The sequence below is a fragment of the Gymnogyps californianus genome, chromosome Z (assembly GCF_018139145.2).
Source record: "Gymnogyps californianus isolate 813 chromosome Z, ASM1813914v2, whole genome shotgun sequence".
NCBI lineage: Eukaryota > Metazoa > Chordata > Aves > Accipitriformes > Cathartidae > Gymnogyps > Gymnogyps californianus.
Genome location: NC_059500.1, coordinates 68,375,129 through 68,446,064, shown reverse-complemented (window position 1 = coordinate 68,446,064; position 70,936 = coordinate 68,375,129). Strand labels below are relative to the sequence as shown.

At 42.8% G+C, this 70,936-nt stretch overlaps 3 protein-coding genes across 7 annotated transcripts in view; 2 read left to right on the top strand and 1 right to left on the bottom strand.

Moving 5' to 3' along the window:
* Positions 1-4,884, top strand: part of ZNF131 (zinc finger protein 131) — a 17,834-nt gene extending 12,950 nt beyond the window's left edge. For all 3 annotated transcript variants that reach the window (XM_050913137.1, XM_050913135.1, XM_050913136.1), the window contains exons 6-7: positions 468-598; positions 3,142-4,884. In XM_050913137.1, coding sequence (XP_050769094.1) covers positions 468-598; positions 3,142-3,804 — 794 coding nt within the window. In that variant the 3' untranslated portion in view covers positions 3,805-4,884. The remainder of the gene's footprint in view (positions 1-467; positions 599-3,141) is intronic.
* Positions 4,885-27,799: 22,915 nt separating this feature from the next.
* Positions 27,800-37,212, top strand: NIM1K (NIM1 serine/threonine protein kinase). The gene is made up of 3 exons (XM_050913146.1): positions 27,800-28,263; positions 33,992-34,260; positions 36,360-37,212. The coding sequence occupies exons 1-3, from the start codon at positions 27,972-27,974 to the stop codon at positions 37,107-37,109; spliced, it is 1,311 nt and encodes a 436-aa protein (XP_050769103.1). The 5' UTR covers positions 27,800-27,971; the 3' UTR covers positions 37,110-37,212.
* Positions 37,135-50,468, bottom strand: HMGCS1 (3-hydroxy-3-methylglutaryl-CoA synthase 1). 3 transcript variants are annotated; one of them, XM_050913141.1, is made up of 11 exons: positions 50,424-50,468; positions 45,093-45,550; positions 44,580-44,705; positions 44,029-44,193; positions 43,112-43,280; positions 42,826-42,996; positions 41,894-42,000; positions 41,426-41,551; positions 40,993-41,156; positions 40,488-40,594; positions 37,135-38,735 (listed from the first exon to the last, which is right to left on the bottom strand). In XM_050913141.1, the coding sequence occupies exons 2-10, from the start codon at positions 45,538-45,540 to the stop codon at positions 40,502-40,504; spliced, it is 1,569 nt and encodes a 522-aa protein (XP_050769098.1). In that variant the 5' UTR covers positions 45,541-45,550; positions 50,424-50,468; the 3' UTR covers positions 37,135-38,735; positions 40,488-40,501. The 3 variants fall into 3 exon arrangements, with proteins under 3 accessions (XP_050769098.1, XP_050769096.1, XP_050769097.1); XM_050913139.1 differs by lacking the exon at positions 37,135-38,735 and having other exon boundaries at positions 39,442-40,594; XM_050913140.1 differs by lacking the exons at positions 37,135-38,735; positions 50,424-50,468 and adding an exon at positions 46,925-46,949 and having other exon boundaries at positions 39,442-40,594.
* Positions 50,469-70,936: the final 20,468 nt, after the last annotated feature.

Sequence of the window (70,936 nt, the reverse complement as noted above, 5' to 3'; positions counted from 1 at the left end):
CAGCTTTCAAGCATAAGCTGTTACTGTTCTTGAAAATAAAACTTTGTATTATTTAAATACTTCCTTCTTTAATGTGTCACTTTTGTATATTTACTAATGTTGATTCTTTAATTGTAAATATTATCAGATAAAAAGAGAGAAATAGCTGCTATTTCTGTAAGATACTTTGTCAGAATAATAATCTAATTTCCATAAAAACCTAAATGTACCTTAAATGGCACTGGTAATTGTTAAATTGGTTTTTTTCTAAATGAGAGTTATGACTCCACATTAGGTTTTTGCCCTTTTATTTACAGAAATAAAGTTTACATAGCATGTCTTTCTCCTCTTCTGTAGAGTAATCCAGTTGGCCATAGCTTTACAGCATATTTATCAACCTGCACAAAAGGCAGAGAGGGAAGAAGAGTGAACTGACAGAAAACTGGCTGGTTTTATACACTTACAAATCCCTGTCTCTGTCTTAACAGGTGAAAAACCATTTGAATGTCCAAACTGCCATGAACGTTTTGCTAGGAATAGCACGCTCAAATGTCACCTGACAGCCTGTCAGTCTGGAGCTGGAGCTAAAAAGGGAAGAAAGAAGCTGTACGAATGTCAGGTGGGTAATGGAAGTAGCAGAGTCTGAGGCTAGATACCTCCTGCCTGTGCTGAGGGAGTGTGGGAGTACTGAGCAGGAAAGGCAACGAGAGTGGGCTTATGTCTCCAAGAGCTACTTTTAGTAAAATAAATATAAGGATCGCATTCAACCACAACATGCAGATAAATTCTTATATCTAAGTAGTTCCATTTAAAATATGGAATTACTGATATAGAGCCTCATAATACTTATAATCAGAGAGATTCTTATGGGTAGGTAAGTGTTCATCTGCATTTTACTGATCTTTCTGCTTCCTTTTCAAGGTTCTTGATGCACTGACCTAGGCCTTTCCTGCTTGTGAGCATGCTTCACTAAAGTCCAAAATACAAAGTACTATTTTATTTCCTATTTTATTATTCTTCTGTTTGATACCCATATATTGACTTTGTCTGGAAAGTCATTCCAACTTACGATGACAATCTGTAATGTCTTTTAAGCAAATATAAATGCTCTAGATGGATGGCTAGGGTACTTGGTCACTATATGTAACTGACGTTTGAAAAGCTGTTCAGATAAACCTTACTTAGCTTTTAAAAGCTGATTCTGAAAAGCTAGAAAATACAAGAGCTGAGGTTGGTTGTAGCATTTTTATTTGCCATTTTGCTGCCTCACTGCTGTGACAGTCTCAAATAAGAACACACTTCTCTTGCGCATTCTCACTCTCTTTCACGCGCTCTCTCTTTTCCCTTAAGGCTCTCACCTTATTCAGTTCACAGAATGGCTGTGGTTTGAGGTTAAACTGGGTTGTGTAGTAAAGAAAACTGCTGCATATCGGCTTTATTTGTTCCAAAAGAGAGAGTGACCTTATTCACAGAAAGCATTGAATACTGCAGGAGATTAATTAATTTTGTGTTGTTAATCAAATCATTTAATCAGAAGTTTCACTGATGCTGTTGCATCATTTAGTTGTAATGCTAGTCTGAAGTTAATTCTTGGGAACATACCTTTCTCTTAAAGATAAGTTTGTTCTGAATGTGAGAATTACTGTAAAACACAAAGTTGTACCTAATAGCTTCACTGAACATACTGTTTTGTCTTTGTGACCCTTTGGTCTAATTGCTTTGTGTTATGGCTTTCTCTTTCTAAATTGATACCACATCCTCTCACAGATGTTGTGAATGTGGATTAGTGTTTCTTCAGCCCGCAGAAACTACAGCAATTCTTGGATGAATTTTTCTTGAATTTTTCTCTCTTTAGAACTAAATTTGAATAGTCTTCAATAAATAAATCTTGGCTCACTGAACAAAAAGGAGAAAACAAAATTGTGCTTCCTTGATGAGCACTTTTAGTGCTCTTCAGTGTATGCCTTGAGTACCTAATTAGGCTCCACATGGCAAGAACAATATATATGCTTGGGCATTACCGATAGTCATTGCCTTTATATATGAATAAGTAATTTTCAGTGCTTATCTATAAGGCTAGTATTTTAAGAAGTGTATGTGCAACTTCTTTCTAAAACGTGAGCCTGGGGGGGAAAAAAAGCATGGCACTAGCATCACAAACCTGTTTTAAGAGACTTCAACAGCAAAATGGAGATATTTAGCTCCACTACACAGGCCTGTTCTTGAGTTAATCTGTATCAGATGCTCCATCATCCTTCTGTGCTCTTGCTGAAAATTATGAGGAGATGGAACATTCTCTTTCAAAACTATTTGCCAGCAGTGAAGGGGTGTTGAAACGTGTGTTCTTGGCTGCTTTCTGCAGCCAAGACCACTTGCATGGACAAAGACTCCTGAGCCTGTTTCTTTACTCTGAGCCTGACTCTACCCCACTCTTCTCTCTCTTCTACTCTGGCACCTCGTTCATTACTGCCGTCCCTGTGTTGTTTTCAGGCTACTTGCCTGAGTGCCAGCTGAAAGGAACGAAGTGTGCTCTTGTGCTTTGTGAAAATAGTGTGTCTGCAGTTGAGGCAGTACTTTTAGCTGGAAGAGGATTAAAGGCATGAAGTTGTAAGAGAGTTTTATCTGCTGAAATCACTCAAGTGTTTTTTTGAAATGGCAAAATGGGGGAGTTCAGTCTAGCCAGTTAAACCTCACAATGCCATGAGCAAATGAAAGCTAATAAGGAAAAGCTGGCTAGCAGTACTGCATCTAGAACTTCAGTAAAAGGACAGTTTGTATTACACTTTCATTGTACAGTATTATTACATAAATAGCTTTCTACCCAAAACTCTAGCACCAGACATTTATTGGGGCATGATACTGTACATGAATTTCACGTAAGGTTAAAATAAGAAAACTTTCAAATGCTGTACCGACTCATAACTTTTGTAGGTATCCTGTGTATGCACAACTCAAAGTAGCACACTGTTTCTTAAGTAAATAAATAAATATCAGGTCTTCTGTTCATCTGAAGCTGACTTCTCAGCTTTTACGTCCAATGCACATGTTTTTTTAATCCAAGTAGCAAGAAGCTACACTATGTGAAGCCGTGATCTGAAATAGGCACTATACTTTGTCATATTTCTGTTGGCACTGTTTAACGTACTGTATCTTTTGTTTCAGGTTTGTAACAGCGTATTTAACAGCTGGGATCAATTCAAAGATCACTTGGTAATACACACTGGTGACAAGCCCAACCACTGTACCTTATGTGATTTGTGGTTTATGCAAGGCAGTGAGCTGAGAAGGCATCTCAAAGACATGCACAATATTTCAGAACGAATAGTGACAGAAGAGGTTCTTCCAGTGGAAGCTGTGGAAGCTGAACCAGTAACATCAATGACTATAATAGAACAGGTAGAGCAAGTCCATGTCCTACCGGTAATTCAGGTACAAGTGGATCCTGCACAGGTAACTGTGGAACAGATGCACCAGGATCTCATACAGGACAATCAAGTGAAAGGCACACAGATAGATGAACTGCAAGAACAGGTACAAATTAGTTACTTGGAAGTTGAACACATTCAGACTGAACAAGGTGCTGAAGTTCATGTGGAGCAGTTACATGTTGAGCATGTAAATCAAATACAGATGGAAGAAGTACAGGCAGAACTTATAGATGGAACAGACCTTGAACAAGTTGAATATGAAAGTGTTGATCAAGGAGAAGCAGAAGAAAAGGAACCTAATCAAGCAGATGATGCAGATAAGGAAGATCATGAACAAGCTGAAAACTTAAAAACTCAACAATTAGTGGACACTCAGAAAGAAAAGGTGGATGACTAGGACAAATAACCACACTGTGGAGGTTTAGGAATGAAATACCAAATTATTTTTGTTAACTTTTACGTTGGTTTTTGAACCGTCAGTGATCATCTTTCCAATATGCTGTCCTTAGGAAGCTGGACAAGTGGACCAAAATTAGCTTTCTTCATGTACAACTAAACTTCTCTCATATGTGAAAAATAACTTTCCCATTTATGTAATACCATGGAACAGAAACTACCACAGACATGGACAGCTTTGTGAGGATTTTAATAATGAATAGCTTGTATCACTGTTACACCATCCTTGGGTATATGTAGGAGTAACTTCACCTCTTTTCCTCTTGCAATAGAAGCAATCTCTTGTTATAGATTTGCAGGGTGTCTGCGGCAGAAGAATCAGTAAAATCCGGTGTGTTCTATTGTAAGTGGCAATTGGGTACCTGTGAATTTTTGGATCAGACTGTTTGCTGTATCCTAACAGTGGTCCCTAACTTTCAGGCTGCGGAAAAAAACATTGTTGCTGGGGATCTCTGAGCACAAAAATCCTGTGCCTTTTCAACACTGACTGGTTAAATTTCCACAAAGTTCCTAGAGTGTTCAAGAACCTAGTTCAGTAAAAGGCGATGTAGGTAACGTTATAGTGCTTCATATTTTTGCTTAAAATTGTCAGCTACTGATTTTTTTTTTTTGCATTAAATTTAGAGGCAGGGGGCTGAGGGAGGAAACAGATTCCACGTGGAGACAGCAGGACATTCTAAAAGGGACACTTTAAAGTAGAAGCACGGTAAAATCTGTGGTAAACATGAGCTGGAAGAAAGCTACCAGCAGACTCTTCTTTTATAAATCGTCATTTTTGAAAATGAATATGTTTAAACATAAATATAGAGGAGACTTGTCTATATGGTATCAGGTTCCTGTTTTTTTTGAAACGAAATTCTGACACTTGACACAAAGATGTGCTAAACATAAAAGTAAAAGCCATAGGTATGAGTGCTAAACTGTGGATTGAAAAGTAGGAGTGTAAATAATTTAATCAATATTAGACAATAAAACAATACCAACCACGAAATGTTGCATTATTTCTTTCATCCAATAAATTAGGAACAACTGAGTGACTGGCAATAACAGTGCCAGCTCCCAGTGGTAAGAATCAATCTCATTTTTAATAAGATTAATAGCTCTTTACTGTAAAGTTAGATCTATTTAGAAAATAATTGTCTAGCTCTATGTTCAAGGATGCTAAGGACTTCTAATTCTCAATTATTGCCTTGAGATTAGAGGTACTCCACACTTCTGAAAAACTTTCTTTTCAAAGCCTTAACTGAAGGGAGGAATTTTTGCAAGGACATTCCCTAATGCTCTTGGTAATCCTGTAGATCTTAGTTAAAATCAGGCTTTTCTATTCAGTCTTTTCCAAGTGCAGAATTATTTCCTGGGATTTGTGCTTTTATTTAGTCTCGTTCAAAATGATTCTTGTGTTTCATCGTAGCCTTTGAGAAACTGTTGCAAAACAAACATGGATCTCAATTAAAATTTCAAACAATTTGATTAATGTAACTTGCATTCTTTTTTTATGATGTTTTCTGTTTTCTGAGATGCAAGTAATATGTGATGAGATTCTGTGCAGAGGGAAGAATGTGGCCCAATGTTCATCATGAAGGTAAAAGTTGGCTATTGTATTTATACCGGGCTTCTGATAAGAAGCTCGTCTTTTGATAACACGGAGGGGACAGGCTTGCTTGCTTAGCTGCATAACTAATTTTTTAGATATTTGTGCATATAGACACAAGGTCTGTATCTGTGGAATTAAAGGAACAATCTGGCTGGGTGTCTAACCAATGAAACTTTTAGGTAATTTAAGTCCAATGTAAATTGAGCAGTTACATGGTATTGGCGGCAGGGCCGTGGTTTGGTAAGCACAGTTGGGCTATTTCTTTGTTTTGTTTGATCTCCCCTTTTCAGCAACAGTTCATTAATTTGGTAGGAGAGAAACGATGCTCTGTTGTTGCGCCCAGTGCTGCCCCATGCAGATGCCCACTGAGCCTGGGTGGGAGCATGGTGGGACCATGAGCAATCCCCTCCTCACCCTGAGGGACAGGGTGAAAGGCCCTCCTCAAGTAATAACTGCACTGGAGAGCCTGTCCCTTTGCAAACCCCTCTTCCCTATAATTTCCTTCCCCAATGTCTGAAGCCCAGATTGCTCCCACCAGTGGAGTCCCTCATGCCTCCTTACTGCAACAGCTCATACTGAGGGAGGGAAGATTGATCAGGGAGTCAGAAGCTCTGGCTGCTCTCTGGAACGGCCACCTTGCCATCCTCTTCCTGCCCCAAAAGTCTGTGTAGACACACAGACCTCTCCGAACTCTGTATTACCTACACACCATTGCAGGAGTTCTTCCCTCTAGATACTTACATACTGCTGGTCCCCAGAGCCCTGTGTTACGCATGTACTGGTCTGTAGCTTGCAATGGGGCGGCACACGGGGTGAATGCTTGAATTTATGCCAAATTAAACCAATCAGCTAAAGCAGTGGGGTCTAGGCAGTGAGAAATGGAAAAGTGGGAATGAACAAAAACCCATGAGGTGTGTCTGGATATAAAATAAAATTGAGCATCAAATTGAGACTGAAGTTAGAGGTAGACTTTTAGATTTATATGTGATATTCATGAGAGGCCATAAGCTATTTCTGAAAGTAGAGCAGGGAGGGGAAAGGGAACTGATCAATGGTTTGAGAGACCCTGAGTTATTCAGGCAATATAAGAAAGGACTAGCTGCTTTTTTTTTTTTTTTTTGCAAAACAGTCTTCTCAGAGCCGAAGCATGTTTCATCTGCAGGCTTATGAAGATGAAATCGGCTGTTGGTCCTGTGTGAAATGGTCACTAGAGGAGGATCGTGCAGCCTCTGCTTTGTTTCACCTGCCTGCAGTGCAACTTTTAATTAGCTAATGGTGCAGAATATGGTACTCTTTTACACAAATTCTGTAACTCAGTATTATTTCCAGTGAGAAAACATTTATAATAGATGTTTAATTTGGTCGCTTATTCTTAAGGGTTGAAGTATCTCTTCTGCAGGGACTATCATGAAAATGTAATGTGCAGTTAATTTTTTTTTCTTGTTGTTAAACTGTAGTTGTTTGCTGCTAGCAAATAATCTAAAAACGAAAGCAACCTGTTTATAATAAAAATACAAATAACTTCTAGCTTGTCAAACAACTGCCAGCTGCAGCTGGAGCCCTTTCCTGATTCCCCAGCTCAGACCTCATCCAGCTTCAGCCGCGGCTGGACCCAACTGTGTGAGCGTGCCCGTGTTCGCACCCTCGCCACGGCTTTGCACATGCGGTGAGAGATGCTCACGCAGCTCCCTGGTACCTTCTGCCTGCCGGGTTGTCCTTCCAGCTGGAGCCTTGACACCTGTAACTGCCTCTGCTGGGGCTTGGCTTTCCCGTTCCTTTAAATGAGGGCTGGCGGCCTTTTGAGGAAATAATTTGTACTGTTAAAAGACCTGAAGCTAGGAAGGGGGGTGCAACCTGTGGCTCCTGAGACCCTGTGAGGGTGCGAGTCTCAAACGTGGGGACAGGAGGACCTGGAGGGTGTCAGGGCGGTGCGCGGGGTTGTGCCTGCCGACCGGCAGCTGGGCCCGCCGCCGCTGCCGCCGCCGGAGCTGTCCAAGGTTTGGCGGCAAAGGCGGTGGCGGCGGCCCCTCAACGCGGGCAGCCGCCAGCCCCCTCAGCCGGGGCCGCCAGCCCCCTCAGCCGTGTCGCCGGGAGCCGCGCAGGCTCCCCGCGTCTGCCGAGGCCGGCGGTGGGGCAGGAAGGCCCGTCCCCGCCGCGGGAGGGGGAGGGAGGCGGGCAAATGGCGGGCCGCCCGACAGGAGCAAATGGCGGGCGGCGGGCAGGGGCCGCGGGGCTACGGCGGCGCTGAGGCCCGCGATCCGGGGCTGGTCCGCTGGGCGGCGGGCAGGGGCGGCGAGGCCCTGCGGAGCCGGGGCTGGAGGCGGCGGGAGGGAGCCGGCTTTCAGGTACCTGCTCTTCCAGCGCAGCCGGGTCTGGCAGCCTTTGCCAGCGAGCTCAGCTTCCGTTCCTGTGCCTCCCCGCGCTTTAAGCGGGGGTCGGCGGGGCTGCAGGGGGACCCGCGCCGATGTGAACGAGCCTCCCCTCGAGCCTCTGCTTGCGCTACTGGAGCAGTTTTAATAATTTCAGTAATACTTTGTCGCTGGTGTTTTGATTTGTATGTTAATTTGCCTAGAGGAAGAATACTGGCTAAAAGGAATTCTTTTTCTCGGTCAAGTTACTGGTATGACACGCCACATTTTTCTAATTCTGACTTTTCTTCAAAATACTCTAAACAAAGCAAAGCGTTTCCAGTTGTAACTCGGTGTGCGACACCCTGTGCCGGGCTGTGGGGCCGGGGCCGGGGCCGAGACGCCCACCCGCGCTGGGTCGCGGCGCGGCGCGTCCCGGGGGCCGGCAGAGGGGTGCGGGGAGGAGGGGGGCTGTTGCCGCCGAAATTGAGGAGCCGAGGGGCGGTGCCAATGTGGGTGAGTTTTAATTGTTGTTTAAATGCAGATTATATGAGAGACACGCGTGTTTTATCTGACGCCCTCTTCTCATGCTGGGGCTAACTGGAGTCTAAACCCAAAATGTTTTCAGTCTAAGAAATCCCATATTGTGTTTAACATACAAAATATATGGCTAATTCCATGGAGGGAGCCAGGACGTTCTTCAGTGTTTTCTGGGTTGGGATATTATTCCTTATATAGTGTAATCTGTTCATATAGCTTTAGAGCGGCTGGCACGGTTACTATGAAACACGTAACAGCAGCTGTCACAAGAAATTTGTAGTTTTGGGACATTCTCCTTTAAGGATGTAGACTGACATTTCAGTTGATTCACACCAGATAGATTTGTTGGTGTCATGGGTGCACATGTGTTAACAGTGTGTTTAGATTGTCCCCCGCCGCAGTTCAGGAGGAGAACCAAAAACTGGTACTCATTTTCAGGGAGAGAAGGGTGTTTGTGCATGTGTGTGTAAAAAACTGAATTTAAAAAGTACCATTCTATCAAAAAGGGTCCTAAATTACATATATAGTATTTCCTCTTGCACTGGGTAATTTCTTTTTAAATGTCTTCTGAGATCTAAAGCAGTTCCAGGGGCTGAGCAATCCCGTGGCTGTCAGTGAGCAACTAATTTGGTTGACTTTATTTTTCCTGACCACTTAAATATTATCATCCATCTTCTAGTGCCTTTACGTCAGCTGATACTTCTCTTCTAAATAGTATCTTATCCCACAAATAGATGCGAGGACCTCAGGATTTTAGGTAGTTCTAGACAGTTGGTCTGTTTAGGAATTAGGAACTAAGATACCTGAATATGCCGGTTTTACTATTCTTACAGTTACTTGTTTGGGATCTTTTGAGAGTGTTGTTTTAAAAATTGCAGCTTCTGGGGTATTTAAAAACATGTTGTCCAGTTGTGGGGTCCTTAGCTTTGTCATATGAAAATACACAAAATGATTTTGTAAACTAACACAGGGCCTGCAGTATTATAAATACAAATAATTTATTATAAGACATTCTAAGCTAGTGATTCTGTTTTGAGGGCAATTAAGTTGCACTGGAAAAGAACTGATGACTCGTATTGTAGCCACATGACAATAAACTGATCAATTAGCCCTTTGCTAAAAAGGATTTTTCTTTGGGTCTTGTAGGTGGACCTTCATGGGAGGATTTTCTGGACTTCACCACGGGGGAAATGAGATGCTCTTTGGAGTGGAGGCATTGCAAGTTCCCACTCCACGAGATACAGAGCGCTGACCCAACCAGATACAGCATTGTGGCAGCTGTAGTGCTTCACCTGGGGGAAGCACAAGTGACAGGGATGGTTGTAAGATATATGTTCAAAAGGTGCTCTTTGTAGGGGGATTTGGGGTTTTTGCTCTTTTTTTTTGGAGGCAAAGTTACCCTGGGGTGGGGAACATAACAAATGAGAGCACATGAATTTGAACCATACTGACAAGCAATGGGATTAGCTCCTTGCAGGTGGAAACACCACAGAACTTTTGCATGGCCAGTCTTGCCCTCCAGTGTTATTCCAGAGCCCTAGAAGTTGGGAGTGTGTGCTTCTCTTCCTGATTTTTACTGTGAGGCACGGAACCTTTGAAACTCTTGGCTAACACTGAGAAAATCTCCAGCGTGGCTTTTCTGTGTGTTTGGAAAAAAGTAGTCCTTTGTGCATAGACAGCTCTCTTTTGGGACACTTGACAAATATTAATTAGCTCAGCCTCTGACTGTTCCTATAAAAGTAGGTAAATGGCTTTTATTTTCCTTTTTCTTTTTTTCTTTTTCTGTATTATGGTTACACAGAGTAAATAATTCTGCAAGCAGGCAGTAGTGGAACTGAACACACTGTCCAGCTTCCTGACTTTCTTTCCTGAAGCATAGAACCAAAGACTCTTCTCCTCATTACAAGGAAAACAAGTTATTGAGAAAGATAACTCCAAAATAGAAATCAGTGTGTCTCTTCCTTGAAATATGAGAGGACTCTGCCTAATGTGGGAAGCATAGGGTAATAGTCACTTTATTCTGTTTATAAAATAAATACATATTTGCACACTCAGTAGCCTGGAAAATTAATTGGAAAACACTGATATTTTCTAAGAAATCATACATTTCAGATAACATCCAAGGATGGTTCATTGCTTCCAGCATCCATTCATAAGTTGAGCCTCTCTTTCCTTCTGGTTGTGAATTGGTATTTTAAGCTGCAGAGGGAGTTAGAGATTATACCAGTCTAGATATCTGCAATAAAATCACTGTAAGTATGTCTGTGGGAGTGATCAATCTTGTTAATGCTGCATGGAGACAGATCTGCTCGGAGAGGATTAGTGGGATACGGTTTTTTTCTGGTTGTTGTGACAACTATAAATCCATGCAGCTGTACAGCTGTGCGTTAATCCATGCAGTTTAATCCAGTTTCCAAATTAGATCATCAATATTGAGCTGCTAGATAACAGCTGGTTTAACTGCTCTCCATTCCCTTCTCTTAAAATAGCACCTGGAGTCCAACCGATGCATCTTCAATCTTCTAGGAAAGACGCAGTGTTAAACCATGGAGCAATTTGTTGCTGTAATAGCAGCGTATGACTTGGCTCAGTGTCCCAAGGCCGATATTTTTCAGGTGCTTATAGTAAGTCATTGTTCTCAGCCTAAATTACTATGTCATTTATGTTTTAGAGATTGTATCAAAAGTTTAAGGACTCTTTAGTCCCTCATTAAGATAATCTGGTTATTACACTGTGCAACAATGAGTGCTGATACTATCATGACTTTTAAAGCTTTTGTTGTGCAATGAGAAAGTATTTAATCTGGAAGGAAATTAGAAAATGTGAGTATTCCCTGCAAGGCGATTGGATCGTGCTTGAAAACTCATCTGGCACTGAACAATTCAGGAGAACTACTCCTGGTTTGAATTGATCCTCAGTTATAGAGTCCTCTTTTATTATTTTGCAATTACTATGTTATTACTTCCATAGTTTTTCCTATACTTTGCTGAGATGTACTTGTGAACTTCAGTGTTTGTGAAAGTTTTCATGAAGTCAAGGTAACCAGGCCCTGTTCATGTGTGCAAGGTGGCCTCTTTGAGATGCTGCGTTTGTGTAAAATGACAGCCCTCTCCCCCGCAACAGGCCCATATATAATGCTGTTTTCTGTACAGCACAGCTGAAAGAATCAGCTTTTCTGAGTCCTGCAGGAAGTGACTGCGCTGGTGGCTGTCTTCTCTGCCCTGCTAGGCCACTGTGAATTGAGTTAATTCTGGGCTGAGAGGGACAACATGAGACTGCGCTAATAGTTACAGAGGGAGAGTCCACCAGTGCTTCTCATTTTTGGTTTTGTTTTTATACATGTCAGAGTTGTGTAAGTTGTTTTTTCTTATTAGTTACAGGTTCCACAGAATCCTCATTTAGAAACTTGGTTTTGCAGAACTCAAGTTGAAGAGTCTGTGTCAGCTCATACCCAAGTCTGGTCTGATATTCAGAACGTACAAAAAATACACTGTAGAATTGAGCCTGGGGCTCTGGCCAAGCATGGCATAATTGCACCGAAGGAGAGCTGATTGCTTACCAGCATCAATAGATGTAACATTTAAAATGAGTAGTCAGTGTTTAAATCCCAGTGGCTCATTTTCATTAGCATTTAATAGGGAACTCTTGCTTTTCCAAATGCAGTGAAACAAATAAAAGGAGCAAGAATGAACACTACGGAACAGTTTATATGCTTGCTGCCCCAGCCTGGTAATAAACCCTAAAAGTTCTCTCTCTTCCCCCCTTCCACCACCTTCCCTGGGGTGTCATGCTGCAGCGTGTACTGGTTGCCTTGGGTTGCTCTCCCCGCAGCTCCCGAGGCTGCCTGTGTAGGCAGCTCTTTCCACTGTGTTTGCCCACACTGTGTTTGCTTCACCCACAAAGCATATGGATGTCACTGATCTCATATCCATGTTAATTTTATTAATTAATTAACAATTAAATCATTATTGAATATAAATTATTTTTATTAATTTTTATTTTGTTGACCTTAAGCATAAGAAAACATTCTTGATGAAGTACCTGATTTTGATCTGTAGAGTGCGAAAAACCTTCCGCTATCAGCCATTAGTGTGAGGTTTTTTCATCTGTAACTTGCTCTTGCTGCTGATTTTTTGTCCTTACAATTTATACCTTTATCATGCCAAAGTTGTAAGGTTTTTTTACAAACACATTGTCCATCATTTTGCTCCCAATGCTCCTGCACCATATTGTGGAATCGCCTCTTAGTTTTACAGCTGCGCCCCTGGGCTGGGAGAGGTGCCTGGAATGAGCTCAGGTGAGGGTCAGTCTCTGGATGCCCCCTTAGACCCGTCACCCCAGTAGCTGCCTGGCTCCGTGAGGCCATGGGCTGCCACGTGCAGCAGCCAGGCCTGTGTTTGCTCTCCCAGCACCAGTATTCAAGTCCAGGATAGCATTTAGCTCTACAGTTTCATCATTTTACCATTTTATAAGTCAAAAAATGTACAGTTATTGCTTCTGTGTCAGCGTTGTTTCCTTTTGGATGCTGGCAGGCCGTGAAATGTCACAGCCCGGAGGCCTGAATTTATAGTTACGGATTTGCTTCATTGTAACATATTTGGAAATACCTTTTCTTCAGGCAACTGTTTATCACCCAGTTAAAGTGGTACTTCTCTTGGAGCACAATATTTATTGATGATTTAGTTACTTTTTACGTTTTCAAACTGTTGATATTCTTTACATGCTTGTGTTTGCATACATGTTTTTCGTCTATATAATTGGTATTTGACATTTGGAAATATCCTGAGACCTGCGCTACTGTAAGTGATTGCCCCTACCCCAGCTTAAGTCACAGAGGGAAGTGGCAGATGGGAAGCAATGAGATTGTGCAATGTTTTTTCTTAAATTGTGGTTTCTAGATTTACGATACCTTAGGTTTTTCTTTCTAAGAATGAAGTGGAAGGGGAAAACACTTCTCAAACAATTGTTTTAATCCTCTGCCTGTAGCTCTGACATGTGAATTTCTAACGTGTCTTACTAGAGAGTAGTTTTGGAAGGAAAAGCGAGAATAGTATTTAAGAGGTTCTAATGGTCTGGAAGGTACAAATGTTGATTTGTGAACACAATGTCAGCTCCTGTTTCATATTTTCCATTTTAGTAGCTTCTCATTGGTGTTACCTTCATAAAGACCATCATTATCAAGACAATAAAGTGCAAGATTGTAGGTGCTAATAATGTGTGCAGGTTGTCTGGATAAAGAGCTAGAGCTTCAGAGCAAATGGCATTTGCCGTGCTTGCTTCTTGTTTAGGCCTCTACTGTACAACTCTATCCCCTCTTGAAAAGCACAGCCTTAGCATGAGCCAGGCAGTAAAATCTCTTGAGCATTAGTACTTACTCTCAGCAGTGCACAAGGCCACAAGGCTGGCTGAGCTACCAAAGAGCATGCCACAGGGGCACGGGGATTTGAGTTTTCCAGGAATGATCAGCCAGTCTGAGTGTCATGCCTTCCACTCTCGTGAAGAGCTGCCTGGAAAAGCTGTAAGGCTTTTACTGACAACTTGCCCTTTGTTTCATAGTCTATAGCTTGTTTACGTGTGGGTGCATTGCACAGCTACACCACCACCCTAAACACAAACATTGCAGACCTTTGTGGCTGCTGCTTGGAAGGAATCAAATTCAGTGTAGGCTTCCTTTATCTGTGCTGCTGCAGCAAGGGGAGAGGGCAGCTGCACTCTCGTCCTTAAGGACTTGTAATCGTATTTATCACTGGAACTGCATTTCTGCAGGTGTCATCTAGAGGCTGGGGGTGCACGTGGAGGGCTCCCCGAGGCTGGCTACATTCATGACATCTTGAAAAATGCTCAGATTCTAGCAGGATCAGATTTTTTAAAAAAGGAAAGCATTTCACAAGTAGTGCTAATGCAAAATGTCGGCTCTTCTGCAGCATATCAATGACTGAGTTTTATCTTAATTTGAAGTGTAATCAGCTCCATTTGGTGGAGGAGATTTCTTTTGATAGCAGTTCAGTTGTAACTAACATTGACAACTTCTTGCATCAATAATGAAGATTTTTTTGAAGTATTTTATTTCAAAGCCTTCTTGCTTATTCTTCCTTGGTTTTGTTTTTTTTTTTTAATCCCTCCTGCTTTTCTCTGCCCCAGACCCCTTTTGGCTGCTTGATGCCAGTTGAAACAGCTGATATATTGCTGAGTAGAAAAAAAAGATGCAGGTTTCCCTTCAGAATCAAAGTGCTGGAGCATCAGTAAGAGCTGGGTTTGGCCTTTTTCCCAGATGCAGATTGTATTATCCTCTTTGCTGCTCTTGGTCTCTGGTGACCCGGGATTTGATGACCTCCTAAGGACATGTTTGGCAGAAAAATGAAAGGTTGAAGTTAAGAGATACCTAGAAACTAGCCTTACACTTCACATGAAAATGTAGTCATCAAGCAAAATATATCAAATATATATGGGAATATAGATTGGAGTTGCCAAAACTTCTATACTCAACGGTCAGAACAAAAGCATTGTAACTGAGGCTTAATTCTTAATAAACATCACATTACTTCATTTGGGTATCTTGCATAGAGCTATTCCCATAAGCCTGATGCCAAGAAACTATTTTTTTACTTTCTTCGTGTGAGGGGGTGATAGTCTGGTGCATAAATGTTACGTATAAATTGCTATATGGGTCTGCATCACAGTCAGTGAATTGTCCTCCCCCCAGCCCTCTAGAAACTTGCTTTAATGGTGCTTGCGGTTTTCAAGGCATGCCTGTAGGATAGTTGAGCAGTGACAGCATTCTCCTGCACAGTGAAAGGCTGCCTCTGAAACCCTTCTTCAGGGTTTAGGACAGGGATTCAAATACACCTGCCAAAGTCTGAGTAGGTGTTCCAGTCATGAGGCTACTTCGTGGTATCTCTTTTGACCTGGGTTCTGTTGGTTTTGTTTGTTTAAAAACATATGAAAGTTGTTTTAGTCCAGATGTGGAATAACTTCAGGTTCTTCAAAGAAACTGAATTGTCTTTGTCAGCTCCATGTAACTGACATATGAGGCAATACAGGACAGTTACAAAAAAAGAAACTGTCTTGGGACATTGAGTCTTATGCTATTCATAGGGAAAAGAAATTGGTCTCAATGAAACTTAAAAGTAGAGCTAACGCATCACTAACTCACAACAAGAACGTAGCTTCCTTAACAGATGTGTTGTTTCAGAAATTGTTTCCTTCAGTGAAAAGCCTGTCTTGGCTGTTTCCTTGTTTTCTTCTTGGCTATTTTTCCTCTGTTCAGTCTGATCTGAGAACTGCTTAGTAATAAAAGCATTTGCATGGCTGGATGAGTACATTAAATGATTTTGGACGTGCTGTGTTGCGCTGTGTTGCCCACAGTGACAGCAATATTTAATTGGAAAGTGCTCCAGCTGTTGACTCTACAACATCTGGGAGTGAATGGGAGAAGCTGTTTCCATTCCACTCCATGCTTTGCTCTCTTCAGGCAAGTGAAGAACAAGCAGTGATGGTCTGTCAGGAGTGAAAAGCCAGTGGTAACAGCGGCAGGTCCTTCAGTGGTGGTCAGAGCCACGTGGGAAGAGGAATTCCAGCAGGAATTCCAGTTCTCCAGCAATTAGTGGTTTTCCTTGGATATTGCATGTTTGAGTCTGTGGTGGCTATCTGCCTACATATGTGTCTGTGTGATAGGTATATTGTAAGATTTAGTTGAATTTGGGATCAGAAGGATATGAAATGGAAATGTTGAATTCAGGGGTGTAGTACAGGGGAAAAAAGTTGAGCAAGAACCCTTGAGGTCACACACTTGCATCTGACCCCGCTTTTGTTTCACTGGTTCCGTTGAAGGAGCATGCATTTCTCTGACATGTGTGTCCACGCAGTGAGAAATGCTTTCTTCTGATTTGATGTTACTGTTCAGGTCACCTTAGAGACAAGTGTAATTATCTGTAAATGTGAGGAGAATTGCTAAGAAAAGTTTAAAGTCAGAGCTAGTTTTGGAGAACGCATTCAGTAAATGTGTCTGGGCTTTGAAGTCTTGCAGACTCAGCAATGATCTTGATGTTGTGACTGGTAGTCTACACAAAACAGTGCTACAGAAGAGCCTGGTTTCTGACTGCTACAGTACAAAAATGAGAATCAATTCCTTGCTCATATCGGAGTCTTTTTCCACTAGGGACCTGAGCTTCAGCTGGTAGATACTGAGATGACAATTAGTTGCAATACAGTTCCGCAGAAATTTTATCTTTCAGAAGTGCTTTGTGAAGACTCCCTAAATTTGGCGGCTTTAGCACTGGGAGTTCACTTCTGGTTTTGGTCTCCACTAGTCCTCCCAACAGTAAAGACAACAAGGTGTATGTAAGGGATTTCAGTGCTGTGAACAGGCGCTGTCTGCCAAGGCCTCCTGAATTTTAAAGCTGATTTGGACTCTGCTTCTGTTTGTATTTGTAGGCAAGTTTTACATCTGCTACCATAATTTTCATATGTGTAAGACATTCTGCTAGTGAGAGAGACTGACAAATGTGTTTCAGTACAGAAGGGATATGGAGGTGCTCAAAAGATGTCTGTGTTTTATCTGAATCTTGGAGTGCAAACACTAGGTCATCTGGTGAAACCATTTGAGGAAGGAAGAAAAAATGCCTCTATTTACATTATTTTTTCTATCTTCCTTGAATTAGTATGTCAGAAATTAGAATAAAAAAATCTAAGTTACTCTAAAGTAATAATTGAAAGAAAATTTTGTTAGAACTGGAATTCTCATATGGGCTGAAGGAATAGAACTCAGCTTCAATAGGCCATATTAGAAGTCCCAGTATAAATGTTTTTAATCTGCTTCAATAGTATTACAGAACTTTTCAAAGAAAGCTCAGAATTCTGTCTTAAATTTAGTGTTGTAATATAAGTTCAGAATTAGCAAATGTATTGCCAAGAGTCCTTTACATGATGAGAAATTCCATGTTGTTATAAAATAGAGAAGGTGAACAGATTCCATCTTCGTCAGAAATGAGACTCCATTGTTTGCATCTCAGCCATCAGGCTGGCAGCCTGGTTCCTCTAGCAATCTTTCAAGTTCAATTCCCACAGCTTATGAAACTTTGTGGTCATCTCTGTGTGTGTCTTAGGCATACACTAACAACTCACTAAAGCCGTTGGCTTAACATGTTTACTTCTCCAAAGTGAACTGTACATACAAGCAGTAATTTTGTGCATTTGTTTGTTGTAATGGAAAAATACGAAAAACACCTTAAAGGAATATCGGGAGTATCATCATCGGGGTAGTAAGCAGGAACTGTGACATTGCCTAGAGTGAACAATAAGTTAGTCTATGTGCACATCTAGTTTTGTTTTCATGAACAGGAAGAGACCACAGCATGGAAGGAGAGGTTGCCTTTTTGCTTTGCTTTTGATTTAACAATGCCCCCATATGGTGTATATGTTCAATTCTGTATCATGTCTATGAAAAATTCTGGAGTTCTATATGGAGAGTGCAGGGGGTGCGGGATATAGGCTTGACACTGGCATTGAGATGGGAGCAGGCTTTCAGAATAACAGTTCTCTGGTTTTTATGTTGAGTACTACCATGATCACTGTGGTAAATAACTATATCTTTGTCTTTTGAGTAGTTAGTGGTACCCCCAGGTTTAAAAATGAGAGACAAAAATGGATGAAGTTCTTTCTTCCAGTAAGCAGTGATGAGAAACTGTTCATTCATGCCAGCCTTATGATTTAGAGGTTATGAGAATAATCTCTTTCCAGTCCTGTTGAGCTCTGCATGTTGTCACCAGATTAAGTGGTGTGATTAGCTGGGTTTAAGTGCTAATTTTCTGAAGAGGATGCAAGAGACATGCATTTTCTTTCTTTTTCTCTCTCACCTAGTGCTGTGGCACTGGAAATGCTGCTGCCGTGGAGAGCCAGGAGAGTAAATGTTGATGAAGGTTCAGTCAGAGACCAAGCTTTGGAGGAGCCAGAAGAATCTGTTAATCTTTACATTAGAGGCTGAAAAGCTTAGTGCCAGCAACACAGGCAGTTCTAGTTCAAGGCAGTGTTGACTCTGTTCACATGTGGTACGTCATCAGGCAAAATTAAAGATGGTGTTGTGTCTACTATGAGCTGCTTGCTGGAGAATTGCTTCCAATACACCTCTTTAGGAGCTGATTGTGAGTCTGCTTCCTGAGAGGTTTCAGACTCTTAACAGAACATAGTTTCTAGATTGAGGGTATAGGAGATCAAACAAGTCAGAGTCCCCTCTTAGCTGTGAATATAGCTGTCTGTTATTGCAAATACTGCAACTTTTTGCATGTCTTCATTTCCAGATCTGTTTTCTGCTATTGCTCTGTAGTACTAAAACAATGTAAAGTCATTTGTAAACTGCTGTGAAGAATAAAAGGTTTTGGTCTTGAGTTTACAGTTCTTCACTGTGCATTTTTTTAATGATCAGGATGGTGGAAGTGTCCCTTTCTCAAGAAAAGAGTTGCCATCATGCCTTTGAGCTCACGGGTGATGCATCCATCACGTGGGAGCTTGGCCTTTTACTGCCAGAGGCTCTGGCTGTGCCCAGGCTACCATCCTGTCTAGCACCTGACCAAGTCACGGAGTTTGTCCTGAGAGAATGTGACCTTCTGGATTGCCAGCTGCACTTCGTTCAGATTTCAGGGCAACGTTAAGCATTCCTCGTCTCGTTTCATCTTGCTGGCCTCGTGGTGTTAGCCTGCTGAGTTTGGAAAATCTGAACAGGCTGTTCTTCTGTATTTCTTGTTCCCATTTTCCTCTATTTGCAAAAGCTATCCTAGAAACCTTAGCAGGTCTTATAACTTTATATTTTTAAATGTGCAGTCATTTGAACTGCAAGTGACACTGTGATGTGTGTTGCCTTTAGTAGTATACAAAAGTATCATTATGGTTTTAAAGTCAGCTTTTTTTCTCAGTATGTTTTCCTGCGAGCATGTAATTTCATGTGCATACCGCTTAAACAGCAGTTTCATTCTTAAGTGTCTTGACAAAAACCCCACCCAATAGACTTTCTAGTTCAATTATAATGATAAATGGAAAAAAATCTGTTGTGCTCAAGCAATTATCACCATTAAAGTAGTACAGACTCTTACAATATTTTGACTCTCTACATTTGCTTTCTCTTTTTCTTTTTAAACACTAATTATGAGCTATTTCCACTGACTGTTTTCCTGTTGGTTTTTTCCTGCTTTACAAAGTAAAATGAAACTGGAGAGTTTTTTCCCTTTCATTGAGTTCTGCTGCACTCAGGCAGCTGCCTTTTCTTGTGTTGATAGAAGGCTGCTAGAAAGGAGTAGAGCATTAAGCAAATCCAGGATAGATTAGTCAGTGAATGAAATGCTAGAACCTTTATATTGTCATCTATTTAAAAATAGATTGCTATTTCAGAACTTTAGTCTAATAGGAATAGCTTATAAACTCTTCTGCGTGTCTCTAGTCTCAGATGCATTTCTGGATTCTAATCTGAAATTCTCCTGCAGGTTTCTTTAAGGAGAAAATTGAGGGAAGGTGAGGAACTGGAGTATCTTACCTATAGACTTCTGCATAAAGTTGGGATTTTGGATCGTGTGATGTGAATGGTGGTTCTGAAAGTATAGACGCAACGTAACTGTCTGCATCAGGGGGACTGGATGTTTGCAGGGAAGATTATGGTTTAAAGATGTTCTAAAATTGGTTTATGCTCTAATTTTGCGTGTCTTGGCTTTTTGCTTCATTAGTGAACCTACAGTTCCTGAAACCATGGAATGTAATTCATATCTGTGTAGTAGCACAGAGTTGGACTTACTTACTCTTAATTTCCATTTTTGCAAGTTTGTCAAAATCTGGTCCCTGAACTTGAACATTGAATGTGTTATTTTGTTAAAATGTTAATGAGTATCATCTGTCTTAGCTTTTGAGATGTTTTGTGGTCTTCTGTGTGGTAATTTTTACGATCTTTTGTATGGCAGTTCAAATGCCACATGATATATATTTTAGCAGTTCCAAAAATCTTTGGAACAACAGTTCCTTTTCCAGTGGATTTAATTAGAAAAATTAAATGGAAAGAACACTGTCTGGTTTTCTAATGCTGCTGGATACTCACATTTGCACTATTCTTTCTAATGGAACGCAGTTTATGTAAGTCTTCAGTTTGACAAAAATAATAATAACAATAGTCTGTGTTCCAGGACAGATACTCAACACATTTCAATAAGATTAGCTAATTAAATTAAATTCTAGCCAAATTTATTAACATTAATATTCATTCAAGTCAGGAAAGCTTTTGCTGTTCAAATGTGATATAAAAAGCAGGATGGTTTTAGGGATTTGGGATGTAGCAACTTTTCAGCGCGACCCTGACTTTCAGTGGATCAGTAGCAAGCTGTGTATTGCTCGGACCTCTGGGGTGTTCCTCTTCTGCACTTTCCCAGCCAGAGCAGTATTGGTCTGTGCCTGCCCTCAAACCCTGGCAGCCTTCCCTGCCCTCAAACCCTGGCTTCCCCGCTGATCCTTCCAGCAGGACAAGGCAGTTGCCTAAATGTGTTAGGGTACAGGCTCCTCGGCACACACTACTGTATTTGGATATTTGGTTTGAGAGACAATGTTATGAACTTTTCAGGGCTCCAAAACCAGGCAAGTTTAAGAGGAAAAAAGAAGGCTTATTTTAGTAGGATGCATGTCAAAGCATTTAGCGGCAACACTGAAGCCAAGGTTGCGAAAGAAGAGTAAAATCTAGAGCTGTGCTCCATCTTGTTTGGGTTAATATCCCTCACGTAGGATCATTAATGTGTGCCACAGCAGCTAAAGCTGAGAGAACAGTTCAGTTCGCTGTAGGCTGTCTTGAATGTTGCTTGCTGCCATTATACTGTTTCTCTAGATCCCAGTTTCAAAAATACCCGTCCTCATTTCACTTCTGTTCTCCCTCCAGTGGAAGGGGAGTCTTTAATGGGCAACATTTCTTTGATATGCAGAGATTAGTAACTTATGACCTGTAGGATGTCAAATAAGATCAGATTGCTTCCTGCCAAGCTTCTTGCCGAGTCTTGAAGACTACGACACATTGAGCAGTTTCCAGAGGTTAGTTGGAGCTTCAGCAGTCCTGGTGATCTTATGCTTATTCCACTGCATGGCTCTGTGCCTGCAAAGGTCGAGGAGGATGTACAGATGGCAGACCTGGTAGCAGGGCACTGCCTGGTGCAGAGGTTTCTCAGTACGTGCTATCCGAAATACAGGTTCAGAGGCCGGAGCCAGTGTGAGGAGCGGGTGGTCTGCATGGTGAGAGGACCACGTTGGTCTGAGAAGGTGGCATGCTCATGTATCGCTAGAGAAATACGGCTGGGACTGTTTTCCATTTCAGTGTTATTTTCTGATGGGTTCTAGACATTTCCAGTCTAATTGTCAATTAGATAAAAGGTACAAATACATGTCTTTCTATCTAGATTTTTTTTCTCTAAATGTTCTAAAAGTTCTCAGTACTGCAGTCACTTTGGGACATTTAAAATTGGCAAGGACAGAGCAGTTGCAATGGCTCATTCAGGGGATAGTTCTTCAGCATTTGTAAAACCAAGCAGACAGTCTTCATGGTGTTGTTCTGTTTCTCCATGGCTCCTGGCACTTTTATGTGGGTATTGTACATCTACATCTACGCCTTCCTTTAGTCAGGCTCAGTAATATAATTACTGTATTGCAGTGGCTTGTTAATGCCGATTCAGGCTAAATCTCGAGTGTCTCAGACATTACTCTGAAAAACTGGAAATGCTAGGCAGTATAAATACATTTCAAAGTGCAGTGCAGGATTTATATCTTTCCAAATACCTCCCTGGAAAATAACAGCAACTGCTTATCTTCTGCCCAGATCCATTTAAAATTTACCTTATGAATACTTAACGTTTTATGACTCAGTACTTTTGAGGAGTGCATAAATATTGATGCAAGTAAACTTGATTACCTTATAAGAGGTAACCAGAGTTATTTGTATTTGCTAGGGCCCATCTAATAAGTGGGGAATAGTGAAATAAAACTGTGATAGACAATATAAAACAGAACATTTTCTGTTTTCCTTTGTATGGAAACACATTTTAGGCTTCTCTTTCCTGCAAATAACGGCAGGGTGATTTTATTGCCGGTCATCTGCTTAGCAATGCATATCTGCCTAAATATACAGTCATTTTCTTGCAATAAGTAAAGACTGATTTCCTCAGTGATTTCGGTGGGACTCAAAGTATTGCCTACTTCTTAATTCTTGTACTGTAGCTTGCTTGTTCCAGAGAATATATTTTCTTTTCAGTGAAAGCCTACAAGTCAAATTCATTTTTAGTGAAGTAATTGAATTAATTAGATGTAAATTTTGTCCTGTTATTTAAAAGGCAAATAAAGACTTTGTTGCAGCTCTGTTGCCTCAGAATACATGTTTAATGGAAACTGGTTTTACCTTGCAAGAACAATTCCATGGCGATTGACCAATTTGCATTATACCTCAGGGAAGGAAATAAAAGAGACTGGCCAGGTTAAAGTTTTGAGAGGGTAAATTTTATTTCAAAATACAGTCAGACTTTAAATTAATCCCTCCCATGTATTTCAAAGACCTGGGAAATCAATGGGTTCTACTAATAAATTCTTTTTTTGTCTTTGCTTTTAATGCAAGTTTCTGTGCAATTCAAAGACTAATTAATTCTCTCTCTAGCTGTTTTTATCATGCAGTGTTACAAAAGGATGAAAGGGATTTTTTCCCCCCATATTTTAGTTTCTATTTTACAGGTCTCAATGTATTAGATTAGTATCGTTTGTGTTATGTTGATTGTTGTTCATTTATTTTCTTTTCAATACACCCCATGCAGTCTGCAGACTGGGGATTTGATGTTAGACTCCACCAGCTGGGCTGTACCCAGCCTATGTCGGCGTCAGCTCAGCTGGGACTGGGGCGTTACACCTCAATGCGGAGGGCTCTGTGCAGCCTGTCTTCCTTGATGCTCTCGTCCAACAGCTTATTCCAGCCTGTCAGCAGATAGCACCTGGGGAGATGGAAAGGTGAGTCTGGGCTGCCCCCCAATACCAGTATCAGATGAACTGCCTGTCAGTAGCCCTGCAGGACTCCTCTGAGCTGCTGCTGTCATGCAGACACTGGTACAGGTATTGCCTGGCAGATGAGTGTGCTTATGCCGGCCCAGCCTGATGGCCCACCTGCTAGGTGGCTCTCTGTGGGCCAGGTTGTAGCACTCCCAGGACACAGCCAGTGACTGCCTATTAGAGATCATGGTGAGGTCTTTCGGTAGTGGAGCACAGATTAGGGCATGCTTGTGGGTTTTTCCTCTGTTTCTTCTCTCTGCTCTTGGTGAGAAGGAAGTTGGACTAAATGAATGTGGGAGCTTGCTTGGATCTATAATCTTCCACCACAGTGACCTGTGCTGAGTGGTGGTCTCCATGCTCCCGCCTGTCTCCGGTCAGCAGCTCTGGGAGCGGGCTGGTCAGGTAAGATCCTTGAGTGAGAGCTCAGGTTCCATCAGGGAAATAGCCGTGTTTGTCTTTAGGGGTCTATCCCAGAATGGATGTGGGGTCAACCCAAAAGATGAGGATTTCAGTCTTTCTGATGAGGTTGGTGGGGACACTTGATCAAGCATCCAACTGTATTCTGCTTCAGTGTGTAGGGCTCAGGCTAATTAAACTTCTAAACAGGTTGCGAAGTCCGTTGTCTTCTCCTCTTAGTTACAATTGTAGAATAAGTTGTGGGCTAGAGTTAGTGTGTTCCAGGGTGGGGGTTTTTTGGTTGGCTTTTTTTTCGTTTTTACACCAGGGTTTCTTAATTTCTTGGTTTGGAATCAGCATGTAGAATAGGCCTTTTGTTGTGGTGAAGGAGTCAGTACAATACAACCATTTGTTACCTCCTCCTGCTTCCGCTCTTGGTGCTGTGGCCATCAAGTGAGGTTTTGCACGGAAGCCATTGAAGGTGTTTGTGTTCTGTTTCACCAAGTAATGATGTGCAGCAGGAAAAAATAGAGTCCATGATCTTTAATACTATTTTTTTGTTAGCCTTCTCTTTCACTTTTTGTCATCTTGTAGGTAGTCTTGCATCTGTGGTCTGTCTAAGGTGTGCACAGGGGACAGCAGAGTGCTTTGACTTGACTCTAGTTGATGTGCTGGCACAGCTTGCCACAAGTGACTGGAGTTACCCTGTGTCCGCACGTTGTTGAGTGGCAGCACTGGGAGGTTCGTGGAAGAGGTGACGGTGACTGCCCTCTCGGTGCTGTGTCAGACCGTCAGAAGATCTGCTGTTACTGTGTGACCAATATGTAGTCACTTACATGTTGGTGCCATTGTGCCTTGTCACACCCTAAAATGTGCTAATTGAAGTGATGGAAGGAGTGAGTGCTGTAACTCACTACAATGCATGTTACAGTCATTCTTCTCGTACAATATTGTGGCATATATCTTGTATTAAACAAATAGGCTTTCATTTAACTGAAAAAGTAAATAGAGCTTATGTATAGTCTGTTGTACAGGGCCTGGCCCCCTTTTCAGTGTCCTAAAACCCTCTTATTTCCATCTGGTACAGCAAACACTCGCATGGTTGTACTTGCATGGTTATAAAAGTGTGTACAGTGTTGTTTTATATTGCCTTGGCCAGGGCTGCGGCATATGTTAATATTCCGTGTGTGGAAGAACAATGTTGTGTCTTAGGCAAGGGTATTTATAAGGTTAGGAATGATGTTGATCATGTCTGTTTTTCACCAAACAATAACTGGCAAACTGAATGCTGTGCTAAGTACCAGTAGTAGTTCTGGGATGTACTGAAATGGGTGGCATGTGGGCCTGGGCAGAGCGAGCAAGTTGTTTCTGGAGGCTGTCCACAGTCAAGGCACTGTTCATATTTCCTCCTACCTGAATTGGGAACATACAGGTCTGTGTTCAGCCTGTAACTGTGCTATATTGTGTGCTTTGAATCTTTTTTTTTTTTTAACAACTCATACAAAGGTCTGGGGTGCTTATTTTATATAGTCACTGTTTTCTGGCATTCACAGAAATAACACTGAGAGTGCTTCTTACTTAAATCCAAAAAAATGTTCTCAGGGCAAACCTTGAACAAACACTGGTTTCCTTTGGCTACAACAGCCATGCACTGAACCAATATTACTTGAGCAAAAGTACAAAAGTGGAGCTATTACTTTCCCTGCGTCAGTGAACACGGTGCGTGGCTGCACAGGAGGCCATGTTTGGTCTGTGGTACAGGTCTTGCAGACTGTTGTGCTGGGCTTTCATCTTTTATAAAAGATAGGTCTTCTAAACATAGGAATATACTAGGTTGTTGGTATTTTCTTGCAATAACTGAACTTTCAAAGCTATGGTTAAAAAAAAGGGTCAATATTTTTCTTACAGATGACAGGTTGAAACAGAAAACAACTGTGGGCCAGAATTCAGGCAATCCTGCAAGAAATTGTCCTTTCCCCAAATGGAGAAGGAGAACAAATAGAGAATGTAAGGTTTGGGTTTAGGTGGGGTTTTGATTTGCTTGGGGAGGGGGTGTCCTTCCACACAGATTCTTCTTCCTTGGTATCAAATAATAAAGTCAGAGGGAACATTTGGTGCTAAGTGAGGCTGGTTTGATGGGAGAATACTGAAGACTTTGTTCAGTTGCCACTCAGTTTCTCCCCTACTAACAATTTCAGGATTTGGCCAATAGTTGTTGCACACATGCAGTATTTGTCAGGGTTTTGACTCTATTTAGATCCAGGGAATAACATGTGATTATTTATTGTTATCTTATACTTTTTCTGTCAACCATACAAACGGCCCTTTTCTTCAAACAGGAGTAAAACAAAAAGAGTAACAAGAGTTCAAAGGTGTCATGGAACAAGTACATTCTCCCTCCATTCCAGTTATAAACTGTGTCAGCTTAAGTTTGCAGCACACACAGTAAGAAGTATCTCTGGCTTGGAGAAGTGACAGGGAGAAGTGGCAGACCCTCCTGTACCCTGAGGGCGAGGAGACGCCAGGCTCTCTGCCTCTCCCCGGGCAGAGCTGTCGGCGATGTGACCGCAGCACAGAGAGGTGAAGTGACTTGCAAAATCACTCACGTGCGTCTCGGAGCAAGGAGCAACTTCCCGGAGGCTGGGTCTGTCGCTTCGGCCTCTCTGTAGAAGCAGCTGAGCGCTTCTGTGCCACTCCAATTCCCATTTAATGAAATCGTCACCAGCTGCCTTTTCTTTGCCCTTATGTGGTGCCTTTGGCCTCTCCTCCTCTTGCTCACGCAGGAGATTGGGGTTTAGAGGGCAGCTCCACCTGGCAGTGTCATATGCCCTCTTCTAGTGTGGCACCTTAGGTGACTGTATACCTTCCCTAAGCTCCAGGCATTGAGTTACTGGTCTAATTCTCTCCCCCTCAATCTGGGGAATCCGTACAGGATGGCAGTGAGGTGTCTCCCGCATTCGTCAGTCAGGTGGTGCTGCAGGCTGAGAGGAGAGGAGGTGAGCATTGCCACCACCTGCGCTCACAGCTTTTGTGCCCAGCTCACCACACTCATGCACGCAGCTTCATGATTAGCAGTTGCTGATCAACTCCTATTTTTCAAGGTTAAAGAAGAAAGGTAAAGAAGAAAAAAAATGCTGTACTGCTTTAAAGGTAAGTGATTGCTTGTGTATTTAGAATAAGGACTTCTTCATCTGTGCTGCCAAACAGAGTTAAATTGGTGAAATGGTATGTGGTGTGCTGTCACTTAGTGAAGCGTATGGCTGTTACATAAAGGTTTTAATGACCTTCTTCATCTGTCTGCTTAGGAACACCATGCGTCTGGCAAAATTTTGAGAAGGCTCAAGGCATTAAAGAAAGCTCATCTAAATAAAGGAGGGTTAACGTGACATTGCAGTTACTTAATCCTGTATTGTCCTGCCATGTGACTGCAGGGATACTGAGGCGCAGCGTTTCTTTTGCCGGGTGCACAGATTATGCTTTTCCTGTCATCTTCCAGGATCAGTTGCTTTGTTAAACCTGCCATGAGGAGGAGACAGAGGAGCAACAAACTTTTTATAGCAAGGTTTCAAGGCACAGTGACATTTCCAAGGCACAATGACAAGCTCACAGGCTGAAGAATGAATCAAAGGCAAACCCTACCTTCAGCTCTTGGACTGGTAGCAGCACCAGTGAGAACTACGCTTTTAAGGTCAGCTATTCAAAATGAAGTGGAAGCATCTGGATTTATTCAGAGTAGTTAATCAGCTATTTGTTTGACCTTATCTATCAAGTTAGTTTTCAAAGCAGCAAGCTAAAGCCTGAAAATTCGTGTCAAATGTTTTGCATGTGTCGAATACACTGCATAGACAGTGAGCAACTCGCCGCTTTCTTGCACAAAGTTCACAGTTTTAATTGCAAAGCCTCTTTTACCTTGTAGATGAAGATCCTGACATACTAAATCTGTTAGTGAGAGATGGATGTAAACAGCTTCCAGTTTTATCTCTGATTTTGAACAGAACTGCAATATGTAGATATGCCAGATTTGTTTTTAAAATAATTTCCAAACTAATCCTTGGACTTTCAGTAAGCTGCTTTTTTTCCTAAGTTTGTCACAGTGTCCATTATGTGCAGGATTGCCTATTTGTACAGAATTATTTCATTTAAACTCCTTATCAGGACATCTCGTTAAATGGGGAAGTGATTACCCTATAGACTATGACAACAGGATATGTGAATGGAGGAGGTCTTGGAAAACACCGTTATGCCAGGTGGCATCGTGAGGACAGTGGAGAAGACGATGGGCACCCAGAGTGCTACGGAGGAGATGAAGAGGGCAGACAGCACAGGCTGACCCCGTTTGAGAAGCTAATGCAGGATATGTCCCAGAATGAAAAAGTGGTGAAAGAATTAACCCTGGGAAAGAGAATTGGCTTCTATCGAGTCAGAGGAGAAATAGGAAGTGGGAATTTCTCGCAAGTGAAGCTTGGAATTCATTCCCTAACCAAAGGTAGGCACCACTGTGCGGGTCACCTGCGTGCTGAGCACCCTAGTTCTGTATGTATGCAAGTGGCCCACTTTGGGAAGAAAGATGCTGTCTGAACCTTAAATACACATACAGTTTTTATGTGTCTTTTTGTTGTTGTTGAGTGAATCTATAGGCAGGGTCACAGATTAATGCTTAGGTTTGGATTAGGCTTTAAAGAAACCAGAAACATTTTCTCTAGATGGCAGCTATTACAAGAAAAGTTCATCTCTGCACTTCATGGAGTTAACACATCTCATCCCATGGCTCAAACACTCCACACTTTGAAGCATGGTGTTGTGCCTCCCCTCCTACAACTCGTCCTGTCCATCTGCCCTCTTCCCTGCCCCAGCTCACGGACTGCAGGGCTGTCGGTGGGGAACCCCCAGGGCAGCCTGGCTAGGCACGCTCCTGCCTGCAGCCAGAGTTAGCAAGTCTTCCTTTGTTTCATCGCAGATTTTACTAGTATGGACAAGGCTTTTATTTGGCCACAGTAATTTTGGTGAGAAATTTTATGCATGCTTTACTGACTCATTTGCAGGTGGTTCATTACTGTAAAAAGTTGGGACAGGGCTATAGATGTGGGCTGAGCAGGTGCAGGGAAACAAGCTCTGGTACAGCCAGACCGGGGTTTGTGTTGAATTGTCAATTATTTTTCTTTTTTTAAATACAGAAAAGCACCCTATATGCTGCTTCTAGGAAGAACTAGAAAGGCTACGTAACTGCAGCGAACACTTCAGTTATAGGTATAACTAAGAACTTGTCTTCATCTCTCCTGTTTCTTCTTCTGCCTCTGACTGTCTGACAATAATAGAAACTGTTATTGTTTTCCCTCAGGGATGACTAGTTTTCCCTGCATCTTTGTACCTATCTTGGTTTGTTCTCATAGCCTTTCCTTTCCAATTTGATTGACTCTCCTTCCCTCCATCATCTTACAGGTGAGAGAACGAGATATGCCCCAAAGCCTTCATGCTGTATTCTCTGTTGTTATTTTCTCTAACCACCTCTTTCAGCCCAGACTGCAGAGGTGTGAAAGCACACATTTATCCCTTGTGTGCAGCAGTTGTTGCACTGGGAATCAAAGTGGAGAACTGATGGTATTTATTTTTTCCATATTTAAGCCTGCCTGCACCTAAGGGTTGCTTTAACTGGGTGTGGATTTTTTGGTTTTGCTTGTTTCAGAAAAGCATCTCTGTTCTTCTTGGCCCACAGCAAGTTATTTCCTCTTCTGTTCTGTGATGTTGTTTTCTTCCAGAGAAAACTGGCTTGTGCTTACTGTTGGAGAAAATACTGCTCTTGTACTGGGAACAGGAGGAATGCTAATGAAAGGAAGTTATAAATTTGATCTGGATGAACCTTTTAAAGCTGTTGAACTTAGGAGACAGGTTGCTTTAGCATTTGAATAGAGCTGATGATTGATTGATTGAAAAATTTTGAACTTCAGTGAATACAGCAAGCTTGGACAAACTAAATACCAAAATTAAAACCATAAATTTTTTTCTTGAAAAGATTCTTTTTCACCAGAAATCTCTCAAATTATTTTTCTTTCGTTTGTTAGTAGCTTTTTTGGTTAAAATGTTCACTGGCCAAGGAGTTCACTTCTCGATACTAAGTTTGCAACTGTCATGAGGAAGGAAGGACGAAGGATAAACATCTTCTGACTCACCTCTGCCTGTGAGCTTCTCTGTCCTCATACAATACAGTATGTGGACAGGAGAACAGGAACATGCACACGTGTGCATACATGTGTGCACATGCATGCATACACACACACCACTACCACCCACAAAGAGAATTCTGGTTTTTCCAGTAGATGCACATCGTTGTGTTGGTAATGATGTTCCTGCACAGTGTGAATGAGTACAAGTCTTTTTTTGCCGATTATGTAAATACAAAGGCTTCATTATTAATGCTGTTTGGGTCCCTGTGGTGGGGGAGGTGTATGTGTCGGGGGGCTGTTCAGCTCTTCAGTTCCTGTCACAGCGTTAAGTTCTAAGTATGGTCTTTCTCCTTACATATCACCCTATATTAAAAAAGGAAACAATTTTGTTCTTTACTTCAGATGAGCTTTTGTAACAATTGCATGGGTGTGCTGTTCTGCAGCCCTTGTGATCTGTCACAGCAGGTTATGTGAAAAAAGTTTTCTAGAGGGAGAGAGGAAAAAACTGCAGGATCATACTGGATGAAGTACCTTGTTTCTCTCACAAGGGCTGTCTTGGTTGCTTAGAGGGTGCAGGAAAATCTTTGGTGCTGTGATGTGTATTGGGTTTTTCAGGAGCATTGCCCACTTTATTAACCTGAATTTTGGCAGAGATTTTCTCCAGAGACCTGTGGAGTTGGTTGCTAAGGCCTGTTAGGTTCCTAAGCTCTGTGTAACCTTTATTTTACATACCTTCCAGCTGACAAATGTAGTGTGAGAGCACAGCTGAATAGATGCAATTAAGAGCATCCAAAATTTACAGCTAGTAAAAAGCCAGTCTAATGTGAAACATCAATTGCAAAGGCAGGAATGACCAGGCATCCTAGTTTGCTTTTTTTTTAAAGCAATTTTAACTTGGTTCTGTTTGTATTTTGTTTCCTTTTGCCATCATAACATACAGCACTTCTTCCTGAAATTATTTCTCAACCTTTTCCTAACTTCTAAGATTTTAGCTAGCTCTTTTCAAACCTCAGCATACACTGCATATAGTCAATCAAAATCTCTTGTCACTCAGTTTTAGTATTTTGGTAAATAAGCTGCCTGCTAAAAATGCCCTTCTGTTCAGCACTGCTGCCATGCAAGGGTGTCCTGGTTTCGGCTGGGACAGATTTAACTCTCTTCTTAGTAGCTGGTACAGTGCTGGGTTTTGGATTTAGTGTGAGAATAATGTTGGTAACACTCCGATGTTTCAGTTGTTGCTAAGTAGCGCTTATCTTAAGCCAAGGACTCTTCAGTTTCCCATGCTCTGCCAGCAAGCAGGTGTGCAAGAAGCTGGGAGGGAGCATAGCCGGGGCAGCTGACCTGAACTAGCCAAAGGGGTATTCCATACCATGGAACGTCATGCCCAGTATACAAATGGCGGGGGGGTTGGCCGGGAGGGGCGGATCGCTGCTGGGGCATCGGTCAGCGGGTGGTGAGCAATTGCATTGTGCATCACTGGTTTCTTATTTCTTTTTTTTTTGTTGTTGTATTCTTTTTCATTACAATTATTATTATTATTAGTTAGTAGTATATTTTTATTTTTACTTTAGTTATTAAACTGTTCTTATCTCAACCCACGAGTTTTACTTTTTTTTTCCTTTCCTCCTCCCCACCCCACTGGGAGGGGGAAGGGGGAAGCGGCTGTGTGGTGCTTAGTTGCTGGCTGGGGTTAAACCACAACAAAGGGTAATACAGAATTTGTAAACAGAGCATTTTTTGGAAGCAGAGGGAATGAATTTAAAAAAGAAAAGGAGCATGTCAGGTTTTTTACACCATAGGTGGGCTGGTTTCTTTGCATATCATGCATATGCAACTGCGATGATGTAGATTTAAAGGAGCTCAGTCCTGATTTATGGTGGTGTGTCAACAGGATCAGGCCCTTCAGTTCTAAACTCCCTTTTTTTTTCCCCCCTTTCCTTTTAAAAGGAAAACTGACCAGGAGGAATAGTAAATTCCAGCAAAAGGAAAGGGCAGGAATTTAACCTAGAAGATTTTTTTTTTTTTTTAAAGCCCAAATGTCCCCAACTTTTATAAATCAAGATGTAATGATGCATTTACATAGTTAAGATTGTAAGAATTGTTATCGCTGTAGTATCTAAGCGTTTAGTTGTGCAAATGTTACCTACTGCGAGCTGATGCTCTTTCCTCTTGGTTTAGGTGATCAATACGCTACCAACGTGACAAGGGTTTTAATCTTTCGCCCTTAGGTCAGCAGTCAGGGCTCTGCCAGGATCAGTGTCGCTTGCTGTTACCATTCAATAGCTGCATTTCCTCCTGATTCACCACGCCACCATCAGCACCACGCAGGAGTAGGTACCCGCTTTCCTAAGGGGCCCACTAGAAAGCATGGAACAGGTCAGAGAGAAGCAGCGTGGGGAAGACTGCCCTATACTCAGCACGGGCTCTGTCTGAATACAGGCACATCAGGGGATTCAGCACCTTTCACAAGAATCACATTTGCTTGGAATATCTGCTGCACTTTAGTAGGGAGATCAATTTATGCATGTATGTTACTGAGAAAGGTAAATATACCAAACATGGAGTTTTCTTGATCTGTACAGGTATATGCATATGTATCCTTAACAATTCCTTTAGATATGTTGAAATACTAGAGTTAAGTAACTTAGTAATATTAAGTGAAAATATTTTGAATGCTTTTATACCAGAACACATGTACAAATATAATAGCCTTCTCACTCTTCTCTTAAAGCAACAAGTAAACAATACTGACTTTTTTTTAAATTTACTCCCCTGTACTAGAAACCAAGGTGAAGTTTTATTCTGAAAGATTCGATAGAAGTGATTAATTGTTACGATATCTGTGAATGTTTGACTAAGATATTCTTGAGGAAAAAAGCTTCTTCCCAGGAATAAACAGTTGGTTTTATTGCCATGATCCAGTTTAATTTTGCTGTCCTGACAAGTTATACAAAGCCATTGTAAACCTATTTTAACCAGACTAATCCTTCAAATACCAGCTGTATTCAATAGAGTGAAGACAAAAGCCATAACCTACCAATTAATACAGAAACATAAGGGCTATTGTGATTGACCTGCTCATACTGCTCTGAGCTACCCTGGTGATGTGGTGCAGCTGCAGATGTGTATCTGTTTTGTGGCCCTTGGCTTTACTGTAGATATGCTACAGAAACACATAGAACTTAACAGCAGCTTTGCATTACCAGGACAGTGTAAGACAGCTAGATTTGCTCTCTTACAGGATCCCTGCAACTTATTCTACGTCACTGGTTTTTTCCCTTCCTCAGAATAAAATCTGTGTGTGATGTGGATTTAGGGCCCACTGTGGCATACACACATAAAAATGTACTTTTCCCGTATTCTGTACTGTACCAAGAACTACTCGTACATGAACGTGCTGGAAAAACTGGCACAGCTATCCTGAGAAAGACAAACCTCTTCAACACCGATTTTGGTAACTGAGAACTTGTGAGAGTATGGGATAAGAACTTAGGGAAGAGTTCCGTAAGTAAGTCGCACCAACTTAAAAACACCTCTCCATTATAAACTTGCAGGGTTTATAGCCAGAGCCCCCAAATTACCCCCAAGTTTGTCTGTCTGCTCTGAAACAAAGCACCTAAATTTGACACCTCCCTTTTAGTCTGCAAGTACCAGGCTCAGGCCTAGCTCATCAGAAGAGCACTGAGCTAACAACGAAAGAGAAAGTGCAGACTTTATCGGCATTAGACACCAAAAGCAGATGCTGTAACTGTGGCCATCAGACAGGTATTAGCCTGACAGCAGTGGAGCACACTAAGACAGCAGATGATCTGTTTAGCCCTTGCAATACTCTATCAGCCTTTAGCTACCTCAGCAGTGAGTAGGATGCCGTAGACGGAAAGGGCATGGGTGCATGTGAAAGATTGCAGGACTTAGTAGGCCTCTGCAGCTTAGCTTATACTGATCAGAGGTGAAATTTTATTGCACTTCTATAACCAAGCATTGTTGTAAGTAAATATTATTACCATTTGTACCTATTGCATTAACAACATCGAAAAGCATTTTTCTTTTCAGAGAAAGTTGCAATTAAGATTTTGGACAAGACAAAGCTAGACCGGAAGACTCAACGTTTGCTATCTTGTGAGATATCCAGCATGGAAAAACTGCACCACCCAAATATCATCAGACTATATGAAGTGGTGGAGACACTCTCAAAACTGCACCTGGTGATGGAGTATGCAGGAGGTGGGGAGCTCTTCACTAAAATCAGTACAGAAGGGAAGCTGCTAGAAACAGAGTGTAAAATAATCTTCTCCCAGATTGTGTCTGCTGTGAAGCACATGGTAAGCTGCTCTTCTTCCACAGGCATGTTGCCTCTCACTACTATAGCAGATTTTGTGGATGTATCTTTTGGTTTTCAACTAGTAGGTTTAGTGTTAACCAAGATTTCAGGCCCACATTTCTGAAGAGCAACACAGCTAGAGAAGAGCTGTTTTAAAGGTATCTGAGAGAGCTTTCATATCCACTGCCTCTCTGTTGACAGCTGTTGGGAGGAGACTGAACTGGGAACACCTGGTGGGTGGAACCATCCCTTTAGCAGCAGTGTTCTCCTGTCTGCTTTAGGTTGCTGTAGGCACCAGCTAACAAAGCTTCATTTCTTCCCTCCAGCTATTTCAAAACATAGGATCAGTCACTCTTCCGCTAGAAGAGTGTTCCAGAGAAGAGGCTTGTTAGGTGTTGCAAACATCCAGCTTGCATATTAATGAATGTGGGAGACTGGCACTTGGTTTTTGTTTTGTTTTTTGCCTTTTTGCCTTTTTTTTTTTGTGGTTTGTGCCACTCGCTTTGGCACAAATCTGTGAAGTTAATACCCAGCAGGTCACTTCCCCTTGCCTAGTCTTCAGTACATGGATTTAGGATGATGCTATTCGTGTAGAGCCCAAAGCATCTTGTAAAGGCAGAAAAGGAGCAGTTAACTACTTCAGTACCATCTCCTCTGAACCTTGCATAGTAACTACAGCTACTTCAAACAACAGCATAAAAACACGGGAAGACTGTTCTGCAAGTTTGAGATGTAGTATTCGTTAAAGTTGGCTCAGGGTGCCCTCCGGTGGCTCATATCCTCCTGCCACATAATGGCCTCAGGCGAAGTCAAAAGCAAGGGTGTTCCCGGGTCAGACATCTAGTAACTGCATTACAGACTGCTCGTGGCATATACAAACTGTATGCATTTTTTATATATTTTGACAAAATGATCATATGTCCTGTAAGTGATGGATTAGCTTCAATGCCTTTTCCATAGAACAGGTACTGGACCTTACTTTACATTTCAAGATTGCATCTATTTTTTAGCGTTAAACCCACACTACCAAGCTGGCCAACCTCTTCACTTGGACATACAGACTTCTGCAAAACATTTTGCTTTTGCTAAGCCATCAAATCCAGGCTACTTAAATCCCATCTCACTGCTGCCAGTCCACTACGAGGACAGAAGATCCCTGCCTGTTACTGATGACAGTTTAAAAATCTTAGGATGCTGAAGAGTTTCCTTATTGCCTCCAGATACTGCACCTTGTTACTTCAAAGGGTAGGGCAGAGTGTGCTTGAACACATCCATTCCTCCTAGTCATTTCAAAGATGAAGCTAAACCCTTACCTAATCAAGACAGATACATCACCACTAAGCAGAGCAAATTCCATTTGAGTCCTTGGCTACTACTGCCATTTCCAAGGGAAAAAAGCACAAGTTGCAGTGTATGTATTTATTTTAGATTTCTAAAACTGGAAGACACCACTGAACTTGGTGTCCTGCAACAACATGAAATACCACAAGGCACAAGTCACTGGTCCTTTTCTCCTGCCACCACCAGTTCCTCATAGGACATTAGATCGCACAACAGAATTGTAGCAACTTTCTTACCTTATCTGCGATTACGTTCACTTGGTGAACTAAACGCTTTCACTTCTTAAGTCCACAAGCTTACAATATATACAAAAATGGGATTGGTTAAAAAGAAATTATTTTTGTTACTTACATCATTACAGAAACGTAGTAACTGCAACAGCAAGTGTTCTGAACCCTGAAAAAATACAGATTTTGCACATGGAGATATCCAGTCTTGCAGGATTAGCCATGATGCCATCACAAATCTGCTTCATGAAAATAGCGGGTGCTAGTTAACAAGTTGAGACTGCTATTCTTAAAAAAACCCAGCATCCTTCTTCCCATCTTCTCCACCTACTCTATTGTTTTTGTATCAGTGGAGAATTAAGTTAAATTGGTTTAAATACTTTAACTTTTCAATTTCATTGCAGTACTTATTTCTGACTTTGTCCAAGATAACTCCCTTTTTCCTGTGTGGTAATTAATCGATGGTAAGAGCTAGTCACTTGAGAACTTTCCTGTGAACAAGCTAATACCAAATTTTCCTCTTGTTCTACAGCATGAGAATAATATCATTCACCGGGACTTGAAAGCAGAAAACGTCTTCTATACCAGTAACACCTGTGTTAAGGTAGGAGACTTTGGATTCAGCACAATAAGTAAAAGAGATGAAACTTTAAATACTTTCTGTGGCTCTCCTCCTTACGCTGCCCCCGAACTCTTCCGAGATGAAAGCTATGTTGGCATTTATGTAGACATCTGGGCACTGGGAATCCTGTTATACTTCATGACGACGGGTATCATGCCATTTCGGGCAGACACAGTGGCCAAGCTGAAAAAGTGCATTCTTGAAGGGACATACAGTTTGCCTGCCTGCCTCTCAGAACCTTGCCAGAAACTGATAAAGGGCGTCCTTCAGCCAGTACCGACCGAACGGTACTCTGTCAAACTTATTATGAACAGCGAATGGATGCAAGGAATACAGTACCCCAAACCTTTACAGCCATTTAAACTGGATCCAAAGTATTTATCAGACATCAATACACTCAAAGAGGAAGAAATCGAAGTGAAAAATATTCTGGAAGATCTGGGAATAACAGAAGAGCACATTCAAAATAACCAGGGAAGAGATGCGCGCAGCTCAGTAACAGGAGTCTACAGAATTGTTTTGCACAAAGTACAGAAGAAAAGGGCACTTGAATGTGTTCCTATCATGTCCCATCCAGACCCCAAAGAACAAGACTTGAAGAGAGGAATCTGCTCTTATAGTGGGATGAAGCACACATCCAAGCTGTGTTCTATTTTATAAATTGCACTGCAGACCTTATACTCGGCACACTTAAAGGGGTTTATTCACTTTTCACAGGTTCTGGTGTTACATTTTTTGTAATTTTTGAATAAACCAAAAATGCCTCATCTCTCTTTTGCATTTCTCAAGTCTCAGTGACGCGCTCAGAGCTCTTATGCATTTGTTTGTCCCTTGCTCCAGAGACATGGTATAGCCAGTGCAAGAACCCCAGTAAGTAAAACAGGTAAGGGATCATTAGTGGAGGTGATCTTTTAGTAAAGATCAAATAGTATTGCATGTAACACACTTGGGAGATTCTCAGTACAGGCATATAACGTCTAGCTTCTTGAAAAGTTGTACCTCAGCTTGACACAACTTTACCACCGCAAGCCAGGACAGTTTTTGCAGAGAACTAAATTTAAGCAGAACCCAGGCCATAATCTATACAACTGCGAAATCTTCTTTAAAGCCTCTTCAGCAAATTAAACATGATAAAATGTATATCAGAGCTTTTTTTATTTTATTCAAGAAACAGCAATGCTGCTGTTGACCACAGTTCCTAATTTGTCACAATTCAGAAAGGCAAGTGAGGATATGCTGCTTTAACCCTGCATGTGTGGTTGCAGTTCCTAGTGCATAGCTGGTTGGGCTACCACCTACTAACGTTCTGACACCTTCCATTACTTCCATGATTCTGACAGTCTAGAGCTGCTTGGACTCCAGTAAAGATTGATTTAAGCATACTCCAAAACTCATGTAGTTTTAAATTTTTGCTTTGTAACACTAGGTATCAGTAAGCTGAATGCAACCAATAGAAAATCTGCTTATATATTGAACATTGCAGGCTTGTACTAACTCCTGCCTTACTACTTTGGCAACAAAGGCTGGCACAAAGCCAATTTTGACGCTCTTGACCACTGCAAGTTAAAAGCTGGGTAGCCTGACAACTCCAATTGCTCTGAGCATCACCAAGATGTAGATGCTCTAATTTTCAGCTTTAACCACTTACTTCTTTATACTTTAATCTTCAACGCCATCAGCTCCAGTGCAAATGGTGGAAAAGTGCAATAGCCGTCTTTCTCTGAACAGGCATAGCTCACATGCCTAAGCTGAGAAGTAGAGCCTACATTACTTTAGTTAAGGCAAGGAAACTAATACAAGGTTTAGAGAGGTACAGCTGGTGCTTTCAAATTTAAGGGCAGGATGCCTTTTCTATTATGGGGACTGATGAGATGATCAGCTGACTTTAAAAGGAGTGATTAATATAAATGAGAAACAGAATGACTCTGAAAAAGCCACCCATAGGAAACTGGACTCAGTGAGGCTCAGGTAAGTACAAAGCAAGAACCAATCCCCCTTCACAGCTTCTCTGAGGGGGATAAACAATACTATCTTTCATAAGACAGTAATAAAGATGAACTGTATTTCATAAGCTGGGCATGAATTCCTCCACTATAAAGACTTTCCATAGGAAAGCATCTATCTTGAAACACAGCCCTGAAATAATGGTTTTGCACCAGCCTAAGCAACTCTTTCTTTCCACTTTTGTAATGGCATGATTTAAGAAGAAAGATCCAGAAGGTCCACACAGCTTGTGAACCCACAACTTTGAGGCAATTTTCACAGGGCCGGTTTCCTCTTTCTTTCCTGTTAAAGGAGAAAAAAAAAAAAAAAAGCATCCTGAAAACCCAACAAGTCAGCACTACTCCAACAGGTTTCAAGTATCTCAAACTTTATTTTAATAAAGGATCTGCCTCACAGACCGTGAGGTCCCTGTGGTTAACTTTGTGCCAGTAGCTCACTTCTTGGCTTGTCCACTGCCAGCAATGGACTTTGTTCCATGGCAATTTGTTTTTCTGGTGCCAAGATAAGTTTCACGAGGGCAACCTAAACCAAAATACTTGCAAACACTATCGTCATGCATCATTGCTCCATCATTTTCAGCAGAACAAACAGATTAGTATTCATCAATTCATAATAAACAACTATTTTGCCAAGGCTTGACTGTACAAATACAGCAAGTTATCAAATCCTAGTAAGTGACAGATAATACAAACACTTCATTACACACAAAAAACCCTGTAATTTAACAGACAAATCATTTTTTGCTACTTTATATTAGATAATGTAGCTTTGTAGAATTAGCAAAGAAATAAATTCAACAAAACTTCATTCTGTACATTAGCTCAATTTAAGTATATATTACAAGCTTACAAGGCTCATGTCATAGTTCATTTCCAATCTGGGCTTTAAAAATCTACCAGAATGGAATCCCCATTAGCATTGTATTTCTACCACTTGCAAGATGGATAGCTTTTAGCTTGCATGTTGGGGGGGGGGGGGGGGGGGGGAGGGGCAGGGAATAAAAGACCCCACTCCTACAATATCACCAGTAGTGAGGACTTCAAAGTACAAAGCCAAATTCAAAGTTAGAAATAGTCTTTCAGAAATGTATTATATAAAGAATAGCAAGAGGCCAGAGCTCCAGACAAAGTGATCTTCCTCCCTTCCTTCATTTGCCAATTAAAACAGCTCCATAAGATCTACAAGTTTTACTTGAAAATTATACTGCCTTGGATACTTTGACTAAACAATCCTGAAAGGTGCCAAATCAATGAGCCCATTTCTTTATAAGAAAAAAATTACTACCTCCCTTCTTTTTCCTCTTTCCTCCCAGGCTGCTGTGATTTATAATGCAGGTATAAAACGTATCATATAGATGTTAGGAGGAATTATGTAGTAACTAACACAGTGGGTCACAGAGTTTCTTGGAAGAAAACCACCTGTCAGTCTAGCCGTTTTTGATCCAGTCATTTTGACAGGGGAGAGAGATTCTATTCCAGCAATAAATGTTACTTGGTTCTATACCTTTCCCAAAGTAATGGGGTGATGGGAGGTAGACTGGGAGAAGAAAGGGAAGGTGATAAAGGGAAAGAGAAGTAGTACAGTATTCAGAAGATTGACCGCTTACTGTCAAGGCACTGAGAACCCTAACATTAAAAGCTTGGACTATTTTGCCACAGACTTGAGTACAAGTAGAAGTTAACAGTGTAGGTTTCAAGTCATTTTACATGGAAAGAGCAAGCAGAAGATTCTTCTTCCTATGTACAAAGACCTTGTAATAGACTACAGCTACTGCTCAGCAATTAAAAAATTCAGACATGTTAAGGAATCCACACAGCCCCTGGCAAATCCCTCTATCCCCAGTATATTCATGATTTTAGTGTTCTGAAAATACTATAAATATCAGCACATCATATTATGACAAATCTTTTCAAGGAGCTTAAAAAGTTTTTCCATGCTCCAGTGAAGTACTACTGTACACTGAAACTTCAGCACTACCGCAACCCTTTTTCCTCTCTCTCTCACCCTACCCTCACACCTTGTTTCATTCCCCACCTCACAGAGGTATCTTAATGCTCCCCATTGGAAATGGCAACAGTAACGCCTTCAGATTCTGTTGTTGCAGGGATTCTTGGCACTTTCTTAGCAGGGCTTGGGATGTGCTAAGAAGAAGGGAAAAAAAACATTAAATACAGTTTTCTAGTTCACAGACATTCATACTTCATGGCTAGTCCAACTCTCAAACAACATTCATGCTACACTGGATGGCTTGGTCTTAAGTCAATCAAATTGGTCATGCTTCATGCAAACTGATTATGTGAAAAGAGCCAGTTTGTTCTTGTTTCATTCTTGTGCAGTTGTATTCTTGTTACGATGAAATGTACTTTTTAAAATCCCATGTTCAATTTTTTACTTCTGGCTTGTATGTTACATAGGTTAACAAAGTATTTAATACAACCTGTTAAACCACTTCCTCTTAACATGCATGCACATGCTGAGACAAACACATAAACCGTTCCACCACTTATATCAAACTTTAAAAAGAGTGCTGAGTGTTCACCTCATGAACAACACCTGGGTGGACAACTTCAACTCCTGCCTCCAGAGGTCCATCACCCATGAGTGGGCGCCGTGCGTAAGTTCTCCTGTGCTTTTCATCCACACGCACAAGGTACCATGTTCCCTCAAAGAGATCTTCTACCGAACACTGTGGAATATAGTTGGCTGTAAAAAACCCAGTGACACAGTGTTAGTTGTTTCCTGGTAAGAGTTTTACACAACACAGGCCGTTGCAGTTTGGGCATAGTAAGAAAGAAAAACCAAGTCTGCATTTTAATTTCAGCCACACTGGGCCAATGAACACGAGCTATTCAGAAGTAGAAAGGGCTGGACATTTCCTTCATTCTATACCCGAATCATTTAAAGTCAGGTGAATTAAGTGATGAGCATTTTGCTGCAAGACTAGGAACGATTTGTATCTATGAAGTTCTTACCCAAATGATGGGTTTCCTGTCTAATCTTCATGTTTTCAGCAAAGACATCAGGTGCAATACATTTTCTTGAGTCAAGTCTTGTTTTGAGATCAGAAAGGCTGGCAGTTATTTTGTCCAGAGCAGAACCTACAATATAAAACCATCACATAAGGTAGCACCGGTGCTGAGAACTGCACGCTAGCATGTTAACATTTCAAGCCCATTCAAAATATTTTGCATTACAGAACCTAAACTTTTAGTCATTTAAAAACATTCCCAATTACTCAATCAAAATGTTAAGTTTGAAGAATACTATTTATTTGCCCATGGAGACACTTAAACATTGCCCAGAGCCGCAACATCTTCAGTTTAGCATTACTGTCATTAGGCACTGCTCTGCAGGTTTACTTATGCTGGTGGGTACCGTAACAAGGCATTTAGAGGCGAGCTGTCCAAGGGAGTTAATTAACATCTCTTCCTCTCACTCACCAGGAGTAGCATCCTGTGTAACTCTGATGGAATACAGCGTAGCAGCAAAACCAGAACCATATGAGAAAACACTGATTCTCTGTCCCGTGAGCTGCTCTGGGGAGTACCTGCAAATCAAGCAACGGTTGTTTAAAGTGAGAATTAAGCCAAGGTGCCAATTTTAAATAACTAGAAAGTGCAGCTAGCTTAGAAAAAACAGCCAGCAAATTGTACTGACTACAATACACATTTAGCATGCTATGTGCATAAATGATGACTTAAAACCACAATTTCAAACACTGCTGTTACGTGATGAGTTCCAAAGCTCCCTAAGCAAAACAGAGCAAAGAAATGCCCAGAATGATTATCTAGAAGGCAGCCAGTCTTCATTCTTAAGTGACCTAAAGCCTAAAATGAACAACTATATCTTGGAAGGCAAAGTCAGAATAAAGAAGAAAAGATTCAAGAGGAATGGTGTAATTTAAACTTAACATGATTTTGTAAAGTCTATCATTGCGGGAAAAAAAAAAGTTAATTAAATACTAATTTAATGTGGTTTTGCTTATTACAGTGAAACAGAGAAGGCATTCTGATTCTCTTTTCCACTGCAGTGGGGTTTTTTTTTTGGGGGGGGGGGACACGACACACAACACACAACACAGGGGGGAAGAAGGTTGAGGCTGGGAAAGACACCATCTTACAAATAAGATCCCGCTTTGGAAAGCTGTAAGCAGCTGTTTCAGATCAGCTGCTGACACAGAAATTTTGAATCTGCTTGTCACTTGAACTGATTGGTGTGCAGAGTAATTTTTTAACTTTCATCTTTCTGCTTAAGGCAATCTAGTAGGAAAAGGTTTGCTAGATGGTGCTTTTACAAAAAGCTTTCTGAAACAAAAAACTTTTACGACCTTACATATAAAAAGCTATGACTTTTTTTCCAATTCTATGCTTACTGGGCTAGAAGAGAGGCAAGGCAACCATAGACTGAAGGGGTATACATATTTCCATTCTGGTTGGATACGAGTAACGAAGCTTTGGTTTTCTGATTGAAGAGCTCTGCACTAGCTTTCATAAAAGCTTTTTCCACATCTCTGTCAAAATATGTATCTTCGAGTTTTACATCCCTGTTAAAAAAAAGAAGTTCAGAAACAGTTACTAAAATAGCAGAAAGTAAAAACAAACTTTGGATGTGTAACAAATTAAGATTATGTGAATAAGGGAGACAGCAGCCATTCTCACCTGAAAGCTTCCAGACCACCGAAAACACCGTTTGCTGTTTCTGGGTTCTGGTCACTGAGAAAGTCATTCAGCAAGAGTCTAGCCACAGACTTCTGTACCAGTTTACAGTAGGGAGAATGAAAGATCATAAATCCAAAGTCATTCAAGGTGAAACGCCTGTCTGTCCCCTCTGGAAGTGGCAGAAATGTTGTGTTACAACTTATGTTTAGTACTCACTTCAACTATGAAAATAAAATAGGGGGGTAGCAGGATACCAGTCATCGTAACACGATGGCACACAAGAGACAACCACTAAGACTAACTATTGCTGTCAAGTTCATTTAAAACACTGCTGCTACTTCTATTTAAAAATTAGTTTCTTACTGATCTTTTGCACCAACTAACAATGTTACCCCTTCTTCTAGAAGAAAAAGCTATAAGCTTAACATAATCTCTGTATTTCTACCCAGCATTTTGACGTAGTAAATAATCTACTTCATTTAACTATCTAATCTTCACACCTATGCTTCTTAATGTAAGTGAAGTAATTACTAAACATACAGGGTGAAAAACATCAGTGTCATTACGTAACATTTAAATATTAACCTCAGTATCTTAAGAGCCTGGGTGGAGGGGGGAATAACACACTTTTAAGCAAGGTATTACACGTAACACCAACAGAAGCCTGTAGAGACTACTGCTTACTGACTATCAGGTACTCAGCCACACCAGAACAGAAATAAGACATTTCCTATGGGAGAGAGCAAACATTTCGATTGCCTCAGAACATAAAAACACAAAGAACGGGACCCATATACTGGTCTTTAGATTGGATGCTAAAACTTGAAAATACATTGTCTTTTGACTTGAAAATACAATGTAGTTATACATTCCAGCATTTGCCAGATCGTACAGTATCACCAGGTGAGACGACATACCCTTTTGCCACTGGGCGTGGATTTTGTTGCGATAGACAGTATAGCAGCGATCTAATGCACTGAGGTAGCACTGTATAGATAGTTTGCCATCCACTACAGGATATTCAGAGACCATATCTGGTTTATAGAAGTCATACGCATGCTGCATATGGGTTCCACGCAACCCTGATGGACAGAAATTGACAAAAGTTGAAAATCACTTTTTTCAGCTGCTTTGAGTCAATTTGAATGCATCACTTAACACATGTGGGTAAACAAGCAATATTTCGCCCCAGTGAAGCAGGTTTTCCTAGCACTTCAGGCCCTTTACGGTAATGTTTCACACAGTTCTCAATTGCTTGTTAAATACAGTAGGACTGAGGATGACAAACACAAGTAACAATTTTCATCATTTCACCTTGCAAGTAGAGCACTGTGTTATTCACCTCTAGTCCACTCTTTGTCAATTTTATTGGAGAATCCCCAAGGAAATAAACAGATAGCAGCATCTCTAGTTGTTCCTTGCTGCCGGTTATCTAGCTGAACAGTATTTGTTTTCTCACAGGACTAACCTCTCTCAAAAATTAATGGAGCATTTGGACCAACCAGCATAGCAACAGCACCAGCTCCACCTGTTGGCCTGGCATTTCCAGTGGCATACACAGCTATGTCTCCAGCAACAACAAGTGCGTAGCGTCCTGTGAAAAACACACAGAAGTAACGATGAGAAACAGCCAAGAATCTAGCATATTTTAATATCCATCAGCAATTTTTAGACTTTGGTTACAGAGGAGATGACCCCAAGATTAAGGGGCTCTTCAATCCTGACTTTCCCCCCACATTTCAATTTCCTGGATTTCCGAAATTTACAGGAAAAGACCAGTGATTATTAGCCATGTCATTATTTTTTGCACTGTAATCGAACTAGTGGCAAATGCCCAGATCATTTAAGAAAAAGACTTCAGAAGAGAAAAACAGTTTACCCTCTGGGGTTTATACAGTTAAACATGAACACTGTCATTATAAGGCAGACTACTCAAAACCAGAGGATGATGTCACTTTTCAAGAAAATACCCTGAACTTACCATCCCAAGAACTGGACTCAATCCAGTTAACAGCATTAAAAAGAGCAGCGGTGCCTCCATAGCATGCATTGGTGGTGTCAATTCCTTCTACATCTGTATTACCAGATTCTTCAAAAAGCTGCATCAGGACAGTCTTTACAGATTTTGATTTATCAATTATCGTCTCCGTTCCAACTTCTAATCTCCCGATACAATCATAGGAAAGGCTGTTTCTCTCCATGAGCTTCTGAACCACAGTCAAGCAGAGAGAATTGATATCTTCTCGGTCAGAGCAGAACCCCATCTTTGACTGGCCTAGCCCAATGGTGTATTTCCCAGCATCCACACCATCATACTTCTCCAGCTCTGTCTGGTCAACATACTGAGAGGGAAAATATATTTCCAGTGCAACAATTCCCACATCTTTGGGCCAACAGGATTCAACATTCACTGGAAGAGACCCAGGCATCGTGGCAGATCTTTAAGAAAAAAAGGAAACCACAAAAACAGCTGATTTATTCACATCCATTTTGAGAGACCTGCTTTCATTTTCTGTAGGTTTATAGAAAAAGTTCCATTTCAGGTATTCTACAAGGTTATTTGCAAAAGGCAAGCCATTGCCTCCAGGGAGACTTTGGTATAAGCATCACTAGAAGTTTTGTAATGTTTTATATTAAGGAGTACTTTTAAGTGAAAATACAAATTTCAGCCCTGGAGATGAATAGATGTAGATTAAGCCCAAGTTATTTCACTGAAGCAAAACATACGCTTAACAAGTGTTTGAGAAATTAGTCTTAATGTTCGTTATTCTACTTTTGCTTACATGCAAAGTCTCAATTTTACACAACTAAGCTAGAAACACTGGATTTTTTTTAAATGTTGCTAGTTGAGAACTTAAGTTTAAAATTTATCCTTACAAGGAAATCTCTGCCTTAAAACAGGCCATGACTTTTCAAAATTGTTTTTATTTTTAAACTAAGTGACCTAAGTCACTCCATTTTGTTTATACTTGCAACAAAGATAGCACAATTTGGGGGGGGGGGGGGGGGGGGGTGGGTTGCATTTTTGGTTGGGTTTTTTGTTTGTTTCTTTTAAGCATACTCTGTTTTGGCATTCCGGAACACTGGAACTCCTAACACCAGGCCTGGAGGAATATTTCACAGGCTGAGATGACACACAGGGATTCTCCCTGACAGACCAAATTTTCTTATTTTAACCCCATAACTTTACTGTCACTACACTCGAGGATATACTATGCTCTAGGATATATTACATCCTATAACTTTAACCCTATCCCTATTACCGAGACAGGCAAGATCTTCCTGTACTTTTGCTGACATCCTTACAGAGCTCTTGTCCCTTTTGTGTCCAGCTGCAAATACAGTCACACTGACCTTACCCAACTTCTTCCATAAAACCACGATAAGCTGTATAAAGGGACAAAGCCTTTCTCTGCCGGAATGACGACTTTACAGGATGCATATTAAGACAAGCGTTATGAAAACATTAAAAGTGTTGCAGGTACAGACCTAAAGAGCACACGGCTCGCCATTCATTTTGATTGCCTCTAGAAAAGTTTCAACGATACCTACGATGTACCTAAAATAACCTATTTAATTTTTAAGTATTTCTCTTGCAGCCTTTGTTCATATTAAAACGCGTAAACGGGAGAAAAAGGCTATTTACAGCTGCTTACTGAAGCGCTGCAGGACAGCCGTCCAGCGCACTGCCACGATTTTAAGCAAAAACAACCGATTTCGCGTTGTTTTGCGTACCCCGCCGCCACCCCAGCTCACCCTCTCGTGTCCGCTCTCGCCCACGCCCCGTAACCACCCTGTCACGAAGCTCCTCACCTCAGCCGACCGCCGTCCCGTTCCCCCCGCCGAGCCGGCCTCGCTGAGGGCGCTGAGGGCGGCGGGCGCCACCTCCCCCCCCCCCCCCCCCCTCCCCGCGCCAACGCCTCAAGGTTACCCGTGACCCGGCCGAAGAGAGGGCAAGGAGCCACCGAGGTGGCGTGGGGCGGGGAAAGGAAGCTTCACGCCGCGTCCCACCCGCAGCGTGGGTCTACCACAACGCGGAAGAACCGATCGCCTCCCGCCTTTCCCCCGCCTCACACGACCGCCGCCCGGACCCTTACACGTTGCGGAATCCCATGGCCGGTTCCCGGCGCGGAAGACCGCGCATGCGCGCGGCGGCGCCGGCCTCGGGCAGGCGGGTAGTGCGCAGGCGCGGGGAGCTCGCCCCGCCCCTCCCTCAGGGGGTGCGGGCAGGGACGGGCAGCGCCGGCGCGGCTCCCGCCGCGCCGGCGCTGCCCGTCCCTGCCCGCACCCCCGGGGCGTCACCTCGAGGCGGCGACAACGTTGTTGCCTTAACCACCTGGCACGATAAAAACCAGGTTTTGGGGGTTTTTTTTTGTTTGTTTTATTTTTTTTACAATCCCAGGCCACGGGCTGCCCCATGCCTGGTGGCGCCTCACTTCTCTTTGCATTTTGCTTTTAAAACTTCTCAAGTGCCGTAAGCTGCGCTTCTTTCGCACGGCTACGCCACGGTGAGCGGTGCCATCTCTTGTTTTAAACTAGCTGGATTGCAAGGGGGGAGGGGAAAAAAAAAAAAAGAAGGCAACGAAAACATAATCATTTCTGCCTCCAGGAAGCTGGTGGGCAGGATTAAGCATTTGCCACGGCACAGCAGCAGGTTTACAGTGTTAGAAACAGGGTGGCCATCACCGCTTTCCTAAAGCCGCAGCCAGGGAAGGGAGCGCAGTGGTCCAGAGACTCCCCTGGAGCCGTGGGAGCAAGCTCACATCCCCTCTTGGCAGCATGATGAGCAAGTCACACGTATCTCCTGGGGACACAGAGCAGCGCTGGGGTCCAAAGCTTGCTCCAAGAGCTGTGTTTTACCCCAAATCTGCACAGGCACTGCAGGGGAGAAGGAGGATGCTTTCTGGCTCCCCATATGAATGCAGACACACCACCGACAGCAAGATCCTAAGGTACCAGCTGGGAAAAGGACTTTGGGGTCCAGCTCTCTTTCTGGCACAAAACACCTCACTTTCTTCAAAAGGGTACAAAAAGGAAATATAGACCGGTGCCGGCTCAGCACAGTGTCTGGCAGCCACCCCGAGGGTGAGCCTTGTACCCAGAACAGAGCTCATTTCTGCTCCAAGAGCCAAAAAAGCTGGAAGTTAGAGGCTGCAGAGACTCTTAGAGGCTTAATTTTATTTACGTTATATAGTAAAAGGCAATGCATGCAGCACATAACGGACTTGACCTGCAACAGCCATAGAACAACAGTGGCTTTTAACCAGGCAGTGAATCATTAGGAAACTCAGTATGCCAGAAGGACTTGCATTATTGGTGAGGGCTGAGGAAAACACTCTGCTCTGTGCTTGCTCCTTACAGAACTGAGATCAAAGCTGGCATTTAATTCATATTACTCGCTGCAGTTCTCATCAGAAAGCTTTCTGCAGAAGACAACTAAAGGGAGGCTCTTTATTGTATTCTCACAGCTCACCCAATACACCTAACGTAGCGGCAGTCAGGGCTATCGGGCTGTACTGCAATGAAAAACACTGCTTTATAAGCTCGCTCTGATCACTGAGAAAAATGGGACATATGACATCTTAAGTCAGTCATTACAGGAAAAAATTTGTTTACTTGATGTAAAACAAACAGCCTTTTGTCCTCCGGGTCGAACGGCAAACAACATCCCATCATTGAGTTTTTACTGAAAATGAAAGCCTTCTCAAAAGTACGATTTCTTTTCAGAGACTGTGAACCCCAAATGCTTTAATATAAAGAAATGAGGAACCTGCTTTGTTTTGTGTCCCCTTAGGATTCTGTAGGGAATGAATGAGCAGCATAAAACAGCCACTACTTTCTGCTAGCATTGCTAGAAATACATTCTCCCACAACAACTGGTGGCTTTCATTGTCTTTGTTAAGAATTTGAGAATATTCTGTCAATAATTTGACTTTATTATTTCCTGCTTAAGTTTTTAATTCATACAGAACACTTGACTGAAAGTTAGAAAATAAGCCCCCAGCCTGTTTGCTACAAGCAATGCGTTTGGTAACTCCCTTTGGCATTTCACCTCTGGAGGCCGTGGAGAGCAGACTTTGCTGGTGACAGCAGAGCCACTTCAGGCTGTTTTTCAGAAGTTAAACAGTGATGATCTGGCAGCTTCAGCTATGACATCACCTAGTTATCCCCGCAGAGCGGAAAGACTGACAGGTACCAAGCCCCTGCAAGACACTCGTCACGCCACGAGAGGTCACCGCCTCTACCCGGACCGCTGCGACGTACCCGAACGTGGCATCCCCGCGTCCCACTCACCTCTGAGCCCACGGGATGGGACTACGTGGGAGACAGGCAAAGTGCGTAAGAACACCAAACTGCAGGGCCGGCACCTCGCATTAAGTCGCAAGGACCCACCCGCAGCGCCTCCCCCGCGGGGGTGCCCGGCACCCTCCCGCCGGCTGCACCCTCGGGCACACCCGAGACCGGGACTCCGTTACCAACACGGGCGGGCGTCGGGATGCCCGCACCCGTGCAACAAACGCCATCGCGAAGGAAGGCGACGGCACCCCTGGGGGCAGCACCCGGCTGCCTTCGCCCTGCGCGATGGCGGGGCGGCGTGGGCAGGGGGACACGCCCTCCCCGCACTCCCCGGCTTGGGTGGGCGCCTCTGTCGCGACACTGAGAGGCGATTAAGGGACGCGCCGAGGGCGCCGCCGCTTTCAGGCTTCTTTGTGTCCCCCGAGGCGGGGGCAGAGCCCGGCGGAGCCCCGCGGCAGCCGCCCACCACAGCTCACCCAGCCGGGGGGCTTCCCCCGGGAGCAGGACGGGAGGCAGCACCTAGGGCCCCCGGCACCGGGGATGCCGGCTCTTTCGGGAGGCGTTTGGCCTCGCCGGCTGCCCCGGGCAGGGAGCGCCGCATCCCGCGCCACGGGCGATGCTCCATGATGCTCCGGGCAGCGCCCGGCGCGGCGTGCGGCCTGACACCTACGTTAAGAGACACCCAGACGCGCCACTTTTTGTTTCTTCTTTCTCCCCTTTTTTTCCTCTTTTTTTCCCTCTTCTTTTCTTTTTTTCCTCCCCCCCTCCCCCTTGCCGCACTGCAGGCAGTGCTTCAAACGCGCTTGCGTCCACTGAAAACACCGCTCCCAGCGACGCCGCCCCATCCCCAAGCCCCGCGGGCGGCTCCGCAGCCCCGCCGCCCCACGCGTGCTTCCCCCACGCGGCTCCTCGCCCCCCGCCGCGGCTGAGGGGAGAGGCAGGGGCCGCCCCCCGGCGCCGAGACGGCGGCGCACGCCGCCCAGCCCAAGGGCCTCCGGGGCCGAGCCGCCCTCACCTGTCTGAGGCGATGGCTCCCGGTGTCACTCGCCGCTCCGCGACCTCGCCCGCTCGCACACCCGGGAGAAAACACGGGGCACCGGCGTGCGGCGCCTTTAAACAGCCCCGCCGCCCGGGCTCCGGCCCGCGCCCTGAGCGGCAGCTCCCCCCGCCAATCACAGCTGCCACCGCCCAGGTCCCGCCCGCCGGCCGGTGCGCAGCTGGCGGAGAAGGCGGGGGGAATGGTGTGAGAAAGTGACGCGGCGTGGCCAGAGGGCGGCGCGCCAATGAGGACGCGGCAGAGGCGGCGGGCGCTCAATGGGAGCCGAGCGCAGCGCGGGGGCAGCCAATGGGAGCGCGCTGCCGACCGCGGGTGAGAGTAGGACGGCTGCCGGTCCCCGGCGAGGCGAGGAGGCGGTTGCCTGGCAACGGGAGGGGAGGCCCGCCCGGCCCCGGCGAGAGGCGCCCGTTGCCCCGGCCCCGGCCCCGGCCTGGGGGTCCCAGCGGCGCCCAGGGCTGAGACCGGGCGCGGAGGTCCGCGGGTGAGGGGCCGGGAGGCAGCAGCGGCGGGCTGAGCGGGGCCCCGGGGCTGTTGGGGGCGGCAAGGCCGTGAGGCGCAGGCTGGGGCGGACAGGGGTCTGCGGGGCAGCAGGAGGCCGTGGTGCAGGTAGCCCGCCTCAGGAAGCGCAGCCCCGCGCCCTAGGCCTGTGACATCTCCCTTGCCTGTGAAACCTACCCGCAGTCCTTCCCCTTGGCGGGCCAGGACGAGGCGCTCGGGGCGTGCACGGGGGCTCTGCCAGCGAAATTGCTTCACGAAGGATGCGATGTCCTGTCCTGCCTGCCCCAAATCCTCCTGGAACAGTCTCTTCCCAGCTTGTTAAATCCACAGTGTGCCAAGCCATATCTCATGGCGGTATTGTTATTTGGCAAATTCACAATTAGCTAATGTATGGGTTTCACATGCCAGCCTCTGTAGCCTTTAGGCCCTGTGATGATTTATATCCAGCTCATCCATTGCTGCACGGGTTACTGAGTGTCCCCAGAGGAGTCCTCCCTGCCAGTACTGGGAGTACAAACCTTTGTTGCAGATGGGAAGCTGCTTGATAAAAATCACACACAAATTCTAAAGCCTGTTTAATTTGGTTGTAAAACACTGCTCAAGTCAAAGAAATGTACTCCCTTAGCAGCTGGTGTCAGGTTCTGTGAGATCTGCTTGCTATAGCTAGCAGAAGACACCACCTTGCTCACCTCACACAGTATCAGGGTGCTAAAAACATGTTATTTCTGCTATCTTAGGGGCAGGTAAAGATAATGCAAAAGAAAGGGAAAAACTGTCATTGAAAGTGTTAACTCCTGTTGTGTTTTTTCAATCTGTTTTGAACTTGTAACTGTTCTGCTATCATCATGTAAAATCAGATTTGTCGTATAATTCTTTGTAGTGAAAGGATTGAGAAATACTACTGAGAAATTGAGAAGTTTTGTTTGCATGTGTTACCCTGCAGTCTTCTGATAAGCTTACGCCAGTCTGTGTACAAGCCAGTTCCATTTGTAATTCTGAAAAAACACGTTGACAAAATGCAAACTCAATAAGCAATGGCATAGTTACATCATGTAGACACACTGTCATCTTCTGTGCCTACAGACCAAACGGACTTCTTGTTAGAAAATTTAGAAACTTCTGCTGTGGGAATCTAAAGCTTCAATTCCTCCTTGTTCTCTCTTCCTACCACAAAAACAAAAGAAAAACCAAAACCAGAACTGTGTCCTTGATCTAGATTTCAAAATGGCTTCCTAACGCCAGCCTATCATTATATGCTTTGGTGGCAAAATGTTTCCTGACATCAGAGTACTTGGACTGTTCTGGCTTTGGAGAACAGATGCTCAGGAGGAGATGAAGCAGTCCATCTCGTCGAATTTGCGGGAGCTCATGTTAGGGCTGCGAGTGCACCCTGAGACCTTGCAGCTCCTTCCCCGCTCCCTGGGGGCTTAGCTGCCTGCGCATGAGGCCAGCTCCGGTACAATGAGCTCATGTAGCCTGGGATGGGGCTGCAGTGAAAAGAGCTGTGTGACGAGGAGCTGTGAGGAGCCTCCTCGGTGACCTCTTCACTAGGGAGCTGCGTTGGAACTCGGGCCCTTGCCTGAGCACCACTGCGGGTGTGCCTGTGCCTGGCTACGTCCCTTGCTGATCCTGACCCACTGACTCGACTTCCCAGCTTCACTTCTGACCTGCTCATCACTACAGACTTGTCTGGAAACCTGGACTCTTGACTGACCCTGCTTGCCGTCACTGGCCCTGCTCTGCTTTTTTGTTTGGGTACTGTGAGAGCGTGCCCTTGGCGGCGAGGTCACGGTGCCCTGCCTGCCGTGTCACGTTCAGCTCCTGGCTCACCCACCCTTGCAGAGCAGCCTGCCCTTGCTGCTCCCTGACAGCTTAAATCTGCTCATCTGTAAGCCTGCACTTACGTGGTGGTGAGGTTTTTTCTGATAAATGTCATATTTGCTTTCAAAATGGTAAAGACAGAATTGGTTTTTGCAATTGTTTTCTTGGTGTGTAGTCAACAATGAACACAGATGTAAACAGCAATCTTCTTATCTTTATTACATCTTCACATATCTGATCAAATAAAAGTGCCACAATGACTAAGATTAGCCTGGGGAGATGATACGTATTACTGCTTGCTTTTCCATGGTCCAGGGTACAAGTTGGGGAATGACGTCTCATAGTCTTTGACATTAACTTTCTGTGTTGTAGAAGATAGTATGACATAGACATGCATGAAATCATTGCTATTAATTTAAAATAATGTATTTGCAAAAAAACCCCCCAGACACCAAATTAACACTGATAGCCAATAAAATTATAACCATGTTCTCCTATTATGCCAGTGCTAAAGCGTGTTTAAAGATTACACCCTGCAGATGATGAAGGAAAGCTAAAAAGCAAAACATGACAGACAGTTGCTGGATTTTCAGAATTTTAAACTGAGGTTAAGGACACAATGCAGTCCCAGTTTTTTAATAATTATCTGAAGTTAAATTCAGAGGCCAGGTATCTAATCTGTGCTGCTAAAAGCAATATATTTGTCTCCTCAGGATGTTTCTGGATCCAGATGCTAATTTAAATTTACATCAAGTCCAGACGTCCTTCCTCTGCAGACTAGTTTGATGACTAATTCTTTCTAGCCTAAGCTCTACTACTTTTTCTTATTAATCAGTACAATTTATTTTATAATTGTTGTCAATAGCATTATTCTTTTTATTCAGCTTTATGAGGCTCCTATCTGCTTTTCCTGCCACTGAGTGTATTGCAAGGGAATACTTGGAAAGAAATGACTACTATTTCTTCACAAGAAAGGATCTGCCTATACTGCTATTGTGATAGACTACAATTGCTTTTTATGAATTTCTTGGAAAGATGGCAGTAATAACATTAAAGTTGTTGGTGAATCTTTTTCCAAACCTCTTAGGTAATTAATTATAGTCCTCTAACCAAATTGTGCTCCAGACATGTGATTGCTACTATTTCCAGCCCAGCTTGTGAGAATGCAGGTAATTTTCCTTTCGTGGCTGTAGAGCTTAACCAATCTGTCCAGTGAGATTTTCAATCGAGACTGTATTTGGTAATTTGCACTAATGTACCAAAATGAATGCTGCACCTCGGTAACCTTAGAATAGAAACCTGAGGAAGGAGAGGTCCATTTAATAAAGATGGTATTACCAAAGAAACAGCATAACTCAGAATAACCTTGGAGCAGAAACATGCTCAGATGCTGCTAGTGAGAAGACAAACACACTTCGTCTTTCGCCGTTAAAATCCAGTCTGGTTTGATAGAAGAGGAGTTTGAATTTGAGTCCCTCTCACCGTTTTTCAGCTATGTAAAAGTGGGTGGGATTTCCTGATCCAGTACTGTTTTGAAAGAAAAGTGTTTGCTGTCCAATGACTCACCTTTACTTCTAGTTTTAAGCTAGTGTATCAAATTTAGGACGCTGATTTTGTCTCGATAGACCCAACAGTTTCTTTGCTTCTGTTTAGTAATTCTTAAGCAATTCTATCTGTGACTTTTTTTTCTAAAGCCTCCTAGAGAGATAGAGGCTGTTGTATTAGGTTAATAACTCTTAAAATAAATTAAACAGCCAGATGATTAAAGCTGTTTCTCAAAACCATTTAAGAGTGAATTTGTTTGAGTTTTCAAGAATATTAATTACAGGCCTAATTTGGATTTAATTCAGTGGAAGCTATGCTTCTAAGTCACTACAATACTCACTGGGGTTTTCAGACACAGCCAACTATATCTTTAGGCGCCTAAACCCATTGAAAAGAGAGCTTTAGCCAGCATTTTCGGCGAAAACAAAGTCATGTGCCGTAATAATCTCTTCCACAAAACAAGATGTTGAGATGACTTTACTGAAAAAAGTATTGATTTTATTTTGTTGCCAAGTACAAAATAGCAAAGGTCAAAAATAATGCTCAGGTACAGAGAGTGTGAGGTGACCCAAGTGCAGGTTTGGAAACTGGAAGGGTTTTCTTTTACATATTTGTGTGTCAGGGTTCAGGGATAAATGAAACTGTACCAGACAGTAGCTCTTTCAAGTGCTGTTTTGATTCTTCATATACCAATATCAAGGAAGTAATTTTTTTGAGATTGAATGACTAGTAGAAGTTATTTCTAATTCAATTCCCAAAAGAATACACAGGAACCCAAACTTGAAACACAGTTGGCAGCTGGGAGAGGACTTCTGTCATCTCATAATCTCTCAATTTGATCTACTGAATCCAACAGAACCTGGTATGAGAGAACACACACTCTGAAGAACTGGGAGATGGAAACAAGACTATCACAGCCTGTCTTCTACAGTAGGTCCAGTAAATGCAAATATTTCAATAGTATTTGAGTTGCAGATCTGGCTGAGTCTTAAAATATTTGTGATATTGTAACAATTCCAGTTATTAAAAGCTATAAAAATGCACACTTTGCTGCTTTTATGCAGTATGCGTAAGGGGAGGAACTGCAGCAGTGTTATAATTTCAAATACAAGGCAATAATTGTTGAACAGATAAGAATCTAAGATTTGGGGGCCAGGAAAGCTGACAGTACAAAAAGAGGTCACCACTAGGAAGCAGATACTGCTCTCCAAACCCGAGAGAGAACCGCAGCTGCACTGCATACTTACAACCGGCAGAGGACAGGTCTGCAAGCCAGGACTGCGTGGAGCTTCCCAGCAGCCCGTGCCTAAACCAACAGGGACCCCTTCCCCTTCCCCTTCCCCTTCCCCTTCCCCTTCCCCTTCCCCTTCCCCTTCCCCTTCCCCTTCCCTTCCCTTCCCTCCCCTCGGAGTATCCAGGAGTTTCCACTCTTGATGGCAGTGCTGCCCTGGTCTCATCTAGAGCCACAGTTTCACTTCTTCTTATCCATACTGTCAGCTTGACTTTGCTCCCTTCTTTCTCCAATCTCCCAGACTTTCCTGACTTGCCTTTACCGAGTGGCAATATTTAATGATTCTGTAAGTGAAACAGTCAGATTGTTCACAGGGGCCTCAGATGTGCCTGCGTCAGCCTCGAAAGTTAGTTGCATACTCTAATCCTGTGAAATGCTGAGCATCCCCGATAGAACAGGCATGGAAATTAGGGTACACTCCATACTTCAGTCAATACTTAGGGTACACTCTATACACTCAAAAGGCCACTGGTTGCATTGATGGAAAACCTATGAGGAGCTGAGATGCCATCATAAACCCACCTAGAAATCTGTGACTCAGGAGGGAAGCATGAAGGTAAAATCTAGAATGCAGAGTAGAACGCGGGGAAGAAAATAGAACTGCCAAAAACAGTCAGATACTGATACTGTAGTGTACTTTATTCCAGCAATTTAGTGTTCCTGGTGCTCTGCTGACCTGGGCCCAGTAGGACTGGATTCTGTCTAACACCCATTCGCTATACCCATGTAGTGTCCCGGCAGTGCAGCATCAGAGTGCAAATGAAATGGTGGAACACATGTGCCATTTCAGCTTGCATCAGCCAGGGTCACATCCTCTGCCTCCCCAGCATGCCAAACACGGCGTTCAGGAGGAAGAGCTTCTGTGCGTGTTCAGAGTCAGAGAGAGCAATCCCAGCTCCTGCTCCTGGCAGAAGGCTTCCTGCGCGTCATTTCAGCAGGCAGAGGATGGAGCTATGCCAATGGACATGGTGTAACAAAATACTCCCTAGAAACTGGAAGAAAAGTTAGATGAGTTGCCTTGTTCCTGTTAGGAGGCTGTTGGCTCATCAGAGACAATAATTGTGTTTCTTGTTTTCTCTTATCTGTTTTGGAAGGAGTCAGTTTCTTTCATCAGATATGCATCTGTGGGAGTATGCTACCTATTCTCTAGTGACCTTGCTCCAGATGTTAATCTTTATTTTATTTAGAGAACCTATCAGCAGCTGCTTCTGTCTACTGTCATCTGCCATGCTTTCTCCCATGTTTGCAGTATGTAGTTAGACATAACAATTACAAAACAAATACCAGAGACAAGTCTGAGGAGCTAATTTAGGTCAAATGCAGTGAATGAAAACAAACAGTAATTAGTAGGGGAAGAGGAGGAAGAACAGCATTATGCTGCTGTATTTTTTTGGCTCACTAGGTAAATATTTCAAGTATGCATTCTGTGACACTTACTCTTTTTAAGACCTCTCTTTTCCCTCATTTGCAGCTTTCCACATATGTGTCTCTGAAGGAAAAGTGCCTTTGACTGAGATGGCATTGTGGAAATACTAAATTAGTTTGAAGTTTCCAAGGAAGGAGGGAGGGAATTGGAGACTGTGCCACATGGGAGAAGGCAGTGCCATGCAGCGGGAGGGAGGCTGTCAAGTGGGTAGCCAGACTGGCATCATCATTAGTCTTCAAAGAAAAGCTTTGATGAACATGTGCAATCTTCAATGCTAATTATGAGAAATTCGGCAAAGAGGGTAGGAAGGACCCAGCTGAAGGATTTGAATAGGGAATTGAATGAACAAAAGCAATAATTATCTTTATTGCACAGCTTTGAATGCCACACTTTAGGCCTGATGAACAGGCTCGGTTATTATCACTGAAATGATATTTCATGCTAATATCAGCTGGGAGCAGAGATTGTTTGGAATAGGTAAAAGATACATGGTTTTGGCCAACTTAAACTGAACTAGTATCTGGAAAGGTATTTGTAAAGTTATGTAAGAAGGAAAAAAAAAGATTAATGACTGGAAGAATAGAAACAAAACAGGCAACAGCACAAAGATGATTGCAGACAAGGAAGAATAAGGACCAAGAATGGGACTGGGAAAATAGAGCAATGAGAAGGAACTGCATACTGGCATGTTAAAATAGAAATCACAGGGGAGGCTGCCATGAAAGCAGGGTGGGAGAGAGGAGGATTTCAGTCTACCAATAGATCGAGGAGGTACAGCGAGCACTTGCTACAAGACATTGTCAGGAACACCTTGTCATTTGGCTGGTAATCTGACCAGCATCATTCTTGTGTACAGGTGATGTTTTCTGCCACTGCTTTCTCTAGCACATAGATATTTGAAAAGTCATTTTAATGCTACAATCATCCATCATTGATGAAGTCTGGTATCTTTGTTCGCAGTGCCTTCATCATGGTATCAGGTATCTTCATCATGGGGCTTGCTTCATCATGTTACTGTTTCTTTTCTCTCTTCTTAATAATTTTGGTTCTTCTCTGCTTTCTACCATGAGTTTTTTTTCTGGGAATCTTGTGCTTATTCTTCTTCATCCATTTTTTAACTTTTCTAATCCGTGGGCTCACACAGAACTTTCTGCCTTCTACGTAGAGACTGCCAGAGCAAAAATTGGTTGTCAGTTTCAAAGAAAAAATTTAAAACCCCCCACTTTTTAAAACGATCATACTTACCACTCACCTCTGAAGACCACAAAGTTAGAATTGCGTAATCTTAAATTATATTTTATACTATGTCTAATCACTCTTGTCTGGTTTTGACTATGTAAAAGTTAAGATCTAAGGTTTACATGATTACACTTGTCTTCCAAAATCTGAAAAAAGCTTTACTACTTCAGTGGGTCTGAAAAGAACCACAGTGCAAAACAGTACATTCCTATGGCCAATAAATAAGTAGACCACTTTATTATTGTTATTGTCACAATCATCATGTAAATGTCTAGAAATAAAAAATGTCCAGGATTTTTTTTAAATTTATCAGTTTAACCCAAAAAGTGTGATATTGTACCAGGCAAAAAAAAAAAAGTTAGAGATAGCTTATGTACAAAAGTAAAGCTGATTTAATGAGTTTAGGCAAGGTTTGTAGAGGATCAATAGTTGGAAAAAAACAGAGAAGTCTTAAGGTGCATGAGTCCTTCTTCAGTTCTGAAAATAAAGCAAGTGTCAAAGTTAGTGCAGGCTGAATAACGATCAATATTATTACTGAAAAGAAAATCCAATTTTAGCAGTCAGAAGTTTAAATAGCACAAGGAAGGACAGTTCTTAAATCACACACAATCTTGTTTTTCATTTAATTTTTGTTAGCATTCTAAGATTCTACTTGTTTAAGCGGCACCTAATAGGTTTTAACTTGACAGTACCCCTTTCACAGTGAAGCACCCAAAACATCTCTTACATCACAGCTTCTAGGTGACACAGGCCATCCGCTTTCTGGATTTCAAATCTCTCCACTCTTCGGAGAATTCCTTTGGGAATTTCATCTGAAATTTTCATGCAACAGTTAAAGGCCCCAGGAAACAAAGCTAAAAAGAGTAATAACAATGTTAGAAATAACATAGGTATGGAGGGGACAAGTCATAGCTCGACTTCGCAGGATCACAGAATGGTGAGGTTGGAAGGGACTTCTGGAGGTCATCTGGTCCAAGCCCCCTGCTCAAGCAGGGCCACCTGGAGCTGCTTGCCTAGGACCATGTCCAGACACCTTCTGAATATCTCCAAGGATGGAGACTCCACAACGTATCTGGGCAAGCTGCTCCAGTGTTTGACCACCCTCACAGCAAAAAAAAGTGTTTTCCTGTGTTCAGATTGAATTTCATGTCTTTTAATTTGTGCCCATTGCCTCTTGTCCTGTCAGTGGGCACTACTGCGAAAAGCCTGGCTCCATCTTCTTCCTTCATTCCCATCAGGTATGGGAATGATGATTACAGCACCTTGATGAGAACTCCCTTGAGCCTTCTCTTCTCCAGGCTAAACAGTCCCAGCTCTCTCAGCCTTTCCTTATATGCAAGATGCTCCAATCCCTTCATCATCTTTGTGGCCCTTCGCTGGACTCTCTCCAGTAAGTCCATGTCTCGTACTGGGGAGCCCAGAAGTGGACCCAGCACTCCAGATGTGGCCTCACTAGTGCTGAGTAGAGGGGAAGGATCACCTCCCTCGACCCTGTGACTGGTACCCCCTGCTCCCAACCCCTGGTAATGTGGTTAGCATAACTAATGCCATTTTATGAGGCAAGCAGCCATACTCTGTGACCGAGTGAGTCACGTATTCATTCCCTTTCCCTCATTATCAGGCCCTGAAGGTCCTGTGAACGAAACAGATGAACCAAACAGATTTCTTCTTCCCTTCCCTACCAGTGGCCCCCAGCATGTACTGCTGCCTGGCATTATTCCTCCCCAGATGCAGGACTTTGCATTTCCCCTTGTTGAACTTCATTAGATTCCTCTCTGCCCTACAGCCTGTTGAGGTCTATCTGTAAGGCAGCAAAACCATGTGGTGCATCAGCCACTGCTCCCAGTTTTTTATCATTTGCAAACTTGCTGAGGGCACATTCTGTCCCATCATCCAGGTCATTAATGAAGATGTTGAACAGTATTGGCCCCCATGTTGACACGTGGGGTACGCCGCTGGTGACTTGCTTCCAATTGCAGTTTGTGCCACTGATCACAACCCTCTGGACCTGGTTGTTCAGCCAGTTTTCAGCGCACCTCACTATTCACTCATCTAACCTGTACTTTGTCAGCTTGTCTATGATAATGTTACGGGAGACAGTATCAAAGGCTTTACTGAAGTCGAGGTAAACAACTTCCACTGCTCTCCTCTTGACCACCAAGATAGTCACCTCATTGTAGAAGGCTATCAGGTTGGTCAAGCATGATTTCCCCTTCATAAATCCATGCTGACTAGTCCTGATCACTGTCTTGTCCTTCAGATCTTTGGAAATGCTTTCCAGGAGGATTTTCTCCATCACCTTCCCAGGGATTGAGGTGAGGTTGAGCACCCTATAGTTCCCTGGATCTTCCTTCTTGCCCTTCTTGAAGATAGGAGTGATATTTGCTCTCTTCCAGGAACCTCCAGGTTCCAGGTCTCTTCAGGAACCTCTCCCAGTTGCCATGACTGTTCAAAGATAATTGACAGTGGCCTCACAATGACATCAGGGAGCCTCCTCAGCACTGGTGGGTGGTGCATCCTATCTGTCTCTGTGGCCTTGTGTGGGTCCAGTTTTTTGAAGTGTTCCCTAATTTGGTCCTCCTCCACTGACAATAAGTCTTCCTTGCTCCAGACTTTCCCTCTGGTCTCAGGGACCCGGGACTCCTGAAGGCCAGTTTGAATGGTAAAGAGCAAGGCAAAGAAGGGACTGAGTACCTCAGCCTTATCCATGTCATTTGTCAGCAGTTGCTCTGCCCCATTCAGCAGCAGGTTCACATATTCCCTCCTCTTTCTTTTGCTATTTATGTACTTGTGGAATCCTTTCTTGTTGCATGTCACATCCCTTCCCAGATTCAACTCCAGTTCAGCCTTGGCTTTCCTAACCCCATTCCTGCATGATCAGACAGCAACTCTATACTCCACCTGGGTCACCTGCCCCTGCTTCCACCCCTTTGTTCCACACTTTGTTTTTACGTTCGAGTTCAGTTAGGAGCTCTGTGCTCATCCATGCAGGCCTCCTGCACTTTGCTTTGTTTTCTGTTTGTCAGGACCAACCTTTCTAGGGCTTGGAGGAGGTGACCCTTGAACATCAGCCAGATCTCCTCGACCCCTCTTCTCTCCAGGGTCATATTCCATTGGATTCTTCCATGCAGGTCTCTGAAGAGGTAAATCTGCTCTCCTGAAATCCAGGGCTGTGATCTTGCTTTTTGCCCTGCTCCCTTCTCCTAGGATCCTGAACGCCACCATCTTACGGACACTGCAGCCAACGCTGCCTCTGACTTCTATGTCCCTGACCAGTTCTTCCTTGTTTCCAAGCATCTGGTCCAGCTGAGCACTTTTCCATGCTGGTTCCTTGATTACTTGTGCCAGAAGACGTCATCAATGCACTCAAGAAATCTTGTAGACTGCTTGAGCGCTGCTGTATTGTCCTTCCAGCAGATATCAGAGTGGTTGAAGTCCCCCATGAGAACCAGGGCCTGTGAATGTGAGGCTTTTTCCACCTGTTTGAAGAAGGCCTCATCTACTTCTTCCTGGTCAGGAGGTCTATAGCAGACACCCACTACAATGTCACCTGTGTTGGTCTGCCCACTAATTGTGACCCATAAGCTCTCAGTTGGCTCATCATCCATCTCCAGGCAGAGCTCCATGCATTCCTGCCACTCTCTTCCATAAAGAGCAACTCCCTCTTCTCGCCTTCCAGCCCGTCCTTCCTAAAAGCCCATATCCCTCCATTGCAGCACACCAGTCACGTGAGCCATTCCACCATGTCTCCGTGATCCCAGTGAGGTCCTAGCCCTGTACCTGCAGACAGACTTCTGACGTCTCCTGTTTGCTCCCCATGCTGCACACATTAGTGGCAGGGCATTTCAGAGAGGTGTCAAGGGTTAGTTGTCTTTACAGCTTATGGGATGAGATACGGTCCTCTCAGCTCCTCCTATAAGACAGATGGGTGGTTTTGTTGTTTAAAGAACAGTTTCCTCCACCTCTCCTTGTACATACATATGTAAAGGCTTGTTACAGTAAAATAAAAATAATAAAAAAAAAATTAAATGTTTTATTTGTGGAAGATCACCAACATTAATGACACAGGAAGTGTCAGGAGTGTAATTTAAAAGCTCTGCCTTGTGAGGTTGAATCAGGCCCATTATCTTTTGTCTTTGAAATTATTAATGCTGTTGCTGGGTTTTGTGTTTTCTTTTGCCCCAGGGGCTCCCATGGCTGAACGTGTCTCCACAAGGGAATGATCTCCTGCAGACTTTTTGCTGCTTGCTAATACCATCTTGAAAATAAAAACTCACTGAACCTTAAAAAGCAGATCATAACTCAAGATTTTTTTTGATGACAAGTACTAACATTTTGGTGTTTGATTTTCTTCTGCTCTAGCACAGAAATAGATCTTCTAAAAGGGATTCCCTCCATCAGCTCAAGGACAAGCAAAGCTATGGGGTTCAGGGATTTATTTAGGATGTGAGGGTCTCAGGATCAAACCCATGCTTCAAAGTGAGCATGGCAAGGACCCCTGTGTCCCAGTCCATCAACTAATCTGGGAGAAGTGGGGAGAGAGTCTTCTTCCTATTTGTTTTGATTAATTTTTTTTTTCCTAGGCTGTAAATCATGCTGTTCCTTAAGTAATCACTCAGCCTTGGAGTGCAAGAGTCATAGAGCAAGAAAAAAAAGAAGCAGGAGAATCAATTTAAGTTCCTGTAAGCAGGAGATGAGAAGTCTGTTCGAAAATTTTCCTGTAAGCAAGAAGATTGTGTGCTCTGTTCCTTACATGAGTGCTCGCTGAGCACTGGAATAACAGATGCCGGCAAAGATAGCAGCTAGCAATGTAGCTTGAGTCGCTGAAGACCAGTCACACTATCCGCTGCGGCTTGCAGGGGGCTTTCGTACTGGTGGGGTTGGTGACAGAGCCCTGGAATTTCACAGTCAGAAGGCAGGGTGAAAGAAAGCAGTTGGCCTAGCAGTTGCCTCCTCAGCAACCCAGAGGGGAGGACTATAAATAATCATACGGTCCAGAAGGATTAATTAAGTGTTGAATGTTACCTGTATTATTTCCCTGTTGTGCTTTGCTTTTCTCTCTTCAACAGCATACTGCTTGTGAAGCCAGTTAATTGATGTTTGCAAATGGGAATTCAGCTCATTGAGCACCACTAAATTTAATTTTTTCTGAGGGCTCAAGACAGCACTGGTGACACTGAAGTATGAACTTCTGTTGTCACCAGTCCGCTCCTGGCAGAGGATTATGTGGGCTAAAAACTCAAGGAAGGGTAATTATACCTTGAACTCTATCTAAGGTTGCCGGCTGTGCTTTTTGGAGAGGTCTAGTCCTGTGCTTCTTTGGGGTCTAGTAAACTAAAATACTTGGCAAGGCCAGCACTGCCAGCCTCCCATGGAATGGCTGGATATTACAGAAGGTCTTAGGGTGAGCCAGCTGTCTCCTGAACTCTTCCTCACCTGGTTTCTCCAGTGCCTGGCTACCATCTCTTGCCCTCATCCCACTTTATGTACTCAGAAACATCACTTGCTTTGATCTGAAATATCTGTATTGCACTTTATAGTGCAATATAGTGCACTATATAGCACGATGTTAGTCATTTGTACACTTTATAACTGAAAATTAAGAAATTAATATTGATGTACTTTTATAGCTTTATAAGGAAAAATATACAGAAACTCACATAATGAAAATAAAGCAAAATTCTTGATGCATCCAGGTGGCCTTATAAGTATCTCACTGGCCACTTGTGACAGACTGCCCTTTTGCAAGGAACTTAGCCAACACGAATTGCATTTTTTAGAAATTTGTCTATAATTGCACCTTTAGATACCACTTATATAAATAGAGTAGCAGTTTTAGAGTGAATTAAATTACCTGATGCTCAGTCAATCCTCGAATTGGAGCATTAAGCCACTGACATCTAATTCATGCAGCTATATGAAAAGCTGTGCCTCTCAACATGACACTGTGCAACAGACTGCATGTGAAACTGGTGAATACACCAACAGAAAGCAGACTGAAATTTTGTATAAAATGTGAATGAGGTGGTGCTTATGTTCCTGCTAAAGAGGCAAAACCATTTCTCATGGAGACTGAGAGCCTGCTAGTAACTTTTTATTTGAGGTGTGTGCCTGGGGAGGCTGTCTTGCTTTCATAGGTTTGCATGGGTGTTTGCCTTGAGGAATTCTGATCTGCACTGTTTTTTTGACAAAAAAGAAGCTGTCACTTTTAAATAATTTTTGTTGTTGTTGTTCTGTGCATGAAAGTACAGCTACACTATGGAAAATATAAATTAATTATCTCTGAATCACAGGTGAATACAGGGCATCAGGGTCTTTTTGTCAGACAACATGAAAGTGTCATCAGCAACCTTGCATGGACAGAGGCACTTGTGATAACCAGTACCTTTTTACATGGGAGTCAGTTTTAAAAGTGATTTTTTTTTTCCCCTGAGTGTGAAGAACAATCAGGGCAGTGAGCCAAGGAATTCCTGTATTTCCTCAGAGCCCCAGAAGAGGGGACACTGCTCTCCTGGAGCACTGAGCCATCCTGCAGCTCCATTGCCCAGTCCATTATTACCATAACTGCACTCTAATCCTATGAGTGGGAAGGAACAAGGAGGTAATAAGCAAAGCTAATGATTTCAGCCCAACCCAATACCATAATTTTTTTGTGGATTCAGCAATTAGATCAGGCTTATTAGTAATCATTGGTCTAAACAGTGGTTAAAAGGAAAGAACTGTGGTTTTCCACAAGGATGTTGGCATGGCCTTTTGTGTGCCATTTATCGGTCAAAGAGATTTTTTCAGTGCCGCCAATTTCATTTGTCTCTATGACTCAATGGCACAATCAGAAATCCACAGCTGCTTACTCAAAAATTATTTAGACTTGTTGTCTGACACTGAGCCTCTTTAACTAGAAAGCTAAAGGAGCCGCTGAAAGGACTGACAAGCTTAGCAATGGATCTTGAGACAGGTCCACTCAGGGATTGCTCTGTCATTATTTCAGCAGGTGGTATTATCTGTTTTGGTATTTCTTCCCTGGGAACTCTTACCAGGGAAAGACCTATTGCTTTTTAAAGGTTTTGTTTCATATTTTTAGGTGGCATCTAAATACTTCAATCTTGCAGAAAAGTCCACTGGAGCAAGTTAAGCACCCTTGCAGAGGGCAAACAAGATATTAACTGGAAAAATACCTTCACTCACCCCACCTTCTCTCTCAAGGATGCCTAAAAAGGACCTCCTTTTCAGATGCATGTGGCTTGTGGAATACAATAGGGCTGATCTGTTCATTATACTGGATTTATTTAACACACTATGTATAGCTTTATCAATTTCAAAAGAAATTGAGAGAAAAGAAAGCTGTGCCTTTCTAGTGAGAATAAGTTGTTTAGCACATTTGAAAAAAACCCACTTTTTTCTTAAAAAGGAAAAAAGAAAAAGGAAATCCCTGAAATTCTGAATTATTTTGAAACAGTGCTTGTTGTTCAAGGAATGTAGCACAAGAACTTAATTTAAACTTCCCACAGTGGTTTGTTTCCTTGGAAGCCTGTCAAATCTTGGTGGCATAGTAGTCAGTCACTTTCTTAGGGCTGAAAGCATCAAAAGCAGTTGGCAATTAGAGATTACTGTTTTCACCTGCATTTAGCTAGGCCTGTTAGAAGCTCTTTTAGTAAAATGTTGCTCCTAAATGGAAAAGATCCCCAAAGCCTGTGAGACTCAGTGAGTTTGAATTGATGTGACTGAAGTGGAGTGCTAGACAATGAAGCACAGCGAAAACAACGGCTCTGATGGAACAAGACCTCTGTGAGTACTATTCATTATATCTGTCTTTACACTTCTGTTGATCAGTATCAAGTCTCTTTGACTGCCAAAAGTTTCTTTTTCCATTTCCTATCTGCTACCTGGCCAAACTCAGTCCATAGAAACTTTTCTCATCCTTTCTGCTTTGCTTTTTTCATCATCATTCTCAAATTTGAAAGCCACATGTTAAACAGCTGAGGAAGACCGTGTCATGTAGGGTTCAGGCAAGAAATATTAAAAGCAGTTATTGCTGCCTGCTCAGCTTCTCAGGCAACATAGAACATTTCCCTCCTTCTTCAGTTTTGAGCTGATACTCTTAGATTTGCCTACCGATTTAGGGAAACTGTAGTGCCTGATGAAGAGCCCTCCTATGGCATACAGGGGAGTAGCCAGTGGCTGTTCTGCTGCTCTCTGGATGCAGTTTTTAGGCAGGTGGGACTGGGTTAATGTCTCAATATGGGTAGGGCAGACCACTGGCAAGGAGAAACACAGCAGTCATTTGTTCAGCCAGGCTCTTCTGTAGAAAATTTAACACGGTAGAGCAGGTCTTTGCCTCATGAAGGGGGGCTGCAGAAAAAGAGGAGATGAAACCACATGGAAATAGATGGTGAGTGATGGAGCCATTGTGTTTCCCACCCCTGTGCTTGCTCTTAACTACGATTGGTTTCATTTTGGCCTCTTTTGATTAAACACAATATGAAAAGCTGGGCTCTAGGTAAGAACAGTGGGAAAGGCATTTTTGGTTCCTCTTCTCCATTTCTCCAGACCCAACCCAGCTGCCTTAGGCAGACCTTGTGCCGCTCTTTTCCTGACAGGTTTCACTCTAGCGGTTAGTGTTTTGACCAGGCCTGTGGTAGTCCCTTCTGAATCCTGCTGACAGCACAGAGGAGCCTGTCAGTACTGCTGGCAAAGCACTTAGTTGACCTTCATGAACTGGATGTGATCCACGGACTGCTGAGTAAAATGCCATGCTGTAGACATTCTTCTATGTAACCAAAAAAACAGAAAGATATTTCTTGCACTTAAACTAAGGGAGTCCAGCAAAGATGCATATAGTTATTAAGCAGAATGGGTTCCCCCAACATACTGTGTGGTCTGAGGGACAGCTTCTCTTGCACGGTGAGATCCATAAACCTGAGGGACTTTCTGTATCTATGCTGAAATATGAGACCTGCTGCTAATGTGCCTCAGGTTCACCATAAACTGATGCAGCTCTGCACCGATTGCACAACTTGGGCACACCTGGGGTATTAGCAGCAGGCATTAGTGTTTACTAATGGAATTCTTTTGTGGTTACAAAGTAGGCTTTGTACATCTGGAAAAAAAACCCTTTGCATTGATCAATCGGATTAATGTCCTGCTTAGTCAGAACATGATATGTACTGAAATGCTCTGGTCTCAATACAGCCATTTCCATAGACGAGTTTCAGCTCTTAATCTGGTGTTGTTGGCTTATGAACATAGAATGCAGGCTCTGCCCTTGGAAGGAAATTTACTATCACATCACCTACACTTTATATTAACTACTGTAAGGCAGCTCATTTAGTACTCTTGCTCATGAAGCTGTCAGAAAATGTTCCTCTCATCTAAAACAAACCTGAGGCTATTTTAAGAGTTCAGTACCCCAAAGCAGGTCTTTTCAGCTCAACCTAAAGCAAGTCAATAACTATTTCGTTATGCAGAAGGCTCTGATCCTGGTTGGCAGGTGAACAAAGCAGTATGCTAGAATCCTTGGCAAATGTAGCATAGCTGTACTCTGTAAAAACAAGGAGGTTGCTTAATAGCTGGAGATGAGAGGGGAACTCAAATGCTGAAAAATGCTGTAATGCATCCTACTATTTTGACTGCATGGTAATACACACTGTTAAAACATAATTCTGAGAAAGAGATAAACAAAAGATAGAAGGGATGCTAAGCTATACCTGCTGAAGTGGTGGAAATAACCGTAAATAAAGTATAAATCATAATATATAAATCATACTATATGATTTTGTGGCCAAGAATAAATACAAATGAAGTTCTGCAGTGATGCTTTTCCTGTTCTGCTATGAGTACTGCTGTTAATATGGACATTTTCAAGGCGGAAGGCTGACTGGAGATGGACAGATGGGTATGTCATATAGGTCATGATTTTCAAATGGGTCTTTATCCATCAAATCACTATCAGTTTGCAAGCTGTCTGTCTCCATAAAACATCCTTGATGCTCTGGACTACAAAGCATCAAGGAAATGCAGGCTGAAAATTGGCAAAACAGCGTGTAATATTGATATGGTCAAACAAACACTACTATCCAATGCCTTATCAGAAGGTGAAATTTCTGCTATTCCTAGCAAAAACAAACCACATAATGTCTTGCACATTAAGATGCAAAAAGAAGCTGTCATGTGAACATACATCTGTTTATTTCTATAAAGCAACGCAACTTGGTAAGAGGGAACCCATCTCCACACTGCACAGATCACCCTCCCTCTGACCAGACCAGCATTACTGGAATAACTTGACTAGGATAACTCCAGCTACCTCCTTTGGGAAGACCCAGACAGTCTTATTTAGTTGTTATTCCTACCCTGTAGCATTCAACACTTGTTTTGGATTCTTTTACTGTATAGGAATTACCAGATTTCTCTCTTTGTATCTTCAAGATCAAATACATGTAGGAGCTTCTGAAAGAGAACTTCTGTCTTCTCAAATTGAAATTCAAACCAACCACCACTGAAATAAGTTCCATTGTCCAAACTGCTGCATACTCTGTCATGCAGTGCTGCCCACTTCACTGCAGGTGTGACATCATCTGGCACTCTGTAAATCCCTGACACTGAGATGGGATGATGGAAGACTATCACAGTTTTTTTAAAGTAAAATTGCAAAAACTTATTTTGAATTATATTACAGGGGAAAAAAAAAATTCCCCTTCACACTTTACAAAATAATTTGATCTCATTTTCTGGCACTGCCTGGCAGGGGCCGCGTTCCTGCCTGCGTCTGGGTGTAATTTTGGCCACCAGATGGCTTTCCTGGCCTTTTGTCAACAGCTAGCAGTTCACATCCGCAAGCAAAGGAAACTTTTGCAAGTTTACATGTACCTGCCCAAATCTTACTTGTGTATCTGTACCGTGACCCTGAAATAAATGGATGCATAATGGCCAGTCTAAGAAGCCTAATCCTAGTTAGGGTTAACCCTAAATCTAGTTCAGATCAGGGTAGGGTGTGCCTGTACACAGATAGCCACATTCAGTTCTGCCCATTTTTATTGTGGGTTCTGCCACTTGAATATTGTTGCTAAGTATGGAGCGTGTTTGCATGAGGAAAGATAGGTAGTAAAGATATTTCCCTTGTGCCAGATGGTTCAGTATAAAAGAACATGTTCTAAGAGAACCTTTACTTTGACCTGTGCATGTACGTGCCAGTCCTATTGTGCAAGACCTTGCTGACTGGCCAGATCATAAATCTAATACAAGAGCACTTGCAGAGCCTTCCCACGCCAGCAGGTGCAGTGGCCATTTTAACAGCACAAAATTTTAAGGCAGATTTTGTCCACGTGTTGTCTAAATCCTCAAGGAACTCCACAATTCCTGCTCCTACTGAAGCCAGTGGATCTTGAGAAAGGAACATCTCAAAGGCTGAAGTGCTCCAGAATTTGAGTTATCTTCTCTGTGAACACAGCTTATTTTACAGTAGAAAATTACAAAGAAAAACTAAGAATTCAAGCACAGCACTGGCTACTCTGTTTTGAAAATTTTTTAATTTTGATGAAAATGCAAGAAGACAAAAGCAAGTGTTATTAGATCTCCCAAATCCTCGAGACATGCTGCACCGAATGCAGAGCAAAGCTGCATGCAAAACTGCTTTTCTGCTGAGAGAAATCAGCTATGTGAAGTTTGTCATAAAAAGTTTTTTGAAATCTTCGCCATCCAGGGCAATTTAACTTTAAAGGAAAAAGATCAAGTGATTTGCTAAACATATTCCCTCACAAGAAGCTTGGAAAGGAGGAAATTGCAGCTGAACTAGAGAGATCCCTTTAAACAAATAGTAAAATTTTATTAGGTGTTCCCTCAGGAAATCACTGCTTTAAAGGTCTTATGCCTTCAGCAGCTAAAATCTTTCCGCTACAATGTTATTGATAATGTTTGCTATGACAAATAACCCACTTGGCTTTTCCTTGCTTAAGCCATTTTACAGAATCATTAAGTCCCCACATCTGTTGTGGAAACATCAAGGAAATGCTCAGGTGAAGCCCTGACTCCACTGAAACAAATGCCAATTGTTCTGTGCAGTTTAAGACAGCCAGGTTTCACTTTTTAAATCTTCCCATTCTACAGCACAGACCTTTAAGCTATCATCTGTTGTCCCATACAGAGCTGCAAAGGCTCAAGCAGACACAATTCCAGGTAGACACCCTTCAGGTCTTTTTTTCTTTTACTTTAGGAGATGAAAGTATGGAAATAGATAAAGTACAATTTTACTTACTCTCAGACGTCTGACTAACCGCGACTGCTAGAATAGCCAAAACAGCGACCAGGTTCACATCCATTCCTCCTAGGAGCTGCAGGAGCACAGCCACAGAGCAGACGGTGAGCTCCAGGAACTAATGCCTGATCCTACCTCCAGGCTGCCAGGGATGGAAGTGACTCAAAGCCCCACCCTGAGCAGCAGCTCGACATCGGCTCCATCCCGTGTGGCACTATGGACTTCAGCAGGATTCTTCTTCTCACCTGTAGATGCATGGTGAAGTGTTTTGCCAGATGGGAAAAGGGGCTATTTTTCACATAGTACCCCAAGATCGTACTGCCTTCTGGCCGAATCCTCCCAGCCCTCCTCACTGATGAGGCTCTTCAACAATAGAAATGCTGAGCGTAGAAATACTTCAG

Excerpts from the sequence above, each read along its gene's own strand:
- NIM1K (XM_050913146.1), top strand. The coding sequence starts at position 27,972 with ATGACAACAGGATATGTGAATGGAGGAGGTCTTGGAAAACACCGTTAT. Across the intron at positions 28,264-33,991 it reads AATTCATTCCCTAACCAAAG|AGAAAGTTGCAATTAAGATT; the intron begins GTAGGCACCACT and ends TTTTCTTTTCAG. Across the intron at positions 34,261-36,359 it reads TGTCTGCTGTGAAGCACATG|CATGAGAATAATATCATTCA; the intron begins GTAAGCTGCTCT and ends CTTGTTCTACAG.
- HMGCS1 (XM_050913141.1), bottom strand. The coding sequence starts at position 45,540 with ATGCCTGGGTCTCTTCCAGTGAATGTTGAATCCTGTTGGCCCAAAGAT. Across the intron at positions 44,706-45,092 it reads TGAGTCCAGTTCTTGGGATG|GACGCTACGCACTTGTTGTT; the intron begins GTAAGTTCAGGG and ends TGTTTTTCACAG. Across the intron at positions 41,552-41,893 it reads TACACAGGATGCTACTCCTG|GTTCTGCTCTGGACAAAATA; the intron begins GTGAGTGAGAGG and ends TTTATATTGTAG.